The sequence below is a fragment of the Xiphophorus couchianus genome, chromosome 5 (genome assembly GCF_001444195.1).
Source record: "Xiphophorus couchianus chromosome 5, X_couchianus-1.0, whole genome shotgun sequence".
NCBI lineage: Eukaryota > Metazoa > Chordata > Actinopteri > Cyprinodontiformes > Poeciliidae > Xiphophorus > Xiphophorus couchianus.
In genome coordinates, this window is record NC_040232.1 from 3,358,270 (window position 1) to 3,419,217 (window position 60,948).

The 60,948-nt window shown below is 39.4% G+C and overlaps 5 protein-coding genes across 6 annotated transcripts; 2 read left to right on the plus strand and 3 right to left on the minus strand.

The window, feature by feature from the left end:
- The first annotated feature begins 16,966 nt into the window (after window positions 1-16,966).
- Window positions 16,967-33,120, plus strand: LOC114145270 (mitochondrial calcium uniporter dominant negative subunit beta). The gene is made up of 8 exons (XM_028018748.1): window positions 16,967-17,317; window positions 27,409-27,472; window positions 27,879-28,046; window positions 29,378-29,482; window positions 30,458-30,618; window positions 31,504-31,707; window positions 32,677-32,793; window positions 32,877-33,120. The coding sequence occupies exons 1-8, from the start codon at window positions 17,204-17,206 to the stop codon at window positions 32,952-32,954; spliced, it is 1,011 nt and encodes a 336-aa protein (XP_027874549.1). The 5' UTR covers window positions 16,967-17,203; the 3' UTR covers window positions 32,955-33,120.
- Window positions 33,121-33,890: 770 nt separating this feature from the next.
- LOC114145165 (deoxyribonuclease-2-beta-like) lies at window positions 33,891-39,698 on the plus strand. Of its 2 annotated transcripts, none has more exons than XM_028018607.1 (7): window positions 33,891-34,017; window positions 35,301-35,398; window positions 35,582-35,756; window positions 36,850-36,931; window positions 38,085-38,249; window positions 38,327-38,524; window positions 39,066-39,698. In XM_028018607.1, exons 1-7 carry the CDS (start codon window positions 33,952-33,954, stop codon window positions 39,470-39,472), a joined length of 1,191 nt encoding a protein of 396 aa, XP_027874408.1. In that variant the 5' UTR covers window positions 33,891-33,951; the 3' UTR covers window positions 39,473-39,698. The 2 variants fall into 2 exon arrangements, with proteins under 2 accessions (XP_027874408.1, XP_027874409.1); XM_028018608.1 differs by having other exon boundaries at window positions 33,970-34,017; window positions 35,270-35,398.
- A 1,255-nt stretch (window positions 39,699-40,953) lies between these two features.
- On the minus strand, window positions 40,954-46,136 carry LOC114145166 (caspase-6). The gene is made up of 8 exons (XM_028018609.1): window positions 46,003-46,136; window positions 45,612-45,641; window positions 44,173-44,215; window positions 43,276-43,428; window positions 43,124-43,200; window positions 42,146-42,321; window positions 41,925-42,075; window positions 40,954-41,386 (listed from the first exon to the last, which is right to left on the minus strand). Exons 1-8 carry the CDS (start codon window positions 46,019-46,021, stop codon window positions 41,151-41,153), a joined length of 885 nt encoding a protein of 294 aa, XP_027874410.1. The 5' UTR covers window positions 46,022-46,136; the 3' UTR covers window positions 40,954-41,150.
- Window positions 46,137-46,716: 580 nt separating this feature from the next.
- pla2g12a (phospholipase A2, group XIIA) lies at window positions 46,717-50,696 on the minus strand. Its single transcript, XM_028018718.1, has 4 exons — window positions 50,255-50,696; window positions 48,903-48,979; window positions 48,657-48,822; window positions 46,717-47,383 (listed from the first exon to the last, which is right to left on the minus strand). Exons 1-4 carry the CDS (start codon window positions 50,538-50,540, stop codon window positions 47,265-47,267), a joined length of 648 nt encoding a protein of 215 aa, XP_027874519.1. The 5' UTR covers window positions 50,541-50,696; the 3' UTR covers window positions 46,717-47,264.
- Window positions 50,697-51,565: 869 nt separating this feature from the next.
- dnajb14 (DnaJ heat shock protein family (Hsp40) member B14) lies at window positions 51,566-60,252 on the minus strand. The gene is made up of 8 exons (XM_028018717.1): window positions 60,065-60,252; window positions 58,094-58,259; window positions 57,005-57,150; window positions 56,317-56,505; window positions 55,656-55,738; window positions 55,468-55,577; window positions 52,353-52,525; window positions 51,566-52,280 (listed from the first exon to the last, which is right to left on the minus strand). Exons 1-8 carry the CDS (start codon window positions 60,195-60,197, stop codon window positions 52,156-52,158), a joined length of 1,125 nt encoding a protein of 374 aa, XP_027874518.1. The 5' UTR covers window positions 60,198-60,252; the 3' UTR covers window positions 51,566-52,155.
- Between the last annotated feature and the right edge of the window lie 696 nt (window positions 60,253-60,948).

The window sequence follows — 60,948 nt, forward strand, 5'->3', positions numbered from 1 at the left end:
CAGTGTTTGCGGAAGTAAAGATGGAGGCTAACGGTGGAGCTTAGCTTACATATCTGAAGTTGTTGTCCGACTGGAGCAGCTTATTAACAATTTAATCCTCATTATAATCCGTCGTGGTTGTTGTTACGCGTCATGTTTGCGTGTATCAGGACGCAGAATAGTGAGGTTTGTCCAGCATCAGTGACGTTCAGTCCGGATGAACGTGACCTGAACGTTAGGTCGCATTTGAATAAATAGTATCGGATATGCAAGTGGCCTGGGTCGCATTCAAAAAGAATCCGACTTGTTCTGCTCAGACTGCCATGAAAAGATCAGATACAGGTCGCATTACGTAAAAAAATTAGAATTGCGTCACTTCAGCCTGCAGTGTGAACGCAGCCTTAGAGTAACCAGCCAGTAGCGGCTGAAGACGTTACCTGCCTACATCCCCCAGAATGCCGCGCGGGCCTGGATCGGAGTTTAGTGAAATTATTTAATACTCAAGAAGAGTAATAGCTTTTAAAAAAGATTAAAAATATCTATTCTTCAAACGTAATGTATTGCATTTTAAGAAATAAAATGTTTTCTTATTTAAAAAAGAACTAAATTGTTTCTTACTAACATTTTCTATTTAATATATTTCTTTTCCGTGGTTAGCTGATTGTTATTCGATTACTTGATTAATTGTCAGAATAATTGATAGATTCCTTTATCATTATTAAAATAATTGTTCACAACCGCCCTATTGTTGCGTTTTAATCAAGTGAAGCTTCGTCTCTGAAATATGCTCTGCAGATAAACTTTGCAGTTTAACAGTTGCATGTATTTTTTGTTGAAATTTAATCCTGATGAGGCACAGCAGACGAGTTCTGAGGCGCACGCCACAGCAACCGGGTCTGGAAGGGTAACATAATATCACAAAATATTCCTTAAGACGATGAAGTCACACCGAACGAGAGGAAGCATCTGGCTGCAAGCGACCACATGCAGAAAGCAGGACAATAAGGCTGTTTAACTGATGGAGGGAGGAAGAGGAGAGGATGATGAAGAGTCACTTGCAGTGCGACTTTATTGAAGACAGAACAGCAGAAATACATTTTAGTTTTTGTTTTTCCTTCTCAGTTAAACATTAGGATGAATGTACAGTAAAGCTGCTTCAGATACAGGTCTGTGTGTGTGTGTGTGTGTGTGTGTGTGTGTGTGTGTGTGTGTGTACAGTGAAAGGGTGGAGCTCTGAACAGAGGGCCCCTCTCGCCCAGACTTGAAAAGGCATTCTTTCATCATTGCTGATCTCCCAAACATAAACATGAGAGCATCCACACAATCTCTCTCTCTCTCTCTCTCTCCCTCTCTCTCTCTCTCTCTCTCTCAGGGCCGAACGAGGCGGCGGGGGGGGGGGGGGCATGACCCTCCCAGTACCGGAGGCGAGGGACCGTACGGGCGCGCGGGGGGCCGTGCGTGCTGTTTGTGTTACTGAGAGTCACGGCGGCCGCATCAATCAACAAATCAGGTTTATAACAGTTGTTTTGGAGATTTCCAGAGTTTTCTTGGGTGTGTGTGAGAAAGCGTCTGCGAACTGTTTTTTGATTTAATGCCTGTGTGTGTGTGAGGGGGTGTTTTTCCTGTGCAGGAAGGGTTTCATCCTCAATGTTTTTCCACATATGTAAGCATGGGAGGTGTAATTGCTTGTGATTTCAACAGAAAATTAAGTTACAAATTACTCATAGATACGAGACAAAAGGAGAAGCACTATCCTCCAGAGAATCCGTGGATCTGCTGGGAATGAACATGGGACGAGTGACAAGTCGCCATTTTGTATTTAAAGAGGCAGAATTATGTTTAATTATGCCACATAGCGGCGCTAGACTTATCTGGCGCTAGACAAGTACAAAACCTTACCATTTATATATCGTAATCAAGTATCTATTTTACATTCAGTTGTTATAAAAATGCAATTTGACTTCGATATTTAACACCTTAAAAGTGGGCCTCTGTCTCTTTAAGAAGCTCCTGCTCTTTCTGAAACTCCGCCTTCAACATGGCTCCTCTATTAACCTTTAACGATGTTTTTACCAGCGTTTCACTGAGAAGTGGCTCCTATAATGAGCTCAGCAGCTCCACCAGGTGTTTGCTAATTAATGCTGGCTAGTCTGAAGGAGCTGAGTGGGGGAGGAGCTGCATCTCGGAGGCGGGGCTAGGTCCATCCGGGTGTTTTGCACAGCTGAATGGTTGCCATGGAGATTAGGGGATTTGTCAAACATTCATGAAAGAATCAAAGCAACACTCCAAGTTTGTTTTCAATGAGAGGGAAAAACATTATAGCATGACTGAAAGCTTAAAAAGTATTTTTTATATAAAAAACTGCCCCTTTAAAATAATTTTTAAAAAGTGAACCGTTCCATTTCTCATGCTAAGATCTTTTTATATTTTCTATTCCTAAAGAAGCATCTTTAACACCCAGAGATAAACTGATGTTTCTGTAGTTTAAGAGCAGCAGGACTTTGGAAACACGTGTTGTAAAAACTAAAAAGACTTTTTATTTTAAAAATAAACAGTTTTTGCAGAGGGGTAGTAACTGAAACGGGTCTAAGTCAAAAAATGAAAAAAGCAACTGGAAACTTGGAAGTACCAGCTCACCACAGCTCACGTCTCATCAGAGTTTATTTATTTGTTTCAAACATTTTCACATTCACAGCTCCAATATCATGATGTATATTTAGAAAACTGTTTTAAAAGGATGCAGACAGAATTATTTGATCCTGCCTTCTTTCTTTTATGTGTCTTACTTTAATGTTATTCTTTATTTCAGACAAGAAAAGGAAAAATAAAATATATTTATGAATCTTTCTTTACATCTGTGGTTTGGGTAAGGAGTGAGTTCTTAATCATTCTGGATTTTAATGTTGATGCTGGATTAATGAAATTAATTTGGAAACAGTTGAGACACAACAGAAACGTTTGGAAAACAATTCGTCTGGTGTAAAACTAACAGCATTTCAGAAAAACAAACAGCAGTCCAACATGTCACAGGTAGTTTAACCATCTGAGGTACTTTTCTGCTTTAGGGAACCAATAATTCTGCTCTCTGGTAGAAAATACAGAAACAATAATGTCTGGTAATCAGTTCATGACTTCAAACTCAACTTGGGTTAAACAGCAGGACAGCGATCAAAAGTCAACACCAAGTCCCCCTCTCAGTAGCTCTAAGAATCAATGAAGGGTTTGGGTGGCCTAGTCAAAGTCTGGATAAGTCTAGGAGTGCGTTAGACTTTTCTTTTTTTTCTTTAATAGTGAAAATCAACATCAGTGGTGAAATAAAACACAAACAGTCAGAGATCAACACTTACTGTTTACTTCTCTGAACAGAAGAAGTGCCCTTCTGAAATAGTTATTATTTTATCTCCCTGAGGCTCAACAGCAAGACAGTTCAAAATAAATAGATTCATAAAGACAAAGGATATGTATGATTTCAGGACGTTTTAGTTTTATAAACTCCAGTTAGTTTTTCCATATATATTTAAGTTAACAAAAAAATGTTTTCTCAGTTTCAGTGTCATTAGTTTTAAACATAATAGCCTTGATCTTGATGTGACTAATAACTTTAGAGAGCTTTCGGTGCAAAGCCATGAATTGTAAATGGACAGAATATTGGCATGTGAGCTGGAAGCAGAGAACAGCGTGTGCTGCTCTGCGCAACATGGACGCTCATTTCCCAGGCCTTCACTGCTGGCATGAAATGAGCCCGACCCACATGAAGCATGCCTACGAGTGGGCACACACACACACACACACACACACACACACACACACGCACGCACGCACGCACGCACGCACGCACGCACACACACACATACGCTAAAGCTGGTTTTTGCGCAGCATTTAAGAGATAAGGCCAGCGAGTTAATGTAGACGAAGCGCCATAATCCAGTTTTCGTCCCTCTCTGGCTCTCTTCCCCCTCTCCGCTCGTCTCCAGCAGCTTCTCCGCGCTTCAGCTGCATATCTGTGACAGATTAGAGCAGATCACGGAGGATTACCGCCACCAGACACAGGCCCCCGACACGCTGACCAGAGACGCCCCCGCAGGGAGACGGAGAGCGCAGGGGGTCCGGGACCGGTTTTAATTTTTAGCTGCTTCATTTATTGATCACGGGGCCAGAAGGGGGTAACTGACTGCATTCTCCGGGGTTCAGAAATATTCATAAGAAGGATTTTATTTGGTTTATATAAAATGTAAACACTCCAAACATCCTGTATTGCTGGAAGGATGCATAACGCCTCGGTTCCTGATAATCATGAGGGATTCGCATGCAGAATGAAAATAGGTCCGACTGTTTTTATTATTATTTGCATCTGATTTCTAAAAAAAAAAAAAAAAAAAAAAGGAATCTGTAGTGCTTGGTACCAGATAATAATCCCCCAAACTCTCCAGCACCTAAAGCTAAATATCTGACAGACAAATCATTACCTTGTTTGCTTTATTCCAGACTCAACAACTTGATTTTCCTCTGCAGCGCGCCTCAGCGGCACCCAGTGGCCGCTGTGGGATACTGCACGCTGCAGCGGAGTTTTTATCACGGATTTGATGTGAGTTTGAGATAAAATGAAACTGATATCCCAGCACTTTTAAATGTGATGCTTATGGGGGTTTTAAGGGCAACATTTCGAATATGAAATGCATTTTAAATGAGAGAAAACTTTCCAGACAACTTTCCCAGAGTTAACTGTTACAGTCCAGAGAGAATATTTCACCCATTTTCATTAAAAGGGAGTCTGAGTAAATTAGTATCAGCCTTTATCCCTCCTCATCCAGTGACACCATGTTTATGATCAATAATATATGACTGGAATAAAATGCATACATGATGGAGATACACTAACCCCACTTCTGTTTGAATGTGATCACAATTACATTCATGTTCTTTGTAAAGAGAGTTTTTTCCTTGTTTTATCTTCAGAATATCTCTCCATATGTGACTGAACTGAAGCAATCGGATCAAAGAGAATATTTCAGTGTTGTTCCACCATGAACGGGTAATTTACCTTATAGTCAGGTTTAGATTAGAAGCTCCTCTCTTCCACACAGGAAGAGTTGAAAACAATATAGGTTTCATGTTTTTTTATGATTTTAACTCTTGGATGCTAAACTGACTTAAGTAAGAAGAAAAAGCAGTTATTGCATCATATATTATTTTGTACTGCATCACATCAACAATTAAACATTATAATGTATCATAGTTAAAGGGGCAGTATCATGTAAAATTGACTTTTTGTTAGCTTTACATCATGTTTTAATGTTATGTTATTCCTTCATCAAAAACAAACATGGAGTGTTGCCTTCATCCTTTCATGCATGTTGGAGAAAACCATTAATCTCCATGGTAACCATTAAGCTGGAGCTGGGTGCTGGGTGGACCTAGCTCCTCCTTCGAGGCGCAGCTCCTCCTCAGAGCTTTAGAGCAGCTCCTTCAGACTAGCCAGCAACAGTTAGCAAACACCTGGTGGAACTGCTGAGCTCATACCACTGGTAAAAACATGTTAAATGGTTAATAGAGGAGCCAAACCTTCACATAAAGACAGTTACAAAGTCGGCCTTCTATCGCCTGAAGAACATTTCCAGGATTACAGGACTAAAGTCTCAGCAAGATCTAGAGAAACTCATCCATGTATTTATTGTTAGTCGCATGGATTACTGCAGCAGTGTCTTCACAGTCTGCCTAGTAAACCCATCAGATCCAGAACGCTGCTGCAGGCATTCTGACTAAAACAAGGAAGATGGAGCACATCACACCAGTTTTAAAATCCCTACACTACCTCCCTGTAGCTCCGAGAACAGATTTTAAATACTGATGTTAGTTTATAAATCACTGAACGGCTTAAAGATCTGCTGTTGTTGTGTCAACCTTCCAGGCCTCTCAGGTTTTCTGGTTCTGGTTCTGGTTCTGCTCTGCATCCCCAGAACCAAACATGGAGAGGCAGCATTCAGCTTCTATGCACCACAAATCTGGAACAAACTTCCAGAAATCTGAAAAACAGCTGAAACACTGAGTTCCTTTAAATCAGGGCTAAAAGCCTCCTGTTTAGATTTGTATTTGATTATTACTAAGTGGAATTGATCAACAGATCCGATGATCATTTGCTTGATGATTTTGATGATGGCGTTTGACAAAATGCAACGTCTGTTGCTTGTTTCATATCTGGTCACTGTGATGTTTCATTATGTAAAGCACTTCGAACTGCCTTGTTGCTGAAATGTGCTATTTAGAATCTTTTCTGTCAGATTTACTAGCTTTCTGAAAACCGACGGCCTGGATTAGGTTTTAGTTAAAGAGACAGTGTTATGTATTTTCCAGGCACATTGTGCCATTTTATAGCACAATCAAGTAACTATGGTAACTGCAGTTGTTATAAAAAAAGCCATACATATTAAATATGACTTAAAATAAATTTGGCTTTGTAATTGAACACCTTGAAATTAGGCCTCTGTCTCTTTAAGAAACTCCTCCTCTTTCTGAAACTCCACATTTTATAATAATTTTATAAAATGATTTAAAGATGAAAAAAGTACATTTTGCACATTACTGCCCCTTTAAGGTTATGGGTAAGAATATGCTAGTTTGGGTTAAAAGCAGGTAATAAAATGAATGGAAATCAATACAAAATCCTAATATGGGTAGAAATATAAACGTGTGTGTGTGTGTGTGTGTGTGTGTGTGTGTGGCCTGGGCAGCCTGAGGCTCCACCTGGACGTAGAACAAGTAGGAAACCATCAGGGGACACGGACGCCGCTCAGCCCACTACAAAGGGCTGGCGAGGTGAGGCGCACGGACGCCATAACACAGCCAAAGTCCTATTGTTCTGCCCCCGTTTCATCTCTCCTCCTTCTCTCCAAATATTTGGAGGAACGCTCTGAATAACATGCTGGTACTGAGAATATTGTGCTGTGTATATTGTTGAAAGGAACTCAGCCAGTCTGAGTTTTTCGCTCTTCAAAGACTCTTGCTTTGTTTTGTTTGGGTTTTGTTTGCTCCCGCATTTGAATTGTGCTCCGTGATTTCGTGGATATCTCATTGTTCCAGGATTTGAGATTGTTGGACGGAGAAGCGCCCACTGGCTCATTTATTTTCGTTGCGTCACGTGACTCATTGTAACTGGAACGCAGTGGGAGAAGCAGACTGCTAAAAGGTGCAAAAACACAGAAAACCAACAAGTAGCTCCTGTTTCCCACTGCTGCAGCTGCTGTTTGTGAGAGAAAGTTTGATTCTCCCTCATCATTAGACGCCCGTATGGGTTCCAGCGGCTCATTTCCATACCGAGCCAATGGGAAGTTGCTGATTAAAAATACAAGACCGCAGCTTTTGCTTCAGAGTTCAAAAACACAAAGCTGGAAGTGAGGAACTGAAGCATTAATCATGTGATCAGTGGGGGATGAGCGTGAATCTCAACGATGTGGGGTTACAGCGTCGCCGTTTGATGGCCCTTTCTGGGGACCCCAGAGCTGATTGGGCCCTCAGGGCGCCCTGCAGCGCTGCCCCGTCGCAGGGGCCTGACTGACAGCGCTAATGAAGTCTGCCATCGCCGGGCAAGGGACCACTCAGGAGAAGGCGCCGAACTTCAATCGTCCGCAGAGTTTGTATCTCTCAGCGGCGAGGGGGTGAAGAGAGGGGCCCCCTGGGGAGCCGGCGGCCCCCAGCCTCCCTTTGAATGTTCCTCCGATTACCGCATGTCTGCATTTGTTTTGGGTGGCACAGTAAGGCTACGTTTACTCTGCAGCCCTTCTGCCAACTGAAACCGATCTATTCATGATAGTCTGAGCAACAAAGATTGTTTTTTTGGGGTTTTTTTTACAAATGGGACCCAAACACTGCAGGCTTTAACGATAAATTTTTTCCTTTTTGTTTTTTTTGCGTGGCTGTTTGCATTTCCAAATATATGCAACAAACAATATACACTCACCAACGAGAAACCAGAAACAAAAAAATCAGAATTGAGCTTTAAGGCCTGCAGTGTGAACGTAGCTTACAATCGTAATTCCATCTAAATGCTTTGCTTAGATCACAATGAGCAGCGAATCAAAACCTGAATAACAAATTAATTTACTTACCAAAACTGAACATACAGATCTGTTTATCTAGTAAAAATACTCACAGGATCATTTTTATACTCTTACAATTAGGCTGCACCAAATTAAACAGAGTAACTGTACACAACCCTATTTTTAGATTGATTGATTGATTCCACTGATTGATTCCAAATAAAGTAAACTTTATCTATATAGCACCTTTTACAAGTCAGAAACCACAAAGTGCTTTACAAAATACAAAACTCAGAAACAGAGATGAACAGCATGTTTGTGACATAAAACAAAATGAATTAAAAGCTGATCTGGATAAATGTGTCTTCGGTTGGTTTCATTCAGTTTTAGGGAATCCAGGAAAACCCAAGCGCTTAATTAAACACTCAGCCGTTTTCTGGCAATAATTCAATGTTTTTTGGTGTCTGGAAAATGAGTCGTTTCAAAAACTTTATGATTGTTATGTCACAAATCAGCAGGCACTGTGCAGTTACCTAGCAACCCGAGTTGAGTTCCGTCTGTTACCTAGCAACCCAAGTTGAGCTCCAGCACTTTTGGTCGGCTGGTTTTACCGTGTCATGCACTGTACAATGGCTGCTGGAAAATACAAGTGTTCTACAGTCCTTCCACTGGCTCCCTGAGCTCAGAGAATAAACTTTAAAATACTGATGTTAGTTTATAAATCACTGAACATTTATTAAGGATCTGCTGCTGATGTATCAACCTTCCAGACCTCTCAGGTTTTCTGGTTCTGGTTCTCTTCTGCATCCCAAGACCCAAACATGGAGAAGCACCATTCAGCTTCTATGCACCACAAATCTGTAACAAATGTCCAGAAAACTGCAGGGCAGCAGAAACACTGAGTTCCTTTAAACAAGGTTAAAATTCACCTGCTTAGTTGCTTTTGAACCAAAAGAACTGGAACGCTGATCAACCTTTTGATGATCAAAATGTAACGTTTGTTCGGCTGTGTGGTGTTTTGTTTATAACTTTGTATTTTTGTGTTTTTATTACGTAAAGCATTTTGAACCGCCTTGCTGCTGAAAAGTGCCATAAAAATAAACTTGATTGATTGATGGATTAAACGAGGCCTGAAACCTGCCGGATGTGGCGGTTTTATTATCGAAGTGAGGAGGCTCAGAGTCCTGAGAGGATCTTTCCGGAAGCTGTCCTCTGAGCGCTCTCCTTGACGTCACAGTTACAGCTGTTTTCTGAACAAAGCCCCTCTGATGTGTTCCCAACAAACCCAAAGAAAGACACCAACTCAGGTAACTTCAGCTTCGTCTTTGTAGTTTGCAGGGAAAAGTTGCAGCTCTCCGGCTTCTCTTCTTCCCCACGCAAACAAATCCCGTCTCTGCACGACGGAGGGCTGGTGAAGAGCAGCGCGGCCTCGGCGGACCCTTCCCCACTTTGTTCTATTATTCACCATCTCTGGCTTCAGAGCTCCCCGGGATCTCCACGGGGTTACGCGCTCCGTCCTGATGGAAACACTCCTGCGCCACTGAGAGCCTGTTTACTCTCTGGCCCGGCGCGTACCAGCAGACGCTGTGCTTTCAAACGCAAATCAAAAACAGAAACCATTTGTAAATCTCATGTTCGCATGGCGCCTTTTGAATCATCTCCAAAAAATAAAAAAATGCCAGCTCGTTTTTAATTATGACATTTGGACAAATGTCAACCAGCTTACTGTATTGTTGTCTATTTTCAACCATCTCTCTTCTCACAACGCTCATTTGTTCCCACATAAACAGTTATTTGAAAGATAAAAGCAAACATGTTTACTTTTTATTTGTCTACTTACTTCTCCGTTAGGTCCCCAAAGGCTTTTATGAGCTCTTTGGTAATAAGCAGCAGAGAAGGATTTTGCTTGTGCTTTGATGTACTCTTAGATTAAGTGAAGTCTGGAGCGATGTCTACAAAAATACACGACGCTCTTCCTCTCCGCTGGCCCTTCCTCTGCGCTCCCAAACCACCATGAAAAGACACTCTGGATGTTTTGTAGTTGCAGGAGACTCGTACGGACTCCGACGAGAACCTCAGATGAAGCGTTCCCCAAAGAAATACAAACTGGGGAGACTTTTTTTGTGTGTTTTTAGCCTTTCATAAACTTATGTTTCTCCCAGCACCCCTCCTCTCCTTGGAAAATGTCTGCTTTCAGAGTTGCTTTGATATTTTTGGGTGTTGCTCGGCTTAGAAGAGACTCAGCAACAAGTCAAAACTCAAAGGAAAGAAGTTTGAGTCACAAAAGTCATAAAAGACAGAAAACTTTCTCATTTAGGAATATTAAAATCAAATGTGCTGTGATAACCAGAGGCAACAAATGAAAATCAGATGTTTTAAAAGCGATTTATGACCAAACCCTTTTAAAATTCTGCTGGTTTTACAAATCAGGACGCAGTTCAGTTCAGTTTGGGTTTTAGGTGGCATGAATAATTCAGATTAACTGCAGTTTTGAAAGAATCTGAACTGCTGCTGATTTGAGGAGTGATATGATGCTGACCTCTGCTGGCCGCATCAGGATTATTAAGCTGCAACATCATGAACTATTACAGAGAAACTGAAGGCTGACAAATTATCTGGCTGCATTTCTGTAAACATCTAGAAACTAAGACAGTGGTGTCTGAAGTCTGCATGCTTTAGGCTGTCAGCTGTGTATTTGGGACCAAAACTGCAACATTTGTTCCATTTTCAGCTGCTGAATCACTGAGTCGCTGCGCCAAGAACCACTGAAAGCAAAAAGACCTCCGGAGAAAAAACTAATGCAACTTCCCTCTTCACAAATTGCAAAGAAAAATTGAGTTCTGTCAAATTTGAGTGGTTGTTGGATTCCTCTTTTGTCTTTGAATAAAGACCACGAGCCATTTCTCCTGCTAGCGCTAGGCTAGCTCGTTTGTTTTGGTTACATTTACCCAGAATGCCCTGTGCTGTAGTCCACTTGGTGTTCACATTTGCATTAAAACAGCAGAGCTCACTTCAACCGAACCCAGACTGAGGTTTGTAGGTGGGCCAGAGTTTCATTGCTCCTTCACAAATGAACCAGACGTTCTAGACAAATGAACTATGACTGGAGTTTGATTGAGTTCAATCTGCAGTCGTCTTAAATCAAACTCCAGTCCGGTTGCCTAGAAAGTCCAGTTTGTTTGGGGAGGTGTGAACGCCTGCTCGAACTCTGGTCCACTTACACACCAAGGTTCGGTTTAAGTTCGAATGCATATGTGAACACAAAGCAGAATGGCGACCGCTGCAGGAAGTAGAATGTGGCGCAGGGCATTCTGGGTATATACAACCAAAACAAACGAGCTAGCCTAGCGCTAGCGGGAGAAATGGCGCTTGGTCTTTTGCCAAAAACAAAGGAGAAATCCTCCAAGACCTAAAATCTGACACCACTACATTTTTCTTCACATTTTGTTAAGAAATGTTTCTAAGAATTTTGACTTTTTTCTCAAAATTCTTTTTTTCTCAGAATTCTTATTTCAATCTCAAAATTCTGACTCATTTTCCCAGATTAACGTCCAAATTGTTTGTTTTTTCCAGTGGCCCTAATTCTCTTCCATACAACAACAATAGAGTGTGACATTCTGGTCAAAGACTGACAAATCCCAAACACACACACACCGATACATACACACATCCACCACCACTGCCTCCCCGTCCAGCTCAATTAACACAGCGCAGTTCCAGGGGTGTGAATTATTTATCTCTGAATGATTAATAAATAATAACAAAGGGGCCCAGGAGACGCAGTCTGGTCAATTAGGGGAGAAGTGAGAAGTGAAGGCGGGCGGCGGGGGGTTGGAAGCGGCGATGTGCTGCTGATCTGATCTGTGTCTCATCCGGCCGTCGCACCGGGTCATCCTCAGCTCCGCGGCCTGCGGCCCGGACACACCGCCTCCATCAGCACCACCGCTGAAACAGCAGACAGCAGGTTTAACTTGAAAGTGTGCATTTCCTGCGAAAATGCCAACGTGAATGCTGAATGCTTTTGGTTAACATGGAGAAGCGTTTGAAGCCAACTGCTGAAGACTTGGAGAAAGGTCAGAAATAGTCCACGCAGTGTGAAAAACACATGTAAAACCCAAAATTAGCTAAAACTAGCTAAAATACTAATGGTAGCATCTAGGCTAGCACTAGCATGTTGAATTAAAGCAGTGCTTCTCAATTCCGGTCCTCAGGCCTCCCTGCCCTGCATGTTTTAGGTGTTTCCCTTCTGTCACACCTGGATTGAATCTATGGGTGATCAACAGGTTTCTGCAGCACTTGATGGTCATGCAATCATTTGAATCAGCTGCTCTGGAATAGAGGCTCATCTAAAACATGCAGAGCAGGGGGGCCTGAGGACTGGAAATGAGAAGCATGAATTACAGTAACATAATCTGTGAAGAGGACAAAAAAACCCATGTAAAACTAAAGTTAGCTAAAAAGCTAACGCTAGCTAAAAAAAAGCAATGTTAGCACCTAGACTAGCACTTGCATGTTGACCTACCGCTGATCCTGTTGTGCATATGGTAGATTAACTCCCATTGTTCCCTTAAAATGCAGAATAGTGGCACTTTTGTATGGAGAGCCATTTCAGCCAAAATTAAATAAATAAATATTTAGGGAAGCAAACGTTGATATCTCAGGAACCATAAAAGGTATGGATTTCATTCAACCACAGGTTTTAATCAGAAGGAATAAGGGAATGTTCCTGTCTTCTTTTTTTTTTCAAAATATAATATTAAAGGCACAAAATTGTGTCAAACATGGTGGTAAATTTGTGGTGGTAAATCACTGACATTCATAAAGAATCATTCATGTTTATGACAGATGTTATATCATGTTTATGACAGATGTTATATCATGTTTATGACAGATGTTATATCATGTTTATGACAGTGTCATGTCAGTCTTATGCACACCCCGTCAAATAAAGTGTTACCAAAGACGGTAAGACCTGTTGCAATGATAGTCATAGTTCTTCAAGGGAAACATTTGTGGCTACGTTTTGATGCAAAAATTATTTCTGATAACCATAAGAGATATCAAATAGCCAAGACATATGAAGAAAGTTTAAAGTCTTGTGACTTGTTTAAGAGTTGAATGGAGTTTCTACAATAAAGTGGGCAGAAGGTGTAAGCTGTGAAAAAGCAGAAGATTTTAGCAGAATTTTGTGGAATTTTGAAGAATTTCAATGGGGATGAAATTTGCACAAAATCGCAAATTTTTCAAAAAGTACAATAGTAAAATTTAGCAAAAGATATATCAGAAATCTACAGAAGAAGCAGAACATTTTGATATATGAATTAGTAAAATTGGTTAAAGTTAGCAGAAGTGGGTAAAGACCGAAAAATGTAAACAGGATCTTAATCAGTGAGAATGCATGACTGCATTCTCAGCAGTACAGCAGTAATGCTCAGTGCAGTAAAGCAGTAATGCACCTGATGCAGGTGAGCCATCTCCTGCATCTCCAAACCTCACCTGCGTTCAGGAGATTTTGATTCATTACATCTGGAGGATGTTCAGGTTTGCTGGAAATGAATATGTCTTACTGCATGGACAGCCATTCAATTTGATTTGAATACCAAAAATTAGTAAAAGTAAAAATACTTCAACATAAATTTACTCAAGAAGAAGTAAAAAGTAACCATCCAAGAAATTACTCAAGAGTAAAAAAAGTATTTACTATAAAAAGTCTACTCAAGTAGTAACTGATCAAATGATCAATCATTTAATATAAAAAAAGATACATAAGCACCTGGACCAAAATATAGTTAAGTGGAAATTTATGTATTTAGGGACCAAAATGACAATAATTCATATAATTAACAAAACATATCAGAATTAGAAAAAATATTTTTTTCCAAACCAGCTTCTTTCGATAAAAAACTTATGAAATGTTAATAGAAACTTCAGGTGTGTTTGGTGAATCTTTGGTTAAAACGTGTTTGTTTTTCATTCAGTGGGTTGAAAATCCAGAAATTTTACTCAGGAAAGAGTAACAATACGGGGAGAAGTTTTCATCATTTTGAGAAATTAAATTGATTTAAAAAATAAAATTTGAACGCACTACTAGTTGTTCACCACTAGATGGGGCTAGTGGGCTTTTATTGATTGTTTCTTTCATTCGGAGAAAATACTTTTTCTAAAAACCTCAGCAATGTTTAGATGTGACCAACCTGAAACACATTATTACTTTATATAAATGATTAAAACGCTCCTGTGATTTAGTGAACATAATGTTTGAACTTTTTCTATTTATTTGGCTTTTTTTGTTGTTTAAATGTTTTTCTAATCTGGGTAAAAATTTCTCAGCTCTTTTGATTACATCGGCTAAAATGTGTCTTGTCTTTTTCTTAAATGAGTTTGCTTTTATTCTGCAGCGAAATAAAAACCACACAGATGTCAGAAAAATCCAGCAACAATGGGAAACGAGCTGCTGCATCCATGTGCATCAACTGAAATAGCTGCGCTTTTTAATGGCTAGCATCAGTTTTAATTGATATACTTGACCTGGAATCTGTCTGTATATGTGGTTTGATCTTGACTGTTTTGTAAAGTCCTTTGACATGACATGTAGGGTGCGATCTGATCTCCAAAACACAAAAACATGCACACACAAAAAACAAATGAAACAGAAAAACAGTGGAAAATGGAAGCAAAAACTTTCAATCAACAAAGCAAATGCTAAATAAAATCCCACAACCTTAGGAAATATAAGAAAAATGGAACATGTTGCAAAAACTGTATAAAACTCTGGTCCACAAAACCGAAGCCCTCCAGGCCACTAGGGGGAGTCTGGAGTAGCTAATATTACCTCCATAAATATGGTGCTGTTTTATAATGTTGTAAAAAAACTGTCTGTTTGAAAAAGACATAAAATATGACACTGCTTTTCTTTCTTCCTCCATCTTTCTTCTGGACTTTAATGATGTGCGGATCAATACTGAAATATTGATACTTCCAGATGGCTGCCTTTGTGGCACTTCCATTTTGCCAAAAGTTTGCAGAGTTTTATTCATCTTGTTATTTTTGCTATTTTCTTCTATCTTCTGCGATTGCAGTATTTTTTATTTGCAGCATTTTTCTGCAGAAATTGATTTTTATTGTGTTTGTTTGCGGAGCACTTTGACATTTTCTGCATGTTTCCACCTGTACATGTTTTGTTAATTAGCCCAACTTAAATGGAAACCATAAAAGATTTTTTTTTTTAAATTAAAAAATTGTAACATGTCGATTAATCTCAACTGATCTGCTTGATTATTATGCCTCTTGTGATGTCATCAACCGAAACACTGAGAACAGGATTAGGTTATTTTAGGTCATTTTTGGGTAAAAACTCTGCATCATAGTGAAAAATCCACATTTCATTAACCAGTTATGTTTTTATTATGGGTGTAATTTGTGTGAAAATCTTGGTTTCATCTTACAGTCTTTCCTTTAGATATTTGTGCTTCAGTTTGATGCAGATGCAAGCAGACTTGTTTATTACTAAAGTGCTACTTTCCTAATTAGCTAAAGCACATCTGCCAAGTCATTGCTGAAAAATATTTCCTATAAATCACCTCAATCAGCAGGACTTTAATCTTTCTCCTTCAGCAAGAAAACTAGAAGATAAATCACCTGGAAAGGAGCAAGAAAACAGAGGAAGAAAATGATTTATTAACAGTAAATTTTCTCTTCCTGCCACCAGACGACTTCAGTGCATCCACTGAATTTTCCCACCATTGATTCTCGGGGAAAAGTTGAACAAATGTAATTTTAAACCAGCCATGTTGGTCAGTCTGAGGAGAAGGAATCGTTTTGCTACAGGCGGAGTATTGATCACATCCAGCTGCAGCTCTGGGGACTGCTGCTAAAAACGAACAGCAAATAATTAAATCCACAATGTAACAGAAAGTAAAACCTGGATGATCAAGTTAATCCAGAGTATTTCTGACTCTTTGTGCAGAAGAATGGGCCTATTAAATTGATTCAGGCTTGTTGCACAGTGCAGATCTGATTAACCAGGCTTCATTTCTCATTAAACGATTAAATATTGATGGATGGATGGATTAGATTTCTCCAGATTTACATTTTGTTCAGAGTTGGGAGTTATTCCTGATTGTTCATTTAAAAGTGGGTTTACACTGGTGTGTTTTAAACAACCAATACAGCAAGTTCATCCTAAATACTTCAGAATATCTTCCAGAAATTAATCTGTTTACCTCATACAACCCAAACAAAATGTGAAACTGTTTCAATCCAGTTACAGTTGGTGGCTTTACATCATGTTATAATGTTTTCCCTCATCACAAACATTCCTGCTTTGATTCTTTCATGCATGTTTCAGAAATCCTTAATCTCCATGGCAACCATTCAAGCTGTTCAAAACGCCTGGGTGGACCTAGCCCCGCCTTTGAGAAGGGCTAGGTCCATCAGCTCCTTCAGACTAGCCAGCAGCAATTAGCAAACACCTGGTGGAGCTGAGCTCATGATAGGAGCTTCTTCTCAGAGCAACGCTGGTAAAAAGGTTATGAAAGGGTTAATAGAGGAGCCGTGTAGTGATGACTTCCTGAAGGCGGAGTTTCAGGAAGAGCAGGAGTTTTTAAAGAGACAGTGACCCAATTTCAAAGCGTTAAATAGGAAGTCAAATTTCTATATATAATCCATATATATAGTATTTTTATAACTCAAGGTAACATAGTTACTTGACTATGGGCCTGGAAAATACATAAAACTACACCTTTAATATTTTTCAGTACACAAAAAATGACTGAACAATCCCAAAATATACATGTGATCACATTAATGTTTTTTATTGATCTTAATTTATCAGACTCAATGGGGGGCCTTTACGCGTTTCTGCCCTGGGTCGCGTTATTTTCTTATCCCCCCCTGCTGTAGTGCTGCTTCGTCAAACAATGCTGAGTTTTCAACCCACGGGACGGGACGTGACGTGAATGCGCTCGGATCGCCCCGGGCTGGGCTGGGCCTGGTTACTCCACCCGGACACACTCCGAACCCCGCAGAAAGGAAGCGGAGTTCGGCTGCGGAGCCGCGGATGTTGACGGGAGGAAATGCTGCGGAGCTCCGACCTCACCAGGGATCCACACCAGCAGCTGGCGGCTTAAAGTGAACCGGTGGCGGGCTTGTTGTTGACCATCCGTCGGAATGTTCCGGAGCTGAGGCGGCTGATGAAGATGGCTTCGGTTCGGATGGCCGCTGAAGTTGGAACGGGACTTTGGAGAAGTCTTCAGCGTTTTCGGGGCGGTTTCGCAGCTTTGCGTCCGGTTTCAGTTCTTCACGAGGTAAAAACAAAACATGGATGTTCGTTTCCAGCGCAGGTTTCATGTGTTCTGAAGTAACGTGAAGCGGGTTTGTTGTTCGGATGTTTCCTGGTTTCCTGCTCTAAACTCGGATGTTATGAGATAAACTATTCATATTCCTTTAATGTTTTTATTTTATTTTAGATTTTGTCCCGTTACAACAAACAAACATCGATGTGTTTTAATTACCTTGGATGCAATCAACACAAACGGGATAAGTCAGAAGTAGTAGGGAAAACACAGGGTTTAAAAACAAACAAAGACGATCTGAAAAGTGTGGTGTGCACTTTTTCCAACCCCAAGAGCATTCTTAGAAAATAGTAGCTGCTTATAAATTACAAACATGTGCAAAACTTTGTAAATGTTTCACAAATGTCAAAGAAACACAATTTTGTGTTTGTGGCGTTTCATTAAATAAGAAACAAATAAAATCACAAGTGAATAAGTTTGTTCAACGGATAAGAACTAGTTCCTGGGATGACTTCCTGTCTTCTTCTTCTTCGTAGTTTCTGTCAGTAGTAACATCCGGTTGTTGATCATGTGACTCTTGTGATGCAAAAGAAAACAAACCAAAAGAAGCTGCAGTGTGGCAGACCTTTCACTACCTGTCTTCTCCGATATTTTGCTCAAAGTATTTTTGCTACATTAAACAGTTAAAGAAAAGCATCCACACAGCATGATGCTGCCTCCACCATGTTCCACTATCAGAATGGTGTGTTCAGGGTGACGTGGAGAATCGATTTACCTAAACTCAGCCAACTATATATATAAGCTAAAAAGTTCACTTTTGGTGAACTTTTACTTACACAAAGAAGGTCTTTGTTAGACATTGACTCCTGAAGACAAAAAGTTTATGCCTTTTTCACTTTACTTGTTTTTATCCACCCATTTTCTTACACCCTTGTCCCTAGTGGGGTCGGGAGGTGCTGGTTACTTGTTTTTAATTTGACAATATTATATATATTTTGTTCCACTTCCCATTTACGCTCTACTTTGTGTTTTGGTATATTTAATCAAATCTCAATAAGAGACGTTGAAGTTTGTGTTTGTAACGTGACAAAGTATGGAAAATACAAACTTAGCCCTGTTGCGTTAAACAATTAATCACACAATAAATTAAAACAAGCTCAATAATTTCCATTTGCATGATTTATCGTTTCTCTCTTTCTTCCACCAGCTGGATGATAAAGCCTTCAGTGCTTCGATCTCAGCTGGCCTCTTATTTTGAAGGACCATTTTGTTTACAGAGACTTTATAATTCATTTTATTTGTTGTTTCTGTTGTTTTGTTTATTTATTTTGGATATTTAAAATGTCTTCCAGTTCCAGTGTTAAATGTTCATTAGAGTTTAAAGTTTATCGATCTTTGAGAAAGTGTTTTTGCATTATTATGCCATGAAAATGGACTCAAATTAACAACATTATATTTTATCGCAGTTACTTCTGGGATAATTTATCATCCAGCTAAATTTGTCATAACAACATTCCTCTCTGTACTTCAGGTTTAGGTGTCACTGAATCTTTATTTTTATCATATTTTCTGTCTGTGTCGCATCATTAAGTAAACGGTATCATTCATCACGTCCATCTCCAGCTCTCGCTGAAGTGTAGCGAATGACTTTCTGCACCGAACCCTTCAGAGCCGGAGAGTAATGCTGCTGCAGATATTACCGTCTCAGCACCAAACCGTATGTAGATTATTTCACTGCTGTTCAGTTTTAATATGTTTTTCTGGGAACTGCAGAAGTCAGCTGAGCTGCAGGATCCTGAAAGCTGCACCACTGAGATAAATGCAATATAGTTTGTCTATTGAGGGATATTTATATCAGGTCTGCAGGACTGACAGTCACTATGACTCACCGCCTTGTGCAACAATGACTAAGATGAGCTCTGCGCTCAGATTGGTTCTTACACAAAACTAGAAATGCTCTGAACCTGGGAGGCTGGATATGAATTTATCTGCTGAAGCCTGCAGATCTTCCGGATCGCAAATGGACTGAATTATTATTCTAATGAGAAGGGAAGCTACATTAAACAGCAGGTTGCTGGAAAAACCTTTTACTAGACCAGGAGTCGTGCTGAGCGATCAGATTTCAGAGTCCACAGAACACAAGACCAAGTTTTCCGACATGATTAAAGGCGAGCTGCACAGATCTGACATCAGCCGACCTGGGAGCTGATCACTGAGAGATAGAGGAAAGGTCAGAGGTCACTGGAGGGATGGAGACTTTATGAATCCCTGCTTCAAGCTAGAAGAGACTATTATTTATTATTTCAAAGCAGAGATGCAACGATCTCTCCTGAAGTTTGGTCGATTCAGATTATTTTTCTGGAGACGATGAAGCAAAAAGAAGAGACAAAATGTGAATGCATAATGTAATTCTGCCAATAAATGCACCAACGTTCACATTCTGAAACATTTGTCAGATCTTATTAAACTACAAAGAAGTATGAAAAACTAGATTTTTCAGTATTTGATGTGCCAAATTATAATATCGTCCCAGTTCTGATCTCTGACTGCTAGATTGGTGCATTTCTAGTTTAAAGGTGTGCAAACTTGTAACCAGGTCCTGCTCCCTTTGTAATTTGCATAGTTTTCCACAAACAGACTAGTTTGTTTTGTTGTTAAATTATAAATGTCACATTAAAGATTTATCACAGTTAAAAAAAATTCTTCATGCTTTAAAAGTTAAGCTTTTAAAGCTTAAAGAACATTTTTCACTGTTTGTGTAATTTTACACCTTTGCCCTTTCATGTTTCTGAACTCCTGATTGCACATCATAAAAAATCAACTGGCATAAAAAATCTTCACATGTTTTAGCAAAATGACGTTAAATTTGTGACTTTTGAGCATTCTTATTATTTGTCTCCGTATTTCAACAAATTTATGGATAATATTAAGAAAACATAAAAAGCATTTCAGCTTTTCCATTACAATTGTGTGCAAAACGTTGTTGATATTCCGCTAATCTTTCTAATGTTTCACAGTTGCATCGTTTCCATTAAGTAAAAATGCAAATAAATTCACACATGAATAAGTTTGTTTATGCCAAAAGTAATTTTAAAAATGCTGTGACGTTTTCCTCCTACCACTTCCTGTCGTCTTCTTCTTTGTGGTTTTCGCCAGTAGTAACATCCTGTTCTTGATCATGTGACTCGTATGATGTGAAAAAGTGTTTCCAATGTAGTTTTATGAAATATACTAATTTTGATGCAAATTGTCATGTTTGCATTAAGCAAATTTATTTTCGTAATTCCTGTTTGCGCAATTTTATGGTGAATTGAAGCATAAATTTCTGCATCCATGGTGCAAAATGTAGCGTTGTAGCAGGTCCTTCCCCCAGCACCTGTTAGATAACCTTCACTACTCCCAACAAACTCAATAATTATTTACATCCCTGCTGATATTTTTAGTCTTTTCACTTCCAGTCTGTTGTTTTTTATGCACATGTTCACACACACATCTTGTATTATATTTTTCCTTTTAAATTGCCTTACTTGCACATTTCTTTTAATCTGAGTTGTAACAGTTGTAAATTTCCTCTTACTATATCATCTCTTGTTCTTATTTTTCAGTTTTTATGTTTTGTCTTTTTGCTGGAAAGCCCGAATTTCCCCTGCTTAAGGACATTTCTGTTCTATTTAAGAGCAGAAAATGGAAGAGATGGAACGGAGGGAGAAATTTGTGAGGAGGCTTTTACTGGCTGCTGACAAAAAATGTCACAGTTGGCGATTTTAAAAAATACATTTTTTTGCCAGTTGACCTTCAGCCATAGGAGACGCTCTGTGTCAGCGGATTTCTGTTCGTTCACCAGAGAAATGTTCAGCTCTGAATCGCTGAGGCTGCTGGTGAGGAGAAAGAAGTTATTTGGTAATTTGTTGAAATGATGATGTTAACTTTTGACTTCCATCTCTGCAGCCAGACTTTGTTCTCCAGGCTTTCTGAGGAAGTCCTAATGCTGTTTAACCGATGGATTATAGATTGGTGAATATAAAGTTTTAAAGTTTGACTCGAGCTGTTGATGTTTGTGTCACACCCAGAGTTTCCTGTTTGAGTGGCTGTGTGATAATAACTGCCAGTTAAAGCCTGCTTGGATGAAGTCAGAACCAGGATTATGATGGGATGTTTCACTGACACTGACTGCTTTCATAATTTCATAAATATAATTTTCAGCCGTTGTTTAGATCTGGATTTACGGCGTCTGGCTTCTTGTGGTGCAGAATTATGATGCGTGTCTAACATAAAAGTCAGATAAAATGCGGCATAATCATTCGGACTGCAGACGCTTTGAAAATGATCAGATATGATTTAGTTCCACATGTAGAAGAGACACAAACCTCAACATGTGTGGGGTGAGAAGATCGGATTTGGATTCCTGTGAACACAGCTTTACGATGTTTACACACCTCATACTCTGGCAGCTCAGCTTGATTTTGGACCAAAGTTGCAGCATTTGTTACATTTTCAGCTGCTATGATTCTCTTTCACAATTTGAGAGTCCTGTTCCCCTCCTCACCTGTGGGGGCGCTGCACAAAGAACCACTGAAGAAAATAACATAAAAACCTCTGAAGAAGACACTGAGCTCAACTTCCTTCTTTACAAAATGTAAACAAAAATGAAGTGGCATCAAATTTTAGCGATTGTGAGATTTCTTTCTTGTGTTGGTAAAATATTTCTCCGGCTAGCGCTAGGCTAGCGCCTTTGTTTTTGTTGTATTTACCCAGAATGCCCTGAGCTACAATCCACTACCTGCTTTTGGCGCAGTCTGTCTGACGTTCACATATGCATTCAAACCGAACCAGAGTTCACTTCAACTGAACTGAAATATACTGTAGGTCCGTAGGCGAACCAGAGTTCAATTAGCATTCACACCTCCACAACAAACCGGATTTTCTAGTCAAACATACTGGAGTTGGATTGAAGTGGACTGGAGTTGGATTGAAGTGGACTGGAGTTGGATCAAAGCGGACTGGAGTTGGATCAAAGCGGACTGAACGGGGCTGGTGTGATTGATGCAGCTTTAGTTCTTGGTTCTCCTGCCTTGTGACTGTATCGCTCTCCATCCTGCAGCCACATTCTGCACGCTGCATCCTGCTCTGATCGTTTTTATAACTGAATTGGGTCATTAAATTGGAAAGAGAAGAAGAAAAAAATGACCAAGAGCAAATAACTTTCATTATGGGGCTATAATGGCTGTTCTCAATCACATCGCTGACAGGAGCTAAGTTGGTTTCTCCTGATGACAGATTTATGCTTCGCTCCAGTCTTCAGTCTGTCTCTGCTTGTGTGAGTTAGCAGGCTGTTATTAGGCTCCAGTCGAGCCGCTCTGCCCTCGCTGTGACGGTACGAAGCCTGTGGCTCCAAGTGGGAGCAGATTCCTTCAGGACGTCTCCAAGCAGCCGACCACAACTCAGCTGTGACACTGCAAAAAAAGTATTTATGTTCTAGTTTCTAGTGCAAATATCTTGGTTCACTTGAAATACAAGAAGACTAACTCAATGTAATTGATTAGTTTTTGTTTTAAATATCTGAAATACAGCTAAACTGGTGTTGTGACCTTTCCTGTTCTATTTACAGTTTCCTCTCCACACTATTGTTTTTTATTTGTAAGCAGTTATGAGGCACAGCGGTGAAACGTTAAACTGCTGCTGCGCCATAATAATCTCAAAACAACAATATTATTGTTTATCGCAATAATTTCTGGGACAATTTATCGTCGAGCTAAATTTGTTTTCCTGACAGTAGGTCTCTGCCTACAACCCCCAGAATGCTGTGCAGTTCTGGATCAGAGTTCAGTGAAATTATTTAATATTCTATCAGATGTATTGTCTGCATATATTGTTATTGATTTTGTTGAATCAATCAGGAATTATTGACTTAAAACAAGCCCTCATTTCTTCCTGAAATAGGAGCAAGTTAGTTTTGTCTTATTTTAAGTGTACTAAGATATTTTCACTAGAAACTATCAAAGATTCTTGGTGAGATTTTGTGTTTTTGCAGTGCACTGTGGTAGGAAGTCGTGTCCTGCCTGTGGAGGGAGATTATCTCTGTGCTCCCCCTCTCTCCTCTTTTCCTGGTGGTGTTGCATACAGATGACTGGCTGTTGGGGTAAACTTGCCATCAGCGGAGTGCTGCGTTAAGCAGCAGCTGGGAGAAATCATTTTATAATGAGGGGCAGATGTTGCTCCGCCATGTTTGTGGAAGTCCGTCACCTCACGTTCGGCTGTTTGCATGTTTCTGATGACTGGGCTCTGCAGTCAGGAAGCCGGAGTGTGTTTGAATTTGGAGTGTCATGCAGTGCAGGAGTTTGTGTCTCTGTTGTGTGTGGAAAGAAACACAGAAAGTGGCTCCGCCCACCGAGCGCCTCACAGGTGGAGGAATGTAAAGCAGCAGCTGAGCAATTAATATTTAAAAATAAAGAGCATCTCACCAAACAGGCTTAATATGACGTATCTGTAACAGTTTTTAGTTAAGATGAACAATATAGAGGCATCATTTTTAACACAATTTTGGACTGACATCAATATCTGATATGAATATTGTAGGACTGCAACTACTCAATTATGCTATCATTTACTCAGTTAATCGGATAAAAGATAGCAAGGTAGATAGATAGGTAAATAAATAAGCAATTAGCTAGTTAGTTATCTGACTAGTTATGTATCTAACTAGATAGGTAGCTATTTAACTAGCTTGCTATCTACCAAGCTAGCAAGATAACTAGCACATCTAATTAACTAGTCAAATAACTAACTAGCTTTCTAGCTAGTTAAAAAACTTGTTAGAAAGCTATGTAGCTTATCTAGCTTCATAGATAAGCTACATCCTTATCTAGATAGACAAGCAAATATATAGTTAGATATCACGCTAGTTATCTAGATAGCTAGCTAAGTAAATAGATAACTGTCTAGCTAGTTATCTAACAATGTGGATATATATATTTTTCCATTTACTTCAAGTGCAGCAGAGCCATCTTGTTTCCAAAGTTAATGACAAATGTTTCAGATAATTTGGGATTCCTCCATAGAACAAGACATTTTCTTCTTTCATAAATCAGCCCACACACAGACCAATCTTTAGCTGTTCACACTTTTGCCTCAGCAGATTTATTAACCTGAAGAAATGGATTTCCCCAGCTTGTGTTTTCATTTCCATATCTGACCCTAGCTGGCCTTCGTAGTTATTGGCCCAGCAAATGGGACCAAACAAATCACCAGGGCTGGAACACCAGTAAGCTTTAGCATTCAGAAATCCAATTCCTCTTAAAGGAGCGATACTACTAACATTTTTAAACGTCCTGCCCCATAAGGTCTTCTGTTGTTGCTACATTTCGGTGGCAACCCAGAAGAACCTGTGATTAGAGCGCAGCGCGTTGGAACCGCCGGTAATGGTAGAAAACCAGAAGCATAGTCGTGGAAGTGTGCTGCTATTCATCACCCGGCTCTCAGGATTATCCGTCACAACAGCCACCGTCTGTAGATTTACAATGGGCACACAGCATATGCACAGAGCCTGGAGGCAGAATTGACTGAATTGACTCTGAATTGTGATAAATCACAAACACAAAGTTCTTCACATTAAAGAAGTCAAAGAGCCTCACAAGACCTTTGATGATTAGTTTCAGATCTGGCGTTTTCTTGTTAACAGGAAACCAGGAATCTCAGACAGAAGTGTTTCCTAGTGTTTCTACAACCTGTGATTGCATGAAATCTGCACACTGGGTGGGAGCATAAGGGTTTGTTATTCTGGGAGACAAATTGTAATGTCTAATATCTCTTGTCTGCATTAATGGACAGCAGGGTCATTTATTTCTACAGCACTCTCTTTCTCTGTCCTTTCTCACTGCTCTGACTCAAACAATACAAAGCCTTTCAGCAACCTGTTCCCCTCCTCGTCTGTGGGGGCGCTGCACCAAGAACCACTGAAGGAAACAACAAAAAAACCAATGAATAAGAAACAGAGCACAACTTCCTTCTTCACTAAATGTAAACAAAGATGGAGTAGCATCAAATTTGACCAGTTGTAGGATTTAACTTTTATCTTTGGTAAAAGATTATGAGCCATTTCTCTCGCTAGTTTAAGCTAGCAAGTTTGCTTTGGTTGTATTTACCCAGAATGCCTTGCGCTATACTCTACTTCCTGCTTTTACAGTGGTCTCCGGTCTGCTCGGTGTTCACATATGCATTCAAATCACACCAGAGTTCATTTCAACCGAACCCAGACCGAAGTTTGTAGTTGGACCAGTTTGCTTCTTTGGTCCGCATTTAGGAAATAGACATATGAAATTAACAACAACCATATTTATCATTTTTAATCTGTTATTCAAGTTATTCAGCCATCAGATTGGAGCAAAGTGCTTTTATTGTTTCAGGTAACCCTGACTGTGGATGCTAGCATTAGCACTGTGGGCACCTGTGCTATTGTGATTTCAGGCTAGAGTAGCTTTGCTAACAGGCTAACTCCTTTAGCATAACTTGAACACATCAGACTTTTCCAGCATCACGGATCGCTTTTTGAAGCAGAAATTAACGTCCTGTGGGCCAAGAGCAGCAGCTTCGTCATCCAAAGCTGTTAGCACACCTGTGCATCATATTTACAGTCGCACTAGAAACACAGAAATAGAAAGGTTCCTGTTCAAGATCTTTGTGTGTAAAAAAAGAAAAAAGATTGATTAATTGTGTTTCAAATTTACATAATTAATTAATCAAAATTTTAAAACATAAATTTTAACTCCTAACTGCTGTTTTCTGGTTCCAGCAACAGATGCTCTTAAACCAAAGCTTCTCTCTCTCTCACACACACACACACACACACACTCGTCCGTCTCCTCACCAGCGGAGTGGAAAGGGCAGCGTACCCCGCCTCTGCTCAGTCCCTTTGCTTCACAGACGGCTCCATTGGTCGACTTTAACGATGTATCGATGGAGCAGAGAGAGAGCCAGGCTATCAGGTGAAGAACAAGATGCAGAGGAACTATATTAGTGTTGAATTCATGTAGATTTTAAAATAATTTAAGGCGTAATATCATGATTATTATCAAAAAATGATGGCAGTTTAACAGTGTTTGAGTATTGTGCTAGTTTGCTGACATAAATTCATGCGTTTTGGGTAGATCCAGATATTTGAGTCGGGTCAAACGGAGAGCAGAAGTGGATGGATCTGAACTGACAGGGCAACGCTGAGTGAATACCAAGCGCAGGATGAAGAGGCTACAATCTCTGTCTGCCTGCTCCTTATCGATGCTCTGATCATTATCAGCGGCGTAGGAAACTCCTGAGGGTCCGCTCTCACTGAGCCACAGCCTGGCATCCATCAGAACCCACAGAGGACCTGAAATTAATTAACAGGAAGGCGATGAGTCAGTCAGACAGACTGCACCAACACCTGGTCCGATTCCTGCGGCAGGAGAACCAGAGTCCGGAGCTGAATATCAGAGTTTCCAGGACGGAAAAGCTGAGGGAAAACTGGCAGAAGCAGCTTGTTGGCGCTGACCTTCTGTTTACTCTTCATCGGTTTAGCAAAGGACGACTGTTTGGTTACACCAAGAACAAACTCCTGCCTTCATTCAAGGGGCAGCGTCATTAATCTACTTTAATGAGCTTTACATCATGCTACAGAAAACACTCCTGGAGAGTTGTCTTGTTCTCCTTTAATCTCCATGGCAACCATTCAGCCGAGCAAAACGCCCGGGTGGACTTGGCCCCGCCTTCGACTCTCAGCTCCTCCCCACTCAGCTCCTTCAGACTAGCCAGCAGCGATTAGCCAACACCTGGTGGAACTGCACATCTCAGAGCAACGCTGGTAAAAATGTGTTAAAGGGTTAATAGAGGAGCCATGTTGGGATGACTTCCTGAAGGCGGAGTTTGAGAAAGAGCAGGAGCTTTAAAGAGACAGAGACCCAATTTAATTGTGTTAAATTAGGAAGTAAAGTTTCTTTTAAGACATATTTGATACATATATTTTTATAACAACTGAAGGTAACATAGTTACTTGATTGTGCTATAAAATTAAACCATGTGCCTGGAAAACATCCAATACTGTCCCTTTAACATTCCCATTTCTTTCTGTTTAGGTTCATCCCAGACATCCATCACTGAGAAACTGTCCGGCTTTCTTCTCCAGTACTCCCTCTAGTGGTAAATATCTCTCACTGCATTCACATGATTATTATTACAGTGGCTTGCTAGCTGCCGTGATGCAACCACAAACTGCAGAGTGTTTTATTGGGATCTGCATGAAGCAGCTAAAGACATCGTTATACCGACAGGCTTTAACTAGGCTGCTACTTTTCATCTCAGTTTTTATATTCATGGATGAAGAGCAGAGAGAGAAGAAGGAAGTTCAAACATCTCTTCCATCCATCATGATGGGCAAGGATCATGCAGTTTCACACCACTTTGTCTTAATATTTAACATAAATTAACAGAAAAATACACTGAAGGCGAAACATGAGACGGTTCGCTGCAGTTTGTGGATTTCTATTTTTTCCTTTTCTAGCTCCTGATGTGAATTTAAGCATCATTTCCTCTCTCTCTGCTGCAGACGTGTCTCTGAAGCACAAACATGGCCGCCTGGTTCTGGAGGTGCCGTTGCCGTCCAGGAAGGAGAAGTGCCTGTTCTTCCTGCGGCCCATGCTGATGACAGTGGGAGACCTGATCGGCGATCTGCAGAGAGAGGACTCCGGAGCCGCGGCCTCCCTTCTCTCTGCAGGTGAGACGAGGTCTGAGGCCCGCCCGGCATCGGCCCGGACCGCCACAGCAGGTTCAGAGCAGCAGCAGCACAGACCAGTTGGACAGGAAGAGTTTTGGATTTAAGGAGAAATTCCTCGGATGTCAGAAGAACAGGAAGTTAAACGTTCTGGATGTTTCAGCACTTCACCCTACAAAAAAACACAAAATCTTACCAAGTATTTTTAGTCTAGTTTTTGGCAGGGCAATAAATCAACGACATTTATTGACGTATTATCCATCACAAAAAATAATTTCACTGAACTGTGATCCAGAATCACACAGCATTCTGGGAGATGTAGGCAGAGGAAAAGCTGTAGCCGCTCAACCTCTCACTGCTAGCTAAGCTACGTTGGTGGAATCAACTAACTCACTCACTCTTTGGTTACCTAGCAACTCACTCACTCTTTGGTTACCTAGCAACAACCTGCTGGGTAACTGGAACACCAGCAGTTTAACGTTTCATTAATGTTAAACTGCTTAAAAATACAAATCAATGTTGATAAAACTGTGGATAAAACAGGAAATATCAGCATCAATTTGGCTGTATTTCAGACATTATCAACAAAAACTAATCAATAATTATTGATATTGACTGATATGAAGTGCTTATGTCCTGATATGTTCTTCAGCCATAGTGTCCAAACCCTGGTGCAAATATCTTAGTTCACTTGAAAGACAAACCTAATTTAACTCTTAAGCAACATATTGACTAGTTCAATGTCAATAAATCCTTTAATATTTATCAAAACTACAAGTTTATTTCATTTATAGCAAGATATTTTCCCATGCTACTAACGAATCTACCAGTGGAATAAAACCTTTTTATTAATATTAAGGAATTATTAAGTTAAAACAAGCTCATGTGTTTTGCTGAAAAGCTTCGTTTCAGTTCTTCACTTAGACAAAACTAACTTACTAGTAACTTTCAGCTCAATGTAGAAGTTTGTTAGTAATTATTTTAGTTTTGATTAAAGTTATTAGATCCACTGGCAGATAAATTCACTTAAAGCAGTCGACCAGTGGAACTAGTACTTTTTGATCATTATTAAGGAATTATTTATTTAAAACTTCATTTTTCTGAAAAGTTACTTTTAACTAAGTTATCTAAAGATAAACAAAAGTAGACTAAAAATACTTGGTAAGATTTTGTGTTTTTTCAGTGTTTAATCTGCTGTTACTGATTGAAGTAACAATATTTTGCCGCTCAGCAGTCAGTTAACAAAGTTAATCTTTTTTTCTTGCGTTTAATTTAATTTCAGCGGCTCGGTTTTTGTGTTTTAAACGTTTAAATCTGAGTCGTTGCTCTTCCAGACGGGCAACGTGTTGCCAACACGACGCTGTTGGACGCACTGCTGGAGACAGACTTCCAGCTCGTCATCAACAATCACGTTTACAACGTCAGCGCACCTGAGAAAGGTAACAACACTTCCTCTATGGCAGGCAAACTTAACATATAATCTGCTTAATCTGACAAAAAGATCATTTTGACTCGACACAACTACATTTTGACCACCGTGAATGGTAAATTAAGATATCCGCACCTACATTCTAATAATTGAAGATATTTTACATTTTATGGTTCAAGATTCCTTTCAAGAAATCTCAAAAGAAGTCACTGGATTCATCATTTAGAGTAATAATTACAATGACATAATTACAATTTAAGATATCTTGAGCGCAATTATGTCTCATCGACATTACATTTTTATATATCTGAATTAAAACTGAGCTGTCCAAATATTTGCCTGCAAAATTTTGGAGTACAAGAACAAAAGAACAAAAAAGACAAGTGTACAAAGCTGAAAATGGAGCATTGTGAAAATATTTTAAAATTTTCTTTTAATTTTTAATTTTTTTATTTGAAAGTTACATAAATCTGTGACATTTTGACAAGACAGAATACTAATTCAGGATTTTGTCTTTCTGATTAGTCATAATGTTAATACAAGAACTCATAAATAGAAAAACTCTCTAATTAAGGATATCTCTAATAATTGTGGAGATATCTGGAATTAACTTCCAGATAAGTTCAAAACTAGATATTTAGTTTTGCCCAGTAATTATTTGCTTTCAAGGCAAACAAAGTCTCCAAATAAAAAATATATTTAATTAGAATTATGACAACAGTTGGAACAAAAAATTAGATATCTAAAATTTACTTTAGGACTAGTCATAATTTAATTGCTGATATTTGAAATATTTGTTTCAGACAAAGTGAATTTAAACCTTTATGCAACTTAATGGTAAATAGACATAATTTATCCAAGTCAGATTAGAGATTTATTTATAGTCATGAGCCAATATCAGATATCTGGTCAAACTGATTTTATGTTAAAACAGCCTGCCATACATGTGTGACTCCATGTTGTAAATCGTTCCTTGTGGTTGCAGTGATCACCTCCAGTGAGCATGCCAGAGACATGGAGGACTTGAAGCACGTGGTGCATCTCCTGCATGCAGCGCTGCACCTGCCTGAACACCACCTGCTGCAGGAGCGCCATCTGCTGGAGAGGATGGACAACATCAAGCAGGAGCTGTCGCCTCTGGAGCAGGTGACACCTGAGCGCTGGGTGGGCTGGTCAGACGGGGCTCCAGGTGTCTACGAAAAGCATCAGCCTCACTCTGAAAACAGTCACTAAAACTCTGCTGGGCATAAAAAGAAGAAATACACTTTCCTCTCTTCTGATATCTGAGTTTTAGTATCGGCAGACATCGATCCGATGCAGAGAAACATTGCTAACTTGACTTAAAATGTTTCTTTTTTTAAAACGCAGACATAAATATACTGAATTACAATGTATTTAATAACTCTGCACAAATACAGCACACTTAATACACAAATAGCTTCACAAACTTGGTCAAACGTATAAAAACAACTTTAATTTGTTCCGTCAGTCAGCATAATTATAACTGCCCATTTAAAATTAATAATAAAGAAACTGAAACTGACAATAACAACAGGTTGACCAACATGTAAAAATAAACCTTCTTAATGATTGATTAGTTTGTAAATATCTGAAATTTTGCCAGACTGGTGTTGAAACCTTTCCTGTTTTATCCAGTTTTCTCTCCGCAGCAGAAAAACCTTAAACTGCTGCTGCGCCCAGCAGGTTGTTGCTAGGTAACCGAGGTTTGGGGGGAACTTGAAACTGCTTCTTTCCCAGCAGGTTGTTGCTAGGTAACCAAAGTCTGAGAAAACAGGTAATCTCATAACTAGTAACATTTTAATTATGGATCGGGAGCATTATCACGATACCCGATTTAAAATTTTTTTCAATATTGGAACTGATGCAGATATTATCGGATCGGTTCATTTCTCATAAAAACAGATTAAAATATTCCTAATTTAACTTCCATAACAGCACAGGCCGGGTTTGTGAGCAGCCTGGAGATAATTCATTTTAATTTTCCGTGTCTTGTTGCGTTGTTTCTTCCAGACGAAGTCCGAACTGAGCCGGACGGCGGAGTTTCGCACCTCCAGGACTCTCTGGACCGGCATGGCGCTGCTGTCTGTGCAGGGCGGCGCCCTGGGCTGGCTCACCTGGTGGGTGTATTCATGGGACGTCATGGAGCCCGTCACGTACTTCATCACCTACGCCACCAGCATGGGCGCCTTCGCCTACTACATCCTCACCAAGCAGGCAAGACTCACAGATTTGACACTTCAGGAGTTTAATGTTTGTGTCTGGAAATAAAATGGATTTCTTTCAAGCTTAGCTTGTGAAGCTCAGCAGGAAAACTAATAATAATTTCTGTTATGTTGCCCAACAATTAGTTTTAATCAGAGGTGGGTAAACCTCTGCTAATTTTTCATTTAGCGCTTTAGTTGCTAACTTGCTAATGTTTAGCGTACTTTGCTTCCCCCTAAATTAATTTGTCCAGATATGTTATAAACTGCTAATTTATTTGGTTGTTTATACAGCTAGCTAGAAGTAGCTAGCTGTACATAGTCATGGTCTTATTTTGAAGGGGGGATTCTGTACCCAGAATGCATCACTGTAGATCGTAGTCGTGCAATAAACAGTTGAGTAAAAGCTGCACATGTTGTCTAATCATGAATTTCCTCCTGTTGAGATCAAATTCTTGTTCTCTTGTCTTTGCTATTTTGAAGAGTTCCTAAGAAGGACAAATTCAGTTTTTCCAAACATTGTGTGTAATTTTATGCTACAACAATAAAATATGTATGTAGAATTGCTATATAAACTTACTTACTTGGGGGGCGACTGTGGCTGTATGGTAGAGTAGTCGTCTTGCGATCGGAAGGTTGTAGGTTCGATTCCAGCTTCCTCCTGCCACACGTCGATGTGCCTCTGGGCAAGGCACTTAACCCCGAATTGCCTACCGATCTGCGTATCGGTGTATAAATGTGTGAGTGCGACTGGGTGAATGTGACTCTAGTGTAAAGCACTTTGAGTGGTCAAAATGCCTGGAAAAGCGCCATATAAGTTCAGACCATTTTCCATTTTACTAAAAACTGATTTTTCTTAGTGGTTTTATTGAATTATCAGTCATTATGTTTGTGATTTAGTAAAAAGACTCATTTCTGTGGAGGATTTCTCCAGAATTGAGCCGGTCTGAACTGAATCATCTGTTTTTTATCTCTCCGTCAGGATTACGTGTATCCAGACGCTAAGGACAGACAGTTTCTACGTTACTTTTATAAAGGCGCCAAGAAGAAGCAGTTCAACGTGGAAAAATACAACAAACTGAAGGATGAACTCGAACAGGTGACTCGGTTATTATACTTAAGACTAACTATTTCTGAATTTAAGAGCCACAGTCACAGTTAAATGTTGTGATATGCTTTCAGGTGGAAGAGGACTTGAGACGTCTGAAATATCCCAACCAGCTTCAGCTTCCGCTGGAACAGATCCAGGCGAAGCCGTGAGAGACGCCGGGCTGGACGGACTGTCAGAGACAAATGTTTGTTTTGATGATGATGATGCCATATTTTTACCTTAAAATCTATAAATCTGCATTCTTAATGTTGATGCCATATTGTACCCCCAACAAATTCACAAACATTGATAATTAAAGTTTGCATTTCAAACATTTTCAGGTTGTGTATTTTTATGTCCTTGTTAGCAGCATTTTTAATAAATGCTCAGCATTTCTCTTTTTTTATCAATTATTTTTTATTGTAGAGTTTTCATAAAATTAATTCTTCATTCTTCTAATATTCCAACTTTATTTTGGTAATATTAACTTTATTCTCTGATTATTACAACTTTATTCTCATTTTATTGAGACATTTTGCTGGTGATATAATTTTATTATTATTATTATGACTTCATTCTGGTGATATGACTTTTTTCTGGCAATATAACTTTATTCTTGAGATGATTTTCTTTTTCTTAGCCTGGCTCTTTATCAGTCCTGGAGAGGGAGGAGATTTTGAACCTTGGTTGCTTAAAGTAGATTTAGGGTCATGGATGACCTTTGACATTGTGGATCCCAGGACTGACAACTGCAGAGTCGACGAGTCGGTAGAAGGGGAAGTGTTGTGTCTCGGTCGGCGCCGCTGGTTTACCAACTTCTGCGGTTCGTTCCAGAGATTCTGCCGGCACGGATCTGTCCAAGAGGTCTTAAGCTGAAACGCACCGTCAGGTTGATAGAAACATTTTATACAAGACATAAACAAAAGGTTCAGACATTTCAGGAACAAAACTTCAAGTCATAAGACTTCCATTTCACAAAAATCAGTTTTACATCAGTTTCTGACCCGGTTTTACTAAAACGCAGCAGAACTTTGGCTCAGTACGGAAAGACAAAGTTCGTCCTGATTAGAAAGATTAAATAAAAAATCCTGTTTTCAGCTTTTTTTGTATACGTGGCTGAGAGCCCAGAAACAAATTGGGTCAGGGACGCAGGGGGGAATAAAAGCAATGAGAGCTGAACTTGGGACCAGAGAAGACCGACGGAGCGCTGAAACCTCTGGGTCCTTTGTTACTGTAAGTCACTTCTAAAAATATTTTTAAAATTCAGCTACTGTGAAAATAACAATTGTTCAGTCTATGAAATATATATTGAGGAAATGGCATTAATCCAGGCATGAACTGTTTTAATCTGGACCTTACAGAATGACTGACGGAGGAAAATAACTCAAAGCAGAAAATACGTGAAAACGTTAAAAAGTTGCCTTTGAATAGTTGCAGTGCTGGAGCTTCCTGTGTGTTTCAGTGGGAGATGTGTAGCTTCCTGTGTGTTTCAGTGGGAGATGTGGAGCTTCCTGTGTGTTTCAGTGGGAGATGTGGAGCTTCCTGTGTGTTTCAGTGGGAGATGTGGAGCTTCTTGTGTGTTTCAGTGGGAGATGTGGAGCTTCCTGTGTGTTTCAGTGGGAGATGTGGAGCTTCCTTTGTGTTTCAGTGGGAGATGTGGAGCTTCCTGTGTGTTTCAGTGGGAGATGTGGAGCTTCCTGTGTGTTTCAGTGGGAGATGTGTAGCTTCCTGTGTGTTTCAGTGGGAGATGTGGAGCTTCCTGTGTGTTTCAGTGGGAGATGTGTAGCTTCCTGTGTGTTTCAGTGGGAGATGTGGAGCTTCCTGTGTGTTTCAGTGGGAGATGTGGAGCTTCTTGTGTGTTTCAGTGGGAGATGTGGAGCTTCTTGTGTGTTTCAGTGGGAGATGTGGAGCTTCTTGTGTGTTTCAGTGGGAGATGTGGAGCTTCCTGTGTGTTTCAGTGGGAGATGTGGAGCTTCCTGTGTGTTTCAGTGGGAGATGTGGAGCTTCTTGTGTGTTTCAGTGGGAGATGTGGAGCTTCTTGTGTGTTTCAGTGGGAGATGTGGAGCTTCTTGTGTGTTTCAGTGGGAGATGTGGAGCTTCTTGTGTGTTTCAGTGGGAGATGTGGAGCTTCTTATGTGTTTCAGTGGGAGATGTGGAGCTTCCTGTGTGTTTCAGTGGGAGATGTGGAGCTTCTTGTGTGTTTCAGTGGGAGATGTGGAGCTTCTTGTGTGTTTCAGTGGGAGATGTGGAGCTTCTTGTGTGTTTCAGTGGGAGATGTGGAGCTTCCTGTGTGTTTCAGTGGGAGATGTGGAGCTTCTTGTGTGTTTCAGTGGGAGATGTGGAGCTTCCTGTGTGTTTCAGTGGGAGATGTGGAGCTTCTTGTGTGTTTCAGTGGGAGATGTGGAGCTTCTTGTGTGTTTCAGTGGGAGATGTGGAGCTTCTTGTGTGTTTCAGTGGGAGATGTGGAGCTTCCTGTGTGTTTCAGTGGGAGATGTGGAGCTTCTTGTGTGTTTCAGTGGGAGATGTGGAGCTTCTTGCTGGTTTTTGGGCTCCTCTGCTGGGGATCCCACGGATCAGTGACCTGCAAAGACCACAGCGATGCTGAAGTGGACTGGTGAGAAAATACCGAACATCAAATTGCAATAATTTGTTACAAGCTGGACTGGAAACCGGCTAACAGCTCAGAATGAATCGCCATGGTAACAACATGATCATGAATTGACAATAAAACCAAATCTAAGTTGGATAAAGTCAACTTCATTGTTTATAAAATTGTTTTTTTTTTATTCTTCATCAGGTACATTTTATACAAGATGCCCTACAACATTCCAACTCCCAGTGGATCCACCCGTGGTACCGAGTATTTCTACATGGACTCGAAGGGAAGGAACCTGGAGTTGAACAACATCAACAGCGCGAACAGCGCTCTGGGAAATACGCTGAGGCCTCTTTTCAAACCCATCAGAAACATGGTGCCGTCTGCTCTTCCATTTCCTACAATCCATTTACATACATGTTCCAGGGCTGAAACGATTAATCGTGATTAATTGATTGTTGAAATAATCTTCATTTAATGTAGTAATCGATTAATCGTTAGCTGGAGACTCAAGAAAAGGGTCATTACTGTCAAAACAAGACATTCAGAGCAGAAATTAAGACAAAACTGTGCAAAGAATTTTCATGTTTTGCATTTAAGATTTAAAAATCTTCTTTGTATGTTTGTTTTACTCAGAACTCCGTACTGTGATACTGTGGTATTGTACATAAACAAATATTTTTTTTCTTATATAAAAAAGAAATTTACTTGTTTTTAAGCTTTTAATCTATTTTCAATACTGTATAAAATAACTTTAAGCAGTTAAATTAAAAATCTTCACAATTTTCCATTTTTTTATTTGATTAATCTTCAGAATAATCGTTACTTGCTAGCTGCAGCCCTAACATGCTCTACAGTTCATACTAATATTCTGTAGATCAGTGGATCAATGCCTCATAATTTTACTGCGACCCGTTGGGCCTTTATCTGTCGAACCGCCAGATAAAGCTTTGCCTGCTGCTGTGCCCGCTAAAGTTCACATGCCACCATGTTCTGGCCCGATTTTCCCTTTTCAGAACGTTCCGAGTTCTAAGACAGACATTTGATGATCGTAAGCGATCATCCCGCGGCGCGTGGTGTGCCAAGACTGATTGAGTTGGATTTTATATTGTTTTTAAACATGTTCTACTCAGAACTCAAGCTACGTAGCTTTAGCTTCACCTGGTTAGCATATGTGAAAGAATGTCATTTTATTGCATTATAGGCAATAAAATGTCTTTTTCTTATTCAAAAAAGGAATTAAACTGTTTATTTTAATCTATTAATGCATTTCTAATATTAAATAAAAGATCTGCAGCATTTTTATTTGATTAATCATCAGAATAGTCATGACGGAGCGGCCACGTCTCCCAACCAGCCTGGACTCCTGCCCTCTGATTTCATGTTCGGTGCCTCAGTTAGTCATTAACAGTGTCTGAGCAGAAATGCTGCAGTCTGTAAACTCTGAACGATGAAGGTTGTGTTTGCAGGACGAGACCTTCGGGTTCATCAGCTACAGTGATCAGCCGCCAGGATGTGACGCCAAGCCAAATAGGTTTGGCCACAGCAAAGGTAGAGGAAGCATTTAATCGCTTTAATATTGATGGGCTATTGCCAATGTCTTTCCACACCTTTCAGCTCTGGAGAAGCTAACTGCTAATACAGAACTGCTAATTTTGATGAAGAGCAGTTAGTTAATGCATCTGTTCAGGATGGCGGCTTCCTTTCCAAGTTTATTAGTATGTCACATTTCAGCAGCAACGCAGTTCAAAGTGCTTTACAGCATTTATCGTATTGTTTATCATGTATTGTGGTAAATTTCTTTTGACTAAGAATTTTGATTTATTGTTGTCACAGTAAATTTCAGTTGATATTTAATCAGAATCAGCCTTTGTTGCCAGTGAACAGAAGCGCAGCGATGTTCGTTTCAGTACAGCCCATTCAAAAAACAACAAAAACACAAACAATATAAAACATGAGCAGAGAGGCTGCAGCCATCATGGGAGGCACTGCGCTTTCATTGGATGAGAATAACAACCTCAGGTTATCTATATTGTCAGGATTGTTATTTTTACTATTTTTTCTCCACTGTTTGCTCAATGAAAGGATCAATAAATATCAATAATTAGGAAGTTTGTTCCAGATAGCAGGAGCATAGAAGCTGAATGATGCTTCTCCATCTTTGCTTCTGGTTCTGGGGATGCAGAGCAGACAGAACCAGAACCAGAAAAGTCTATTTTCTCACTGGAAGGACTTTAAAACTGGGTGATGTTTTCTATCTTCCTGGTTTTAGTCAGAACGCCAGCAGCAGCATTCTGGATCAGCTGCAGCTGGAGGACTGATTTTTTAGGCTGTGAAGACTCTCCTGCAGATAAATACCTGGATGAGTTTTTCTAGATCTTGCTGAGACATTAGTCCTTTAATCCTGTAAATGTCCTTCAGGTGATAAAAGGCCGACTTTGTAACCGTCTTTATGTGGCTTTGAAGGTTCGAGTCAGAGTTCATCACTACTCCCAGATTTCAGGTCATTCATACCAACTCCAAGGCCGAGTCTTCAGTCCTTCAAGAAATTAAATCCATTTTTGCTTCATCTGTTTTTCTGAACCTGTTTATTTTCATATTTAAGTATTCCTGACCTTTGACCCATGTGATGTCAAACGTCACAGGATGGGTTTCATTTCCCATTCTCTGTGATAATGAAAGTCTTGTTTGTTTTTTCCTGCAGGACTCGTGATGGTGGACAGAACCAGTACAGGAGTCTGGATCTTGCACAGCACCCCTAAGTTCCCCTTCAGAAGGGAGCAGGACAACTTCTGGCCAAAAAGCGGGAATAGAAACGCTCAAACATTTATCTGTGTGACGTTCAACTACGACCAGTTCACTACGATAGGTTTGAGTTCAGACAGTATACTGTAGGATTTACTACTGATGAATTATTTCTAATTACACGTTGTTTAATGTTTGCAGGAACACATCTGAAGTACATCAATGCGTTTCCATTTGAACATTATATCCCAGACGATTTTCACGAGGAACTAAAAAATGTCGTGAAATGGACAGAAGGCCCTCCGTACACACCTGATAAGGTTGAGGTCTCAATGTTGACATCCAAAGGGAACCAAGGCTTTCAAATCTTTGCTAAACAAGCCAATGAAGATGAACAGGGTAAGAGTCGTCCTCTCCTGATTGTTCTTTAATATTCGCCGTTTAAAACTCCAACAGAACCAGAACCTATCGCTAAACCAGGAGAGGATGTTCAGTCTGTTTATTGACTAAATAATCTGAGAACTTTTATCAAATAGGTTATGAGAAGATGTCCTGAACGCATCACAGATTTTCATTGGTTTATTTATTCTATTCGTATAGATTTAAAGTAAGTCAGTGTTTCAGCTGTTTTGCAGTCTCGTGGAAGTTTGTTCCAGATTTGTGAACAAACATGTCCATATGTGGGATATGTGTTCATATCCCACATGTGAACATGTATGTATTGCATATGTACATGTATGTATTGCATACACATACACAGCAAAGTATGTGTATGCAACACATACTTTGCTACAGAAGTGTTTCAACGCATAGGATCAAGGTTGCAGATCTCTGTATGGTTGTTTTTGTCTGATTTCTGTGTTCACATCTACACAACAAACTCACCAAAGAGGGAAACCGACTTAAATGGACCCCAACAAGCTGCCTCTTCTTCTTCCAGTTGGAGATCTCTACCTAAGCATTGCCAAGAACATCAAGAGTGACGTCTACGCCCAGACATGGCGCTGCCCGGACGACCAGTCCGACTCCTACTGTCCTGGCGTTTCTTCTTGGTCAGTCATCAACGTCGAAGACCTAATAGTGGGTAACCAGAAGACGTGGAACTCCAACGTGGACCATTCCAAGTGGTGCGTAGCTAAGGATCAGAACAAACACTGGACCTGCATCGCCGACATGAACAGGGCCGTATCTCAGTTCAAGCGGTTCGGCGGGGCGCTCTGCATCCGCCTCGAGTGGGTCCAACGTCACTTTCTGAGATTTGCTAACCATCCTCAGGTCTGTCGGAAACGTCCCCGCCCAGTTTGTGATCCAAACTCTGATGGAGACAATCTTCAAGTTATCGGTTAGATCGGCAGAGTCCACATCGATCGCATCAGATCAATGCTTTTTCGACTTAAGCCTTTCGATCAGAAAACTGGAGATAATTCCAGAATAAATTACTGTTACAATAAAATGCATGTTTCTTCCTGGTTGTTTGAAAAATTACATTTCAATGAAGAAATCAGAAAACCTGATTTTTAAGAAGCTGTCGCTCTGATGTAAACTTCTGAGTAATAAATCACTCAAAGCTCCATGTTTATCTCTGCCTTTATTCCTGTCCTGATTTTCTTGATCTTTAACTCCAGAGGTCAAGAAAAGTTAGAAACACTTTTTGTATCAATGTTAATTTTTGCAAAAATAAGAAACACATTTTTCCATAAAACTGGATTTAGCACCTTTTCCTACATTACAAATTCAGAATAAATTACAAAACATTTTATAGTGATAAAAATGTTTTTATTTTTTCACAGCTCATAAACACAGAAATACATGATAAGAAAGTTCAAAGTGATTTAATTCCCTTGTACAGCTTTAAGAAACAGAAACATTTTCAGGTTTTCATATTAGCGTTTGTTGACAGTTTGAGTGCAAATCTGCATTGAGAGATGAACCAAGAACTGGATAAGACAACAACATGGATTCCCTTTATTGTCTTTAAGCAGTGAGCTTTAAAGATGACCTATTATGCTTCCTTGAACACGTTAGGGTAGACTTATGGCCTATACAAAACATGTTTTGCACAAAATCATTCTTAGATAAGGACATTGTATTTTAGTTTGGGCTGTTTTAGGGGGTCATTACTTTAAATAAAAACAAGCTGCTGTTGGCCACGCCCCCCAACTCAACGTTTACACTCACATGAGAAAATGGCTGCAAACGGATGCAAAATTACATAACTGCACATCTTTGAAAAGCAGAAGTAGAGCCTGATGCACATCCAACAAGAATGCATCAAGTGGTTTCTGGATGGTAAGTCAACAACAAAACTCTTGCCTTTTCCAGCAGCCATTGTACAGCGCATACAGCGGTAAAACCAGCTGCTCGAATGTACTGGAGCTTGGCTCGGGTTGCTAGGTAACGGGCAGAATTCTGCTGGGGTTGCTAGGTGACGGGCAGAATTCTGCTGGGGTTGCTAGGTGACGGGCGGAATTCTGCTGGGGTTGCTAGGTGACGGGCGGAATTCTGCTGGGGTTGCTAGGTGACGGGTGGAATTCTGCTGGGGTTGCTAGGTGACGGGCAGTGCCTACTAATTTGAGATGTTGCATTCACAAAAAACATCAACTTATTGCCAAAACTGACTGAGTGTTTTTAGGCTTTGGGTGTTTTTAGAAGGAGTAGAAACCCAAATGGTCGTATAAAAATGAGCAAAAAGTGAATTTTGCACGATGGGTCCAGTAGGATCAATGGTGCCTCTGAGGAAATACCTGAGACTAGAAAACCTCTGAATCATTTCTGAATGTTATGCTGCTACTCACCAAACAAGATCAATTACAAAAAAATTTAAAGACTAAGATTAAAAACTTCCTGATAGGTTCAACTTTATCAGATACAGTGATTTATGAGCAGAAGGCTTCTCTGTGCAAATTATCTGCCAGGATTGTTTTCAACATATAAAAAGAAACAAAACAACTAGATCTTTTTCTCATCTTTGTGGAGTGGATCAGCCGTACCAGCTGAGATTTAAACCAACCAATCGAACCGTTGATCACTTCTTCGGCCGGAAGTAGAGCTTCTTGGTGAGCATCGAAGCGAAGCACGGTACCTGTTTTTTGCCAATTGCGCTGCGGTCATTGCAGTTCCCGACTCGGCGCATCGAGACCATTCTGTTGACCAACGTGAGCAGCTGCGTGAACTCCAGCGAGCCGCCGTACATCTGGAGTAACTCACACAGATCCTGGATGTACCACGAGCCGTTGATGGTCTCCCTGTGGGAGTAGTAACCTGAAAACCAAAGCGGGAGGCGAGTGAAGGAATCGTCTTTCTGCCCTCCAGCGTTGTGCGCAGGAGCAAAATTTCCTAATGTAAACAATAACATTCAACTGTAAGAAAGCAACAGTGCTACTTTTGACCTGACCACGCCCCTCAGTGCCTTTTGGCTCCGCCCACTTTGTTGGATTTTTCTACATTTGTTTAGGGGGCGGGGCTTATGCTTTCACAGGGGGGTTAGTTACACTTTGACTCATCATTGTCCATTTCTTTTAGTTTATTTTACATTACTTGGCTTCTTTTAAGGTCCACTGGCTCATTACTTAATAAGGATTTAACTGAAGTGCCAAAAAAATATTTTTATTTTAAATATTTATCTGCAAGTGTTGTCAATAATTTCTTCCAATAAAACACAACTACCTTGTCATATTTTAAACTCTTTTGTCAACTTTGAACATTTCTGAACATGGCGGGCTGCAGTTGGACTGAGCTTGCGCCGCCGTCACCGGCGCCGAAAATGGAAAGTTTTCTGAACATAATGCGGACGGCTCACCTTCAGCAACAGAGTAACACATGATGAAATCGGCGCCGGCAGGAAGGGTGTGGATGGCGCAGGCGTCCACCACCGTCTCATTTGTCTTCACGTCGTTGTCCACGGCGTCGCAGGGCGTCACGGGAACGTCATGCTGTTCCCCACGGCAAGCCTTCACACATGGAAACATTCAGACCTTCTGCTGTTTCCTAAACCCAAAGGTTTCACTGCCATGTTTTTACCTGCACAACAAAGATCTTGGGTTTTCCGACGAGGCTCTGGCACTTGTCTCCTTTGAACATGGCGGTGATGTCCTGGATGCTGATCTTGCCGTCGTATGCGTAGACGTGATCGTTCTCGCCGTGGCTAAGGAAGGCGAGCAGGAAGCAGTCGGCGTCTGAATGATCGTCTTCGGCAGCTGGAGGAACAAAATGAAGGTTTGATCAGCAGCTAAAGATCATTTCACATCAAGAGAATACTCCTTCCTTTGTCCAACAATTAGGGTGCATTCACACCAGCCCAGTTTAGTCCACTTTAATCAAACTCCGGTCCATTTGTCTAGAAAGGCAGACCAAACGATTAGAAATAATCGTTTGATCTGCCTACAAACCCCTGGCTTACATATAGTTCTGTATGTGAGCACCAAGTGGACCGGAGACCGGTCCAAAAGCAGGAAGTGGACTACAGCACAGGGTATGTGGTTATTGCTGCAGGGCCCCAACAGGCAAGGAGGGGAACAGGTTTTATATTTAGTTTGGATCGTTTCACTTGGTGAAATCAAACTGTACCAGCTGAAAACGTAACAAATGTTGCAACTTTGGTGTCCAATCGAATCAAGTCTAACGGACCATCAGGGGTGAAAACATCCTTTAAGCTGCAGTAACTTTTATAAAAGAATTCGTTAAAAGCGTCACCATGTCATGAAAGTTCATCAGAACAGGTCGCTCTCCTCTGCCTTCTCTCTTACCTGAAGAAACGCCGGACCACTTCCGACCAAAAACAACCAATCACAGCCTCCTGGTTCTGATTGGTTGTTTCCAGTTAGAACTGGGAGAACTGGAGAAGGCAGAGGAGTTTGATTTTTTTCACAGATTATGTGTCTCATCAACAAAAACATAAAAAATAAACATTTTTAATAAAAGTTACTGCAGCTTTAAATACTTTTATATTTAAAACAAGGAAATAAACTATATATTCTGATAGACAGAAGGTTCCAGTACCTTCATGGATTTTTTCCAGGACGTCCACCAGTTTGTAGTCGTCATAACTCCTGACATCAAAGTTCAGCTCCAGCAGTCTGGAGAGACAGAATGAGCTCGGATAAAGCTGCTGTGCCTGAGCGGCCGGTTCTTCCTGCTTCAGGAAAACAAACCTCCTCTCTAAGTTGTGGCGGTCGGCGTTCGTCCCGTTTCTGGTGTTCAGGCCCAGGCGCCAGAAGAAACGCTCCTGGTTGAAGATGAGAGCGACGCCTCGCCGCTTTCTGGTCATCCTGTATTCCTCCGCAGGATCCAAAACGACGGGGCTGCTGCACAAAGAAACATCAGCACATGAACGATTAATCAGACTGAAAATGATGACTATTGAAATAATCGTCAACTAATATAGTAATCAATTAATCATTAACTGGATATGTTGACTAAAAATAAGGCCATTTTCTAAAATAATAACACACTCAGGGCAGTAATTAAGCCAAAACAATATGTAGCTTTTGCATTATTAAAAAAAAAGTCAAGAAATAAAAGTCAAGATCACGAGAATAAAGTCGTACAAGAATAAAGTCATATGATGAAGTGGCAACATCATCACATTCTCATAATACTACAAATTTATTCTTGTAATTAAATATTCTTATCATTATTTTATTTATTATTTTCTCTAATACTCCATGGAACTACACAGAACTCCTCTAGAGGCAGTTTTAGCTTTACCCGCTTTAAATTATGTAAAAAAAATAAAATAAAAACCTCTTCAACTCCTTCAGCTCCTTAATCATTAATTGCTTCATCAGAATAACAGATCAGCCTTTCACTGTATTCATGCTGAGGTCAGCAGAAAGGCCTGAGCTTTCCTCATCTTGAATTATTTGTTTGTATTTTTATGCATTTCTAGTGTTGTATAAAATAATCTGAAGTGGTTAAATAAAAAATCAGCCAATTCCTTTAAAACTTACTGTCAGAATAATCAATAGAATAAATTGATCACTAAAATAATCGTTAATTGAATGTTGTTAATCTGCAGGTGACAGAAACACAGAATAAAAAGTGATTACCTTCTGAAGAAACCATCCGTCTCCGTTAAACTCTCTGCAGACGCTGCAGAACGAAAAGACATTTCTAAATCAATAACACTCAAAATGCAAAAGAAAAAAGAAAAGAAAGAAAAGTCGACCCGACTCCAGTCACACCCTGCTGACTGGCCTCCCAGTCTGTGCTGGGAAAACGCTGCAGATCCACAGCGAGTCTTTAATCTGTCGCTGGGATTATTCAGCTCATTATACATGAAAGAAACTAAATAATGAAATGATGCAGGAGTCATTTCGGCCAAAACTACCCAAAATGTCTAGATGATTATTCTTCTTCTTTCCTCCAGTCGTTCCCGTTTCTACGAGGTCGGCTGCTTGGCTCAATCACAAACATCCGACTTTATAATCTCAGAGGTAAGAAAACAGACAACATCCAACTTTTAAACAGGACAAATTGTTCTAGAAATTTGTGAGTTTTTGGTGAAAATTTGCTTTTCTTTTTATCTACAGTGGCCCAAATATGCCAGCAACTTTATTATTATTATTATTATTATAAAGTTTCCAGTGAATCTTCTAATCAAAGCTTAAGCGTCTTCAGTCAGAGGCTTCTTCAGATCTGCTGTAATACAGACTGCTACAGGAGATCTTTCCTGCCTACAGCCATCAGTATCTACAACTCTGAAGAAACTTGGATGATATTAGTTACAACATTTATTTTCCCTTTGGATAAATAAAGTATTTTTGAATTCAATCAATCAATTATTAAAAAAAACAAAACAAATACATTTATTGATTAACGTTTTTGCACTATGATGTGGTTTTTCAGCCTTATAAAAATTTATTCATTTGTTATTTAATCAACACAAAATCGACAAAGATTTGCACACATCTGTAGTGGAAAGGCAGCATGATAAAAAAACAGAAAGCAGCTTGTTTTCACACTCATGCATGTTTTTGCACGTCTCCTGCTGCAGGCTGGTGACTTCATCTGCATTTATTACAGCTAAACATTCAGGTGCTTGGTTTTTCCTATGTTGCAATAAACAGAGGTACTTAAACCACAGAGTACACAGAATCAGGATTTACTGGACTAGCATTTCATTTTTAGTGAGTTAAAGATGAAAGTGATCTGCATGGCTGCACAGATTTAGCTCAACGTGAGAAAAAGTAAAAACAGAAAACCGCTTTAATAAATAGGTGCAGTTTTCTGCAGTATATGTTGTTAGTATGTTAAAATATCCATTTAGTTTGGTCATAAATGATTTCGGCACCATAAAAACTTTTCTGAAAGTCTGATAAAATACTTTATAATCTGTGAAATGCGCTAATATGTCATCATTTTTATAATAATAAATAGTTTTTATTATAGTAATAAAAAATCAGCCAAGTTTAATAAAAGTGAATTGATGTGATGTTTTAGTTTTGCTTTTATTTTTAAGAAGATCATTCATGTAGTGGTTACTCACCCACACTGTCAGTGGCTGTGGACGCGCTTCCTGGAGAGGAAGGAGAAACAAATCTCAGAAAAATGATTTACATTCCTAAACCTGTTTAACAAGCTGCAATACGACACCCACTGAGAAGGAAAAAAAGCATTTCAAAAAAATAAAACTATAAAATAATAATAATAATAATAATAATAATAATGCAAAAAAAAATAGCTATTTCTATGACTCTGGAGTTTTACAACATGCTGAGATGAACTGAAACGTGAAACACAGTAAACATCTGGGAACAGATTAGAAGCGAAAATGTATCGCAGTTCAGTTCAGTTGTTCTTGTGACTTTAACTGTTGAGTTTTTTTAAGATAGTTTCAGATTTAAAACATAAACATGTAATAAAGTTGTTCTTTTTACCTGCAATGTCACCTGACATGTTGACTCTTCGTCTTGGCTCGGAGTGGAAAATTGGAAGCTGCTTCCTTAAAACAACCAGCAAAACTAGCTGACACTTAGTCCCGCCCCCGCGATGTGATTGGCTGGAAATTGAAACCGGAGAGAACGATTGGTTGACTTGAATTAAAAAGGAACAAGTCTACGGAAACGACTGGCGAAATCGAACAAGGCGTTTTGTTTTACGGATGTTATGAATCTATCAGCTCGCAGGAGCTTAAAGATTGTAATCAGTTCACTTTACACGTCACTCCATATGTCCACTCAGTTAAAGCAGGGGTGTCCAAAGCGTGGTTCAGGGGCCAAATTGTGGCAATTTAACTGATTTTGTGAGACCAAGAATGCAATATATATGGCCAACAATACAGCAAGTTTTTTTTTTAATTTGGAAACTTAATATATAAAATATTTGGTGGAATGCAAAAGTTTTAATATTTTAATAGTCATGCCCTTTTTATTTTATTTACCCAACGGTGGGACAGGGTCATTGACTTTTTTGTTTTCCACAGAAGCACAAAGCAAAAAAGAATGAAACAAAAACAGGACAATATTTAATTATTTAATGTTAAATGAGCCTTTGGCTGATTTCTATATGTTTCTCCTGATTAATCTGTGATTTTCTGTTCATTTGCTATTGTTTTGTTCAAAATAAAGGGAAAAAAAAATCTGAAAAAAGTATTTCTTTTGTCTTAAATGTCTTATTCTGTCCCCCACCTATCATTAGTGGGGGACAGAATAAGAATAAACTTATTTAGTATCATAATTAGTGTTTCTAATTAATTTGAGCATTGACCCTAGGATAAGTTCACAGGGATTACAAGAACGTTGAGATTAGCATCATGTGAGAATAATCCAGAATAAAAAGCGACACCGTTTGTTATAAGATGTTGCAGAACATTGTTGTGTGCTTTATTGCTGACCTTTGAACTCTGTAAAACCCTTTTTACTGTTTGTTAAAATGTTGTGTCCAGTCAAAACATGAATGAAACCAGTTTCCATTTCATCACAGAAACCTGTGGATTTACAACAATACAATAAATAGTGGATCGCAAAGGGACAAATATTAGCTACCACCTACAAGAAAAATTGTTTATGTTACATTCACTTTGCATTGCAGTGTTTAATTTTAGCCAAAGAGGCTACATCCCTGAGAAAAATCTACATGTTTTCAGAAAAGTTTATTTATCCGGCGTCCGGATTTCAGAGTCTGTTTGTCTGCAGCGCCGTCAGAGCTCCTTCTTCACCTCGTACTGGCACACGCAGGCCTCCCGCTGGCTGTCCAGGTACGGCTTGCAGCCCAGGTGCATGACGGCGTCAAAGAGGAGCTTGACTGCAGACTCACACGCTGCGAAGGGTTGAAGAGCAGAAAAACAAGCAGGAAGATCAGCAAACCATTCAGGATAAGTGTATTAAATATATAAATACTTTCTTGAATAGTTTGAAATATTTTTTAACAACAAAAGAACATCTGGCTGCTCAGGAGTAAAACCTTAAATAATGAGGGTTAGATTTGAATTTCAGCTCATAAGAGCCTGATGACATTTAAAATAAAGCTTTGGCTCCATCTAGTGGACACAATGTGTCAAAACTTTAACCTGCAGCTTTCAGTTTTACTACCTCCTATGGCAACAAGAAATAAATAAGTTTGAAAATTTATTATAAAGTTTCTACAAATGTTATTATAGCTACACGATGGAATAAAATACAATAAATAAATAAATAGTTTTGTTTGAGTCACTCCTGCTATTAAGTTAAAGTGACTTGATTTATGTTAAAACATTCACAGCAAAAATCTAAAAAAAATCCAGTTTTTCTTTTCACATGATCACAAAAAAACTGGATTATCTGAAGTTTTCAAGAAAATTTTTTTATTATAATAAAAAAAAGATGTGATTTAAAAAAAAACATGCCCCTTAATTGTGTGATATTAACTAAACTTTTTACCACAAAATTATTATAAATTATATTATATATAATTATATATTATAAAGGTCATTGTAAATAAGAAAAAAACCCAACATGACAGAGATGTAAATCTCCACCAGAAAACTGGAAAAGTCATAAATTTGCAAGAAAAAAATGTTCACATTTAAAGCTGCAGTATGTAACTTTTATTTAAAAAATGCATCTTTTTTTTTAACATATTTGTTGAAACTATCACCATGTCATAAAACAAGTAATGAAACAAATAATCTGTGCCTTCTCTCAGTGCTAACCAGAAACAACAAATCAGAGCCAGGAGGCGGGTCTTAGCGCTGACAATCACCCACAGCAGATACTGTTATGAATGCTAAGGCTAGTTAGCAAGGACAGCTCATAAATAATTTTCCTGTAACTAAGTTGTTTCTTCACCATTAGGACATTTTGCAGTAAGTACATGAGGGTGATTGACAGCAATAAGACCCGCCTCCTTCGCTTGGAGTGAGCGGTGCATTTCTTCAAGGAGCAGGTGGAAGAAATCAATGTTTTCACAGATTATCTGTATCATCACCTGTCACAAGATGGTAACTGTTTTAACACATATGTAATAAAAACAAACACATTTTTATAAACGTTACAAACGGGAGCTTTAGGTTTTTTGATGGCGGCAGAAGGCGACCTCCAGGCCGACCTCTTACCCTGGACCGTCTGGGACAATCCCAGAGTCCTTTGCACGTTCCTGCAGATGGTCTCCAGGCAGTCCTGGAACTGATCGTCGCAGTCGTGCTTCAGGCGGCCGCAGGAGTCGTAGCAGCGGTCGTGCTGGTTGCAGCATTTGGTCATGGACGGGATTCCCAGGTCGAACTGGAAACGACAGGACGGTCACTGGGTTTACTGGACTCACAGGAAAACAAAGCGTATTTACCAAAACTGAAGCAGATTACATGAAATCCAAAAAGCGGGGAGCCGCATCCGTTGGGTGGAGGGTGCCTGTAGCCGGGACGAGGCATCGGTTTGAATCCTGACAGACAGAAGGAGGAAAGCTGCTGCGTTGAGATGAGACACTGGAATAAATTCACTTCTCAATATTTCTCTTACTTATTGATAGAATTTCTTCAAATCCTAATCACTGTCTTTACGATGCCGTGGTAAAGAATAATGTGGATTTTATTTTTGTTCCCTTGTCCTGACTGACACCTTTGATCTACAAAATTCTTTTACTGTTTTCTGTCTTTAACCCCGAGGTGTCCACATCTTTTTGGTAATTTGAAAATATTCAAGAGATGGGCATAATCTTCCCCCAATTAAAACTGCTAAATAATTTTATTATTAATTATTTTATCCACATTTTCAAAAATAAATCAGACATTGCAATATTTTAAGGGAAAGTAAAGTAAAACTTATTTTAGATCCAAAAAATACTGCATTGTAAAACGGTCATTATGGAGAAAAAAAGAAATACATTTCTGACAGAAAAATTCTGAAATTTTGAGATTAGGCTCAGAAATTTTCTAGAAAAAAAAAAAGAAATATCTGAGTTTCAGAAGTTGAAGATTTCCATTTTTTCTCAGATTAATCTCAACATTTCTGAGGTTTTTTTTCTCTAAATTTTTACTTTTGAAGCTTAGCAATGTCCTTGTTTTATCTAGAACATTTCTGGGATTAATCTAAAAAATTAAAGTTTTTTTCTCGCCAATTTTTGTTTTTTGTAGCTCAGAAATTTCCATGTTTCTTCTACAAAATGTCTCGGATTAATATAAAAAATTCTGAGATTCCTGGAAGAAATTTACTCATTTTTTCTTTTTACAATGGCTTTAAATTATAATTATAGAAAAAAAACATCTCAGATGTTTACATTAATAAAAATAATGTCCAGATTCACACAAAATGATTCCAAGAGCCGCAAAGACTGAAAGCTGTTGGACTCATTTTGTTTTCTAGCAACGCACAAAGCGTTGAGTTGGGTTTTCAAACATGAGCTTAATTATGGATCGGCACAACATCCGAGGGAAGGAGAAACTTGACGGACAGGAAAATACTGGGAGAGTTTGGGGAGATTAGATTTTCTATCTTACTATATCGGGGGAAACAAAAGTATTGCTTTCTGCAAACAGTCTCAAGTTGTTTTTTTGGTTTGCAGAAATTGTTGCTTTGGACCAAACTAAACTTTGTTGATGTCACCCGACATCCAGGTTTCAGCTCCCTCGTTATTTTATGTGTTTTGAACTCTTTTAAACAAAACAGTCGTAACTGGCATAAAACCAAAGAAAAATGGCGGTGAAGTCCTCAGACTCACCATCGCTGCATGAGTACCGACAGAGTCCGTCATCTCCGCCGAACAGGTCCAGCGCTACGTTCAGGTACGTGTCGATCTTGTGAATCCCGTTCCGGATGGTTCTCAGAGTCATCCTCCAGTCCGGGGTCTCCGGTTCTTTCTCACAGGCAGAAACATCTGGGAAAAGTCCGCAGCAGCAGAGCAGACCGAGCAGCAGAACCGGGACGGACAGCAGCGCACCTGGACCCATCATGCCAGCTGAAGTTCTGCCTGACCTCCCGCTGTCATGACATGTCATGTCTGACATGTTTTAGCTAAAAACATACCAGCGATCAGACAATTATCAGTTGTAACATTACTTCCGGGTTTCCAATGTCACGTGATCCTGGACAAACAATCTCGTCACTTTTGGGAATCGTCACAGAGGATCGGTCTTGAATCAGAGTAACGTTTTTAACAGTAAAGGTTGTTAAAAGCGGTTGTTACTAGTTATTAATGAACTACATTACCCACAGTTCACAGCGGCGCAAAAATCCTGACGTTTAACTAAAAAAGTACAGAAGATGATTATTAGGGGTTTAGAGTTTATGTCGCAGAAATCCGAGGAAAACAAGTCGGAATTCTGAGAATAAAGACACAAATTAAAAATAAAAAAATATGAATTTAGTCAGAATTAAAATTATTAAAAAGTCAAAATTCTGAGATTAAAGCCAGAAGTCTAAAGAATCTGAGTTCTGAAATTAGTCAGAACTCCAATTAAAGGCAAGTTTGAGGAAAAATAAATAGAAAAAAAGTCAGAATTCTGAGGAAAAAATAGGTTAGAAATCTGAAATTAGAATTCATTATAAAAAGTCAAAATTTTCAGATTAAAGCTAGAGATCTGAGGGAAAAAAATAATTCTGAGAAAAGGAGAAAATTAGGCTTTCCATCCATCCCAGAACTGTAATCCAAATAACTTAATGCTAAAGATGAGGACTAGAAGCGTTAGCTTTAAAATGCAGGTTTATGACTTTAATATATTTAATCAAAACATTTCCTCTCAGCTTCCTCCATCTGCAAAATTTAAAATATTCCAGGTAAAATTTTGTTTCTGTGTAAAAACTGTGCTACAGCACCCCCTGCTGGATGGATGTCACATTGAAAATTCACACTCATTGGTTTTAGCTTTTGAGAAATTTGACTTTAGTCCCAATGATAAACATAGCTTTATAAAAATGCTTCTTAGTATCCTTATTAACCTCGAGGAATCCAATCATTTGCAGAAAAAAAACTATTCCTGCTTATCAAACTCCAGGAAATCCACACAGACATAGAAGCAGAGAACACTGTACATCCAGACTACAGTACCAGTTTGACTTTATTTAAATGATCAGGCCAGCACTGCAGAGAAAATCAGTTTCTTCTAGAGTTACTTAAATATGTGCCAAAACTTTTAAACATTCAAAAATGAAAGTGTACAACCATTAATGGATGAAGATGTTGATGTGCACCGATTTCCACTTTTAACCTGAATTCAATTTTGCAGAAGAAAATCCAAATAATTAATTTTCTCCACAAAAAAACAAAACAAAAAAACCATCCAGACTCTGTTGCTCCTTCATGATATGGATGTCAGTGAAGAACATCTCAGAAACAATGCCGAAATCTCACCGTTAAATCTACAACCAGGCGTCCGGGTCCTTCTGGCTCAATAAAAATAAGTCTGGTCTAAGTATTGGTCGGTGTGCAGACCAGTTCGTTACGATGCAACAAGGCGATTCCTGGGATCAGGCTGGAATGAGGAGGAGGAAGAGCCGTTCGCAAACAATAAGACGCTTTTTAACCTTAAATAATTTAATAATCTTTTGCTCCTATCGTAAAGCCTCTCTGTTTAAAAAAAACAAACTTATACATCTATTCATATATTCACATTTTCTACAATCTCATCCGCCTCGGAACAGGTTGTTTAGTCTGTCCAGCTCCTTGCAGTTCTCCATCGTCATAAGCTCCGCCTTCTTCCGCATGCGGTCGTCTCTGTAGACCTTCGCCGCGTAAAGCAGGTCCGTTTCTGCAGGAGAAAAACAGCGTTAAGACGGCGAGAACGAAGGAGACGTTACAGGACAAAGCGTCGGTTACTGACTCGTCTGTCTCTCCTTCCAGCAGGTGTTCCTGACGTTCGTCACGTAGTCTTCTTCTACGTTTTTCTCTATTTGCTGCAGAGCCGAGCCTTTAAACTCCGATTTGAAATCCCGAGTGACGTAATAATCGACACGCAGGTTGTCTGTCTGCCTCTTCACGGTCTGACCCGTCGACCTGGAACAAGACGGAGGACAACACAAAAATATTTAGTCTAACTTATTGAATGACATGAATGAAAACACTAAGATATATTTAGATGTATGTACAAACCCTTTTTATTTAAACCAGACAATAGAGACGCAAATCTGTCAAGAGTCCAGCGAGTCGATTCTGACTTTTAGGGTCACGATTGAATTCAGAAACCAATTTTTCTATTGAAACGGTTTGGAAATTTTGTTTAAAATATGCTTACAAAGCAGCAAACAGTTATTTGAAGCTGCTGGAGCCTCTGGAGCCTCAAGGTGGAGGATTCTCCAGAGGCTTGCGGTGCATGAACCTACTATTGGGCCCCTAACCAGAGCTCACAAGCAGAACCGGTCCCAGTGGGCCCAGCCCTACATGAAGATTAATTTTCAAACAGACTTGTTCACTGATGACTGATGTGCAACCCTGGATGGTCCAGATGGACGCAGTAGTGGATTGGTCACAGCCCAACACGGCTGTGACGTCAGCAAGGAGGAGGTGGCGTCATGCTGTGGGCTGAAATCACGGGGAGAGAGAGAGAGAGAGAGCTGGTCGGCCCCTTCAGAATCCCTGAAGGTCTGAAAATGACCTCAGCAAAGTATCTGGACTTTCTGACTGATCACTTTCTGTCATGGTTCAAAAAGAAGAGCCGAATCTTCAGTAGCAAAATCATCTTCATGCATGACAATGAATGCTGCAAAGAATACCACTGTGTCATTGACCTTACCAAGCTCCGCCCACAACCGACCCACGTGACCACAAGTCTCACATGCAAAGCCTCACGGCGCGTTGTTTCTATGTAAACATGACTGATTAGTGCATCTGGATTTTCACAACATATCAGCTACTAAATGGACAGAGGAACTAACAAGTTCATGTCATCATCTGGGAGGAGGTTACTGGTTTCTCAGTCACAAGCTGGTTGCAAACCTGAGGCCAGCAGGTGTCTGTCAGTTATGGTAGATCTGAACTTTGACCTCAATATGAGAAGCTACAGACTGATGGGAGGAACCAAAGGTAAAGGCAAATCTTCTGAAGTTGGGATATAATTAATTTAATTTCACATAATTATCGCGGTAGAAGCCATTTGTTTGTTAAAATTTTATGAAATATATTTGTTCTATTTGATGTTTGTTGTGAATGACGTAAACTCACAAACTAACGAGGTAATTAGTCCAACGGTTAGAAACTACAGCGGCTGTAATGAGCCACAGCAAAGGGAAACAAAGGTAAAATAACCTGAACAGGTGATCAACTCAAAACCACTCCTACCTTTTTACTCTCTCTCTGTAGTTTAAGCACACCTGTTACCGTGGCAACCGCCTGCACCCCGCAAGACGAGCAAAGATTACGTTAAAAACAACATTCAGTCCGTTACGATATCAAGTTTCCAGGCTTGATATTTATTTATCGATTATTAATCAGCGCTTCCCTGAACACAGCGATGGTTGATTGACTAGCTGTACTTGGTGCTAACGTGGCTAACAGGAGTAACAGTTTAGTCCAAAGCCTTTTCTGCTAAAATAAAATCTTTAGTGTATGTCAGATACAGACACATTGCATATTGATCTGTTTAGCTACGTAAGACTGTGTAGCAGACAGGCTTCAAGGTGTAGAGGTTGTATCAGTTCTGCTATTATGCTGTTCTTAGCTGACGGGAAGCTAAGTGTGTTTGTGAGACGGCCATGTAGAATGGGCATCAGCCAATGAAACGCGGCCCTGTGGTAAGGTCCATTGGCTGCTATGGGCATAAAAGGGGAGGAAGGTGTGGTCACCATCCTCCTCTGACCTCTGACCTCAACCCTATTGAGAACCTTTGGAGTTTCCTCAAACAGAAGATCTGAATCCAGTTCATATCAACCAGCAGCTCTGGGAAGGTTTTTCTGACATCCAGCAAAGAAATTCAAGCAGAAACTTTCCACAAACTCACAAGTTCAATGGATGCAAGAATTGTGCTGTGATATCAAAGAAGGTCCAAAGTTAACATGGAACTTGGTCTGTTAAGATGTTTTTGATTGAAATAGCTTTTGATTTTAGTACATGTGACCACTTAATGCTGCACATTCAAAGAATGACCGTTTGCAGTTCTTTATAATCCATAAAATGTTTAGAAAATCTGCTGTGCATAATAATTTCGAACAGTGAATTTTGAGTTTTTTATTTTTGAAAAAAATACTGTTCAGTAAAATTTAATTTAATTTTGATTTGAAAATTATACTGACCATCATTTGCATTGACCATTTAAGAAAATCTGAGAAAATATCACTTGCATAATAATTTGGAACACGGTGTATATAAAAAAAAATAGATTTAAGGATAAAATTCTGTAAATTAAATTATCAGTATTATGCCAACTTATCTGTGTGCTTTTTCTAAAACAAAAACAATAATAATAACAATGATACTACTAATAATAATAATATAATTTCTATATGTATATTTCTATATATAAATATATTATTTATAAAATATAATTTCTCAGAATTCTATTTTACTGGAATGTACAAAATAAATAATTTCATAAATACATATACAAAATATTTCAAATGAAAAATATACAAAATGATTATTTCAACTCAACTTTGTCGAATTGAAATAAACAACAACAATATTATTGTTTATCGCAAAAAGTCTGGAACAGTTTATCATCCAGCAAAATTTGTTTTCATGACAGGAGCATTTGTGTTTCACTTCTTATCACTTTTATCATTATCTCCATAGTTGCACAAAATATTGTAATGAAACTAAGTCCATATGGCCCGCTCCCTGCCTCTGTACTAGTTTAGTTCCTGTTTATTACAGCCACGCGTAGCATCTGATGAAATTACACTTTTTAGCCTAATTGGTTCGCTCCCAATAGACAGAAACATTCCATGTTCTTTTCTGTGACATTTTAAAAGTTGGATTAGAAACCCAGCTGTGTGCAGACGTACGGTCTGGAGTAGAGGCTGTACGGCGGAGGGGAAACCATCATCTGGCTCAGAATCGAGACTAAAATCAGAACCACGATGGGCATCAGCTGGATGAACATCGAGAAGCCGCCCTGCAGAGAAACAGAGATGACATCTGTAAGATGGAAGCGATTCCGAGACAGAAACCAATCTGAAATGAATCGGCGTACGTCTCCTCGCTCCTCGGTCCGCGCCTGGCGGTCGTTGTGATGGCTGTAACTCGTCCTGCCGTTGGTGAACGTGTGAGCGCTGGCTGCAGACAGAACATCACAGCTGGGGTCAGAAACCTGCCGCCATGTTGTCCAGACGACAGCGGCTCTCTACGTTAGCATAAAATATCTAACAACCATCCTGACAAAAATCATGAGGGAAACAAAAGATTTGTTTCTACATAGGCAATTATCAGGGATGCATCGATATGGAAATCTGGGCTGATGCAATATCTGGACTGGGAGCTCATCAGACTGTGCAGCAAGAGATATTTGTGGTATTTATCTGTATTAGTATGATTAAATTATTAAAAACAAACAATGGTTGCTTAAATTTGAAACTCAGTTTCAAAGTCTTGTTTGAACAAAAGCATCATTGATTAAAATAATCAACACACTAAGATTGAAAAGACCGTTTCATTCCTTAAATGCCCAGTGGATCTAATTAGCATCAAACCTAAATTAAAATTAATGGTGGGTGCAATGTTCAAATTAATGTTCAATAAAAAAATGCTTTTTGGAAAACTTAATATAAATTCAGGCATTAAGAGGTTAATGTTGGTGAATTGTGTTTCTGTAGCAACGATGAGACTAATGGTGCGTTCATGGACTGTTGTCTTACAGGAGGGGAAGCCGCCGCCGAAGAACATGTTGAAGAGGTCTTCAGGCGTGACGTCGGCCTCAAAGCCCCGGTGGAAGTCGAAGCCGCCGCCATGGGATTGGCTCGGGCTGCTGGGCTCCTCCCCGCCCGTCACGTCGTACTGCCGCCGCTTCACCGGATTGCTCAGAACCGCATACGCATTCCCAATCTCTGAAGGGAAGAAAGCAACAAATACCCAGCAGGTTAGAGGTAATGGCACTACCTGGTCACCAAGGAGAAAAAATAACAGATTCATTCTTCTATCAGTTGTGAAATGAAGGTCAGGTGTTCAGTTCATCCTTCCACTTAACTTTCCACTTGGCTAAATCTCAACAATTGTCCCTATGATAACATTTTCATGTTAAAAATAATATTTTAATTGGCCTGATGTAACATTATAGTTTTCTCAGAATCAAAATTTGGGGTTTTTATTGCCTCCAAGTCCTAATGACAAAAACGTAACAGAAATAAACACATAAAATGTGTTTATAAATCTATTTTTACATTTCACTTTACAATTTTATTGTTAATCTATTTATCAGTAAAATGTTGAATTAAAAATGCATCATTTTGCTCTAATTTTCCAACATTATAATAATGTGTATTAAAGTAGACAAAAGCTGATCTGCATGTAGAAAACAAACAGTTTCTTCAGCGCGCAGTGAGTTACTTTTAAAGGCCTCCGTTGCTCCCGGTGCGTGGTTTTTGTCTGGGTGGAACTTGAGAGCGAGTTTCCTGTACGCCTTCTTCAGGTCGTCGTCTCCGGCTTCTTTGTTCACACCCAGAACTTCGTAATAATCCTTACAACTCTTTATTCTGCAGGACAGAAACATGGAGAGAAAGACCCAAACGTCAGGTTTAAACCTCTGTGATCATCTGTAGAACTCAGATGTTTCTCTGCCTTGATCGGTTATTTTCTGAAAACAGGCTCATGTGCTACAGCAGAGAACCGCTGGTGGTCCTCACAAACACAGAAAAGAAACAGAAAAACAACAAACTACACCAACACTATCTTTACTCTTGCTTTATTACGACTTTATTCAGATAATGACTTTATTTTTGTATTATTTTTACTTTGCCATATGACTTTATTCTCAAGTTATTATGACTTTATTGTAATGGCTGGTTTCATATTATTTTGGCTTCATTTTCATATTATTTTAACTTTATTTTCGTAATATTTTGATTTTGTTGTATTTTTTACACTCTACTTTTGTATTATTTTAACTTTATTGTCATATTAAGTTTTTGTCTAAATAATCTCGACTCATCTTGTTGATGTTGAAGACTCAGGAGAAAGTTGAGTTCAGGATCGGCCGTTCTGTGTTTCCACCAGAGGTCTGTGGATAATCTGATTTATTTTTAGATGCTTTTTCCCAGATAAAGAGTTTTGAGTTTTATAAAATCAGGATCCAGGTAACTGATGGTTCCTGAAACTGAATCAGGAAATGCTTCAGCAGCTAAACGCCGTTTTGTTTTGTTTTATCTTCTTACAACAGATTTATTAAATCTTCCAGCAGAACTTTACAGAATAAACTTCAGATTATATAATGAAACAAGTATAAACCATCTATCACTGTTTTTTTTATGTTCGTTTCAGTCGCCTGGTTTCCACCGTTAGCGTCTCTCAGCGCCGCCTCGCGGGAAGAGCCAAAGATAAACTGGTTCCCATGGCAACGGCTACACACACACACACCACACACAGGCGGGGTTCAAGGTTCATATTGAAAGTGTTTCTGCGCTGATCCTCCACTCTCACCTGCGGACTCCCTCCACCTGCTCGTCTGTGAAGCTTTTGGAGTCGCCTCCCGCCGGTTCCTGACTCTGTCCTCCCGCCTGCGACGTTTCCGAGCAATCTTTGGGCCGCCGGCGAAACGCGCCGTTACCCGCCGAGCTCCCATTCCTCGTTAACGAGTCCAACAGAGCTGGAGAAAACCAGAAACAGGAAAAATACGGGTAAAATAAAATGGAACGAAGCATTCAGCGAGGCGCAGAGCTTCAAAATTATGAAATATTGATACAGATTTAATGGAAAAGTTAAAACTGGAAATCACTTTTTCACACAGGAACATGTTGGGTTTTTTCTCCTTTAATAACAAACTTTCATTTAAACAGATATGCAAAAATAAGATAAAACAGGAGAACAGGAAGGGTGTAAATACTTTTTATCCCACTGATAAAAAGTTGTAGAAACAGCAAAATGTTTTTCTCAAGCTTTCAATCATTAATCAGATCAGTTTCTGTTTTACTGGAATGTTTTATTAAAATAAAGAGGAACTGGTAAATAAAATAAAATGAAACAAATCGTTACATTTGGGGCAAAGCAACAAAATGAATGGATGGATGCATTATAACAGTTTATTTTTTCTTTAATTCCTCCTGGAAATGGAAACATTCAAACTTTCTTTTTGTTCTTATCTCATCTAAACCTATAAAATCTTCCAGTCTGTCTATACAGCCTAAACCACAGCATAGCAACATGTTACAGTAACAGATTATTAGTGCAACATGCTGTCATGCAGACGTTTGACCCACCTGGACGTGTTAGCCTGTGTTAGCCTAAGTTAGCCTGTGTTAGCCTGCCTGTTTTCCTGCCATGTGTCCAGGATTACCAAAGCTCAGTGGGCCAATCATTCGATTAAAGGATTTGCCTCCTTCCTGGCTAAAGCTAACCACTAGTCCGCTACCAAACCTGCTGGTTCTGAACTATGACCCCCAATGTATCCGAAAGTGAAATTAGATCTAAACCCAACTTAATAAATCAACAGACATTAGCCTCTGACCTGATGGATTGATTGGTAAATAAAAAATAAGAATAAGGTTATTGCTGTGAAACTAAGCAGAGCTGAAGAGGATTAGAGCCACAGGAAAAACAAAACCTTTTACTCTGAATTCTGAGAATATAAATCTGAATTAATAAAGAAAAAAAGTCAGAATTATTAGGGGGGAGAAGTCACAATTTAGGCGAGAAAAAACAGATTTAACAGGAAAGAAAAATCAGGATTAATAGAAAAAAGTCAAAACTATTAAGAAAGGTCAGTTTCTCTAAAGTTAAAATTGAAAAAAGTCTGAATTAAGTGGAAAAAAGTCAATTTATGCAAATTCAAATCGATTTAAAAAAAAACATTTTATTGATCCCAAAGGGAAATTAAATATGCAGGGACAAAGTAAAAATTAATAGAAAAGAAAAGTCGAAATTAATAAGGAAACAGTCAGGTTTATTAGCAAAAAATATTCATAATTAATGGGGGTCAAAAGTCAGAAATTATGGGGGAAAAGTTCCCAATAAAGAATAAAGATAGGTAAAAATATTTCACCCCCAACAAGAACAAAAGTCAATTTTGAGATTTATATCCGAGATTAAAGTCAGAATCTCTGTTTTCTATTACCCAAATCTTCTTCCGCATGACATAAATTAAATTCACTAAAAAGTGAATTAAACCTAGAGTTTAAAACGCCTGTTTCCCTTTAAATTGAGCACAAGCTATGCTAGGTTAGGCCAAAAGCTCAGCTGGCTAACTGGGATCTTTGTTACTAAATTTACCAGAATCACAAAAGTTACTTTCTATCAGTAAAGGAGCCCAAACGGATGTTTGTGATCATTTTAGTCCATCCAGAGTTTGGATGGACTAAAATGGTAGAGAACATTAGCTACATGCTAACAGCAGGTTGATTCATACAGACAGGAGCTAAGCTAGCCTCCTCCCAGGCTAACCTAGCCTAGCCTCACCTCTAGCTCTGTCGGTCGGGTACAGTTTCTCCGCTTTGTTGAGGAACTTGAAGGCTTTATCTTTGTCTCCTGCTTCCAGGGCTTTTGTGGCGATGTTGATACATTTCTCGGCTTCGTCTCTGTTCCCTTCCATCTTCTTTTTCCTCTTCCTCCTCCCCCTGCAGTCAGCTGATTAGCTCAAACCACGTGACCACTGACAGGTAAACCGAGGCGGTGTTCTGACTATCTGTGCTACCTCGTCAGATTTTCCTACCGTAGCACGGATAGATGGCTGTCTATCTGTCGGTGCTACCCGTCTAAAACTTCTACCGTAATTATTGGATAACATTATTTGAGGGACGAGACCGAAGCTTAGGAGTTATGCTTAGCATGTGATCGGAATAATTTATATACACGACAAAACCACAAAAATATCACTTCCTTCATCAGAATATCCTATCCGTTTAAAATGAAAAGTTATCGCAGTTTTTATACACTAATCCTTTTAGAAAATATTTTAAACACAGAGGTGTTTGTAAGAATAAAACAGTATCAGACAGGGGAAAACAAGTTTTTATTGAAATTAAATAAAACACAAAGACAGATAACCGCAAACCTTTTAGCGCATTAACACGTTGTGTCTGTTATCAAATGCAGCGCAGCCACCGAACTGCGCAGGTCACTGTGCGCCTGAAATGATATACGGTAATACTACAGCCCTATTACACAGCTTAAACATCTCACATAATGCTAAACAGAGCCAACATGCTCCATTTAGCACAGTAAGTAATGAATCTGTGTTTTCTTTGACGAGACAAGATATGAGAACAATGAGCATCTCCATTAATTACACTGAATTATCTTTGACCTGCTTCAAAATAAATATTTACAACCTGACACAAATA

Coding starts and splice junctions, on each gene's coding strand:
- LOC114145270 (XM_028018748.1), top strand. CDS start 17,204: ATGAAGATGGCTTCGGTTCGGATGGCCGCTGAAGTTGGAACGGGACTT. Junction 30,619..31,503: donor AGCTGTCGCCTCTGGAGCAG/GTGACACCTGAG, acceptor TGTTTCTTCCAG/ACGAAGTCCGAACTGAGCCG. Junction 31,708..32,676: donor ACTACATCCTCACCAAGCAG/GCAAGACTCACA, acceptor TCTCTCCGTCAG/GATTACGTGTATCCAGACGC.
- LOC114145165 (XM_028018607.1), top strand. CDS start 33,952: ATGAGAGCTGAACTTGGGACCAGAGAAGACCGACGGAGCGCTGAAACC. Junction 38,250..38,326: donor CGACCAGTTCACTACGATAG/GTTTGAGTTCAG, acceptor TAATGTTTGCAG/GAACACATCTGAAGTACATC. Junction 38,525..39,065: donor AGCCAATGAAGATGAACAGG/GTAAGAGTCGTC, acceptor TTCTTCTTCCAG/TTGGAGATCTCTACCTAAGC.
- LOC114145166 (XM_028018609.1), bottom strand. Junction 43,201..43,275: donor CGCCACAACTTAGAGAGGAG/GTTTGTTTTCCT, acceptor CTGTCTCTCCAG/ACTGCTGGAGCTGAACTTTG. Junction 42,076..42,145: donor CCAAGATCTTTGTTGTGCAG/GTAAAAACATGG, acceptor CCATGTGTGAAG/GCTTGCCGTGGGGAACAGCA.
- pla2g12a (XM_028018718.1), bottom strand. CDS start 50,540: ATGTCAGACATGACATGTCATGACAGCGGGAGGTCAGGCAGAACTTCA. Junction 48,823..48,902: donor CCCCGCTTTTTGGATTTCAT/GTAATCTGCTTC, acceptor TGTCGTTTCCAG/TTCGACCTGGGAATCCCGTC. Junction 47,384..48,656: donor ATTGTCCCAGACGGTCCAGG/GTAAGAGGTCGG, acceptor AACCCTTCGCAG/CGTGTGAGTCTGCAGTCAAG.
- dnajb14 (XM_028018717.1), bottom strand. CDS start 60,197: ATGGAAGGGAACAGAGACGAAGCCGAGAAATGTATCAACATCGCCACA. Junction 57,151..58,093: donor CAGGTGGAGGGAGTCCGCAG/GTGAGAGTGGAG, acceptor TCTGTCCTGCAG/AATAAAGAGTTGTAAGGATT. Junction 52,526..55,467: donor TACAGCCTCTACTCCAGACC/GTACGTCTGCAC, acceptor GTCTTGTTCCAG/GTCGACGGGTCAGACCGTGA.